We start from the raw sequence: 72089 nt of genomic DNA, 5'->3' as shown, positions 1-72089 counted from the left end.
GGAATGAAAAAGAGGAAGGACATCTTCACCCAGAGCCAAGTTTCTTTGTATATATTGAGTGTTACCTTAGGTAGCAATTTGGCCATCTAGTGTCACCTTTTAGATAAGTTTTGATAGTCTTTTAATCACTTCCACCCCAATAATTTCACCCATTCTTTCCCTTAATGGTCATCCTGGAGCCTCCCCCTTCGGGCCATTGTTACCTGGAAGTCCAATCAGGTACCCAGGGCCAGGTCTGCTCATTGGCCAGGTATGGGCTGTTAGCCAAAATGCCCTCGAAACGAGGTTGGGGAATTAGTTAGGTGGGCACCTGGCTCACTAGGAATCTTTTTACCAATATATACCAGGCTCAACCATCCAGAGGGTGATGCTCAATAAAAGGACTCTAATTTAATAAACCCAATTGTAATTTATTTAGAAAAATATAGTTCTTCCACACAAGATAAAAATACAATACAATCACACAGGCCTAAGAAACACAGATAGATTGATAGGGGAACATATAAGGGTAAACAGACAGGGTAATATTACCTATCGCAGTCTTCAAGGAAGGCTCCAATGGCGACATAAGATGACAGGGGAAATGGACCCAAAACTATGGCCAGAATTGGGGATGGATCTAGACAGCGGAACTGGGATACTGTTAGATGCACACATGAGTGGAGTTGGGTCAGAGGTTAAATAGGCTCCCTTAGACCCTTCAGGGGCTGGGAGGGAGGAGGGAGGAGAAAGGGGAAACCCTGCAATGACCAGGAGGGTTGGACTTTGCAGAGCCAATAGAAAGTTCCTTGGGGACACCTGATTGGATACCTGTCTTGGCCAATGAGCTTGCCTGGATCCTGGATACCTGGAAGAATCTTCCTGATTAGAACAGGCCATGGGGTGACAGTTGGGAAAATGAATAGAAGTGATTACTGGGTGGGGGACACTTAAGATTAGATGGACTTATCTGAAAAGGTGACAATAGAGAATCAAATACTCGCCTAGGTATCACCCGGTTTAGACAAAAGACTTGGCTCATGCAGGAGATGGTCTTCCTCTTCCTTATCTTCTCCCTGGCACCCATCTTTGTTCTGGGTTTCGTTAGACAAAGGCTTGAGTAGTCTGGCAGGGTATGCTTGGATAAGCTTATGCAAAAGCTGAAGCAGATGCTGGAGATAGAATCAGGAAAGCAAGATGGATTTTGGTGGTGTTAGCCTTTGGTTAATGGAAACAGGCTGGAAACATGGTGGCCTGGCTTCTTCCACTGCAGCGGCCAAGACTGGGCACACAAGGAGCAGAGTTCTGGCTAACATGCATCCAGAGGTGTAGAATGCAAAGCTGCCACATAAGCCTTAGAAGCTGTGAGCAAAGTCCACTTCTTAGAGCAGATGTGTGAGAGTCAAACCTCCAGGCACCCTGGCAACCATACTGGTGATCACTATGTCCATATGCATGAAAAGTAGGGGGCTTTCCTTACAGGGCATCCAATCAGGTGCCCCCAATAAACTGACTATTGGCTACCGCATAAGTCCAGCCCTTATAGTCATTGCGGAGCCTCCCCTTTTTCTGAGGTCATGTACCAGCTGACCACCTGTCGTCCACCCCGTACCTCCTACCCCCTAAGGGCTCAATGTAGTCCTTATAACCACAGTCCCACCTCCCCACAGGTGTGCACCTAGCAGTGCCCCATTCCTGCTGTTTAGATACATCCCCGATTCTTGGCCAGTTGAAGGTCCCCTTCCCCCTAGTCCTCGTTTGTCGCCATTGGAGCCTTCCTTGAAGACTACGATCGGTAATTATCACCATTTGTCCAACCTTTTTTTTTAAACAAATCCTTTATTTGACAGTTCCATATACAAAAAGAGCTAAACATAAACTATACACAAACATACTCAACCCACCACCCATCCACCCATCCCTCCAAACCAAGAAGCTTAAGGAGCTTCACCATAACACAATTCCGACTTTCTCATAGTAAATCCCATGCTTTTTATCCATACATATAAATAGTCCCAAGTCTTCCTACAATCTTGTAGATTACCTCCTCTTAATCTTACAGTTAATGTGTCCATCTCAGCTGCTTTAAATAGCTTTTGTAAAAATTCATCTCTGTCCGGTAATTTAGAGACTTTCCAGTATTTTGTGTACAAAATTCTCGCGACAGTTATTATGTACAACAACAGTTTTTTTTCTTGTCTGGATAAACTCCCTTTACACACATTCAACAAATATAATTCCGGAGTATGTTGAAGCCTTATTCTTAATATTTTTTGTGCCCAGAAATTAATTTGGGCCCAATATTTTTTTGCATATTCACACTGCCATCAAATGTGGTAGAGGGACCCCTTTGCTTTCCTGCATTTCCAGCATTTGTTTGAGTACTTAGGATATATTTTACTCAATCTTTCAGGTGTTAAGTACCATCGATACATCATCTTATATATATTTTCTTTGAACACTGCTGATTTGGTTAATTTTAAGTTTTGATTCCAAATTTTTCCCCATTCCTCCATCTCAATACTATATCCAAAATCCTTCAACCATTTTATCCAGCCTTCTTTAACAACTTCATTTTGCATTTTAATTTGTAAGAGCCAATTATAGATTTTAGAAATAAGCTTCTGATTGTCACAAATTATCATGCCAAATTCATTTGGTTTTTTAACAAATCCTATTTCCTTGTCTAATTGATACTTAGATTTAACTTGGTTCTTCAGCCACCAATCTAATTTCACATTGTTGTCCAGTTTTAGATTATTCTCTTTGTCTAGTAGGCGTCCGTAATTGTAATTATTTTCCCAACAATATAAATTGGTGTTGGCTAGAAGCTTCTACTGATGATAGCCAAGAGGGTACATTTGAATAAATCATATTTTTCACTTCATTCCATACTTTATATAGCGATTTTGTTACCTCATGTCTGAGAAAGATATTATTCCTTGTTGGAGGCTGATACCACAAATAAGAGTGCCAGCCTCTAACCAAACCTACACCTTCCAGTACCAATAACCTTTTATTTTCCAGTGCAAACCCGTCTGTTAACCATACTAAACAGCACGCCTTATAGTATGTGTTCCAATCAGGCAAAGCTAGCCCTCCTCGTGTTTTGCTGTCTTGTAAAACCTTTAATTTGATTCTTGGTTTTTTGTTTTGCCAAATAAAAATGGTAATCAATTTATTTAGTTGATAAAAGAATGTTTGGGACAAAATTATTGGTATCGTCTGAAATAAGTACAAGATTCTTGGTAGTATATTCATCTTGATTGATGCGACTCTCCCCAATAAAGAAATTTGTAGGTCTCTCCATTTGTATAAATCTAATTGGATTTCTTTTAAGATCTTGTCATAATTATCTCTTTGTAATGTTTTTAAGTCGTTTAAAAAATAAATGACTAAATACTTGATCTTCTTTTCATGGCTAAAGCCAGATTTCATTTCTAATTGGGCAATTTCCTCGTTGGTCATATTTTGGGTCAAGAATTTAGTTTTCTGGAGATTAACTTTAAAGCCTGATATTCCTCCATATTCTTCCAATCTCATCAGATGTTCTATCGAAAAGATGGGGTCTTCTAATATCAGTAACAAGTCATCAGCAAAGGCTCGTACTCTGTACTTTTCCCCCTTGATCTTAGTACCTTTAATTCCATCATCCTTATTTTTGTTATTAAAAATTCCAATGTTAAAATGAAGAGCAAGGGAGATAATGGACATCCTTGTCTAGTACCCCGTCCGATTCTTATCGCTTCAGTAAAATGCCCATTGATATTTATTTTTGCACTTTGTTTGGTATAAATGGCTCTCACCAATTTAACAAAAATTTCACCACATCCAATAGCCGCTAATGCTTTTAAAATAAGGTTTCAGTTGACGTTATCAAACGCCTTTTCAGCATTGAGGGCAATGCCTGCAAACTGCTTCTCAGGATGTATCCGATAGTACTCTAGAATATTCATGAAGAATCTTACATTCTGTCTTATCATTCTCCCGGGAATGAACCCCGTTTGGTCTTCATCAATGACCGTAGATATAACCTTTTTAAGCCTGTTAGACAAAATTGTCGCAAATATTTTGTAGTCAGCATTTAGGAGCGAGATTGGCCTGTAGAATCTGTCTCTTTCTTATGGATCAATGATATCAAAGCCTCACTCCAGGATGAGGGGAAAATAGCTGTTGTATTTCATCTATAACGCCTTTATAGCGAATCAATAGGCTCTCTTCAAATGTTTTAAAAAACTCAATCGGCAGTCCATCAGGACCAGGTGACTTGTTACTTTTCTGTCTTTTCAGTGCTTCTGTTATTTCATGCATGGTGATAGCACTCTCTAATCCATCCCGTTGCTCTTTTGTTATTTGCTTAATCCCAACATTTCTAATATACTCCTCCTGAGGTTGTTGTGCGATCTCTTGCTTCTTATAAAGGTTCTGATAATAGTCTTGCACAATTATATTCATTTGGGATTTTTCTGAGATTTCTTCTTTATCTTCATTCTTGAGTGATCTTATAATATTTCTCTCCCTTTCTTTTCTTAATTTATATGCTAGCCACCTACTGGTCTTGTTAGCACTTTCAAAATAATTTTGTTTTGTCCACTTCAACTTCTCTAATTCTTCAACCAATAATAGATTTATTTCATGCTTTAGTGCATAAATCTTACCTGTTATTTCTTTTGTGTTATTATCTTTTTGTTGTTTTTCCAACTCCTTTAATTCCATTATCAAATCATTATAGGCTTTCATTCGTTCTTTTTTCCTTTTTGTAGTGTAGCTAATTGCAATCCCTCTGAAGAATGCTTTGAAGGCGTCCCAAATTACTTGCATCGCGGTATCCTTTTTCAGATTACATTCAAAAAAGATCCTTATGTTACCTCTATGCTTTTCTCTCTATTTTTATTAGGACTGTATGTGTGTTGTATGTATCCATTACCTTGTATGTATGTTTTATATTTTTCTGTAATAAAATCATAATTATTTTACTTAATTAGTGTCCTTGGTAAATTTAGCAATAATTTCTGGAAGTGGAATCCTGTATACATAGATTCTAGATCCTTTATAAGCCAAAGGTGCCCACCTGTCAATTCCCCAACCTCTTTTGAGGGCATTTTGGCTTACAAAACATAATATCCACTACCTTCGCACCAGGCAGTCAAGTCACCATATGGTCAGTACATTGTTTTTGCACCCAGCTATCTACTTGTCTAAGGATCAAATCACCAGCTACCAAGAGCCCTCCCTTCCTGCCCAGGGATGGTTCCTTGGCGCAAAAGGATACCCGTGCAAAAGGATACTCGCTCACCAACTGAAGAAGAGGTCCCTTCTGAGGATGCATTCCCATTATCCTCAGCACAGTGCCCTGTTCCCTATCGACCCTCATGCTCCCTGGCAGCAGTGGGGATGCCATGTTCGGAGTGGGACACATCTAACAAGTCCCTGAGAGTCTTCTCTGAGTGCCTAACTGAGTGTCTCTGCATCTCCAGGTCAGCCACCTCGACCTCAAGGGTGCAAACTTCCTGAGGACCAGGAGTTCCTTGCACCGAGCACACACCCAAGACTTCTGTCCTGTGGGCAGATAGTCGTATATGTGACACTCAGTGCAAAACACTGGAAAGCCCCCACCCCCCTGCTGGCATTCTACCTTCATAATAGCTTTTTAAATATACAATCCTCCCTTTAATACCTTTTGTGTTTATGTGGCTTTCCGTGTGGAAAGTCTACTTACCTTATTGGGAACATTGAGCCTGCTTCGGCAGGGATGGTGGGATATAAATAAAATAAAAAATAAACACAAGGAGAGTAGGGCCCCCACTTCCTGGTTCTTCTGGCTTCTTACAGAGCCCCTAGGCTAAGAGCCACAGGCCAAGAGCCCTTTAGCTCTCGCACCTCTGGCAAGGTGCAGCCTTATAAATGCAAAGAGGGTGGGGCCAGCAGTCAGCCTCAGGCCACACAGACATTCTCAATCAGCAACAATCACCTACAGCCCATTCAAAACAAACAGCAGTTCTCTAGAAACCAGACAAACTCAGACTCTCTCCTCCCACAGAGTAACACTCAGCAACTTCCCCCCAGCTGTTTAGAAAAGGCAGTTAAGAAAGGCAAACATTCACCCTTTCAGCAGCACACCTTGCCCGCTATCTCTCAGAGTTCAATTGTCTGACATTACCATGCTCAACTGTAAATGACATTACTATGTTGGCATGATGCTCTGAGATCCCCCCAACATGCTATGGTAAAACCTCATCCCCTCCCTCTCCCAATGGTTAACCACCATAGGGTACATTCGGTAGCAAATTTAGGTTTTCCTCTGTGTAATGTGTGAAATAACGAATAATTATTTTTATGGGGTATAATGATCCAGATCAGTCAACTTCTGGTGCCAAGCAAGCCCATAGCCAGAAAAATTTTGGTCAGGGGGCCCAGCAAATAAATCTTTAGGTGGGGAGGGTGTGGTTCCTGGCCTCTTTAAAGCCCCCCCAACGATCAGCTGATCAGTGGAAAAATGCTACTCTCCCCAATGTCCACCATGCCCCTGATCAGCTGTAAAACACTACTCCCCCCCCCCCCGTGACGATCAGCTGACTGGGTGTAAAATGTTGCTCTCCACCACTCTCTGCCAATCAGCTGATTGGCAGTAAAAAGCTGCTGCCACCTCCCCCTTCCCTTCTGCAGTGGGGCTGCATTCCACAGTGCTCCCCCCCCACACACGCTGAGTGCAGATAGAATCAACCCTACCCTTAGACTGGGCCTGGCCTCTCAGTGGAAGGGATGAGAATGCTGAGAGGCATGGGCCCAGTCTAAAGGTGGGGCTTATTCTAGCCATGCTCAGTGCAGCAGAGCGTGAAGTCGCAGAAGGAGAGGGGAGGGGGGCAGCAGCTGCTGCAGCAGTGTTTTACCCATCAATCAGCTGATCGGAGGGAGGCGGCAGGCAGCATATGCCTGGGGTCTCCCAAGAGTCTTGGTTGGGTCTCAGCCCAATGGAGGGCCCACAGACATTGAAGGGGGGTTGAATGGTGTGGCCTGCCCTCCCCCCAGCTACGGGCCTGGTGCCAAGTAGGTCTTCACTCATATCTTGCTTTGAATGTGAGGGCAAGGTTCTGGAACATTTGATAAAAAGGTGTGTTCTGAGCAAATTTCCATCATTGTGGCTTCTGTATAGTTCCACATGGGGACTGTGCAGTCACAGGCCAGCCATGGAGAAAGAGCTCCAAATTTAGTAGAATATTCCAGATCCTGAGAATGCTCTCCACCTGCCCTCCATATAGTAACTCCTTTCCCGTCCAAAGGGTCACATGACAGAGGAGGGGCAAATCCCATGAAATGCAAGTTTTCATACCCTAAGAGTATGGGAGGGTGTCATGACTCAGGGGGGTCTCACCAATTGCTGCCACCACTCCGGTTTAAGGGTCTCCCTTGAGAAGGCCCAGAGTACCCTCCCAAGCCCTTCCAGGCCTCCCTTAGTTTAGGCCAAATAATGGGCGTGAGGACCAGACAGAGTTAACAACAGGGGGGGGGGGGAAGGTTTATTTAAAGGTCAGTGTAATATAACAAACAAGGTGCAGTAACCAGTAAAAGGGTGAAGGGAAAATAAACAAATGACCTAACATGTCTATCTATACAGTCCCTAAACTAATGCCAACACTTACCCCCTGGGTAAGGGATTTACCCCCTGGGTAAGGGTCTTTCCCCTGCTTCAAGCTCTCCAGGCTACAACCTGCCTCCAGCTCAGCCTTCCAGGGAAAAACACCCCCTTCCTGGGCTTGGCCCTTTTATCTTCTCCAAGGCCCCACCCCTCTCTGGGCCAGTTTCCCTACAAAACCTGGCCACCCAATCAGAGGGAATCCTGGGAGATGTAGGCTTTTCCCAGTAACTCCTAGGCAGGCTTCCCTGGTGCTTGCCGGCCTTGCTAGGCCCAGGATCATGACAGAGGGCTACACAGAAGACCACTTGATGAGCAATGGTTATAGTAAATGCAACCCTATCTTTCCTTACAATGATTAATCCTATTCAGCCACTACATATTACAGACAAGGGATGTAGTCTGTGATAGTTTCAGTTATATGCCCACTTGTAACAGGCAAGTTCAGAGACAGAGTAGGAAAGGAAGTGTAGCTACAGAGAAGGACTACCACAAACAAGTAGGCAAAAGAAATATGATGTGATAGAAACTGGGGGAAGCAGGAAGAAATGGAGATTGTGTTTTGTACATGTTTGTATATAAGTTTATGGTTTGAATTAATATATTAAATTATTGCAGCTTCTTCTTTTTTGAATTTTTAAACAAGGACAAATGAGTATGTGCACCGGCAGTGCTGTGTTTAAGACAGCAATTTCCACACCCTTCATCTTATTTTACTGTTCTGTATGACCTAATGGCTCTCTTTTTGTACTAAAATATTACAGCTCCATAGTGTGTTACAGAATTCATCTTCAATTGATCTGGCAGCTCTGTTAGTTCATGCCACTTGTAGTTGTCCCATTTCTAATGAATAATTGTCCAACCACATTCCCTGTGCCATGGATGACCAATTTATGCCTTTCTATCAGATATGTCTTGGAAGTAAATTTTTATGTGCTTCTTCAGTGATTCTAGCAAATGTTAGTGAAGGTACAGTACTAAATATTCACAATTCAAAATGTATCTTTGTCCCACAATTTAAAGCCACAACTGTCCCACAACTGTCTTTTGGATGTCCTATGTGCAGTTGGTATGAAATGCTGTCTGCCCACACGTGCTCATAAATAGAGAACTTTTACTGCTGTTTATCCTCTGTTCTAAGAACATAACAGAAGCCATGTTGGATCAGGCCAATGGCCCATCTAGTCCAACACTCTGTGTCACGCAGTGGCCAAAATTTATACACACACACACACACATTGTGGCTAATAGCCACTGATGGACCTCTGCTCCATATTTTTATCTAAACCCCTCTTGAAGGTGGCCATGCTTGTGGCCGCCACCACCTCCTGCGGCAGTGAATTCCACATGTTAATCACCCTTTGGGTGAAGAAGTACCTCCTTTTATCCGTTTTAACCTGTCTGCTCAGCAATTTCATCGAATGCCCACGAGTTCTTGTATTGTGAGAAAGGGAGAAAAGTACCTCTCTCTCTACTTTCTCTATCCCATACATTATCTTGTAAACCTCTATCATGTCACCCCGCAGTCGACGTTTCTCCAAGCTAAAGAGTCCCAAGCGTTTCAACCATAGGGAAAGTGTTCCAGCCCCTTAATCATTCCAGTTGCCCTTTTCTGGACTTTCTCCAATGCTATAATATCCTTTTTGAGGTGCGGCGACCAGAACTGCACACAGTACTCCAAATGAGACCGCACCATCGATATATATTTCTCTCCAAAGAGTTCAAGGCAGCGTACATAGATCTCCCCTCCTTCATTTTATCTTTACACACAACCCTGTTGATGTAGGTTAGGATGAGAAAGTGACTAGCTCAAGGTCAGCCAAGTCAGTTTTATGGCAGAACAGGGATTATAACCTTTATAACTGAGGCTCCCCAGTTTTATCCTGAGACTTTCCAGCCTATCCTGAGATACTAACCACTGTACTTTATTATGAAGAGTTATCACAGTTTTTGTGAGGTAAAAGATATTTCTGGTCCCCAGACTGATGAGTGGAGAGCGGGGTGAAACCCTGTTAGTGAGACCCCAAGAAGCTCACTATGTTAAGAAGCTCACTATGTTTTATTTTCATCATTTGTCCCATCTAGTCAAAAAACTGATAATTGGCTTCAGTTATGTGTGAGGTCTGATGCTTCTCCTCAAGATTCTTGGAGCACAAACCCCCAATCACTTAGAAGTTGCACTGATATTAATGGACAATTAAGCAGATGCTTAAATTCCTCCCGTTAAAAAGTGCTCAGCTTTGGTTGGATTGTCCTTTTGTTTTATTTTTTAAAGTAACTAGATTACTGGAATATGGAATTTACACCCCTTTGTAATATACTTCATTTAGAGGCCCCCTTTCAGTTATTGCAACCTTTAATTTTTTACATTTATGCTATTTGAATCCCTCTTTGGAAAGTGCCCTCCTAAAAATGTACAGAGGTTTTATTTAATACATTAATTCATGTGCCTTCCGATTCTAGAAATAATGAAAATAGCATATGTTGGTTTGTATCCTACAGCAATAGCATGGCCCATGGGATCCTGAAATGCATTATGTTGAGGAAAACAAATGTGAATAAAAACTCAGACAATAAAGCTGGAAGCTAAGCTTCGTCCAGGGTCACAAATTATTTATGAACTTAACATTTTGTATGAGAACGGATGACTTGTTTCCCAGGCAAGTACCTCACGTGCTACTACATCTATTCCAGCTAGATGGCAATGTGGTATATGAAATTTTCTAAGGCCGTAGGCAAGACAGGCTTGCTTTAATATATGCTCTGTACACTATTTGCTGGTTTCCTGTTTTAGAAAGAAACATCTTGTACACAATGAAGTTGTTGAGGTCCTGTGTTTTTGTTGTCCATTATGTGACTCTGATTTCTTTTGTCCCAGACTCTGGTCTGCCCTTGTACAGCTCCAACACGCAGATAGTGTCTTGATTTTGTAAATAAGTGGTGTACAGGAGAATGACCAAAAATAGGTCATGGGTTAGATTGTGATGGGGAAACAACTGTTAGTTCCATGACTGAAATATGAGGGCCCAAAAGGTTCTGTCCAGCCTCCGTTGCTATTTGACATCAACTGCAAACCAGTGGATAAGGTTGGTCAGCATTTTGGACTAAGGCAATGTAGGCAACCTCTTTGGTCCAAATTTTTGTTGGAGGAAACACATTTATTTGAGGAAATATTGGCATCTTCCACATAGGAATGGGATTCTGTGGTTTCAGCTGTAGATAAAGTGCAGCAGCAACAGAGCCTCTGCATGGCAGGTTTCCCCATTTCCTTGCCCCAGTCCCCTGGAAGTAGCCACACACACCCCTTCCTGGGCCACTAGGGCTTTTGTATTTTGTTTAAAAAGCACTAAAAAAGGGGTAAAGGTAGTCCCCTGTGCAAGCACCAGTTGTTTTCTACTCTGGGGTGATGTCTAATCACAACATTTTCACGGCAGACTTTTTATGGGGTGGTTTGCCATTGCCTTCCCCAGCCATCTACACTTTCTCCCCAGCAAGCTAGGTACTCATTTTACCAACCTCGGAAGGATGGAAGGCTGAGTCAACCTTGAGCCGGCTACCTGAACCCAGCTTCCGCCAGGATCAAACTCAAGTCGTGAGCAGAGAGTTTGACTGCAGCACTGCTCTTCTAAAAATACTTAAAAAAGCACTAGAATATTGTTATATCGATATACCATTGTAATGATAGGCATAGCAAGTTCTCTTAATTCCCAGCTGTCATTTTTTTAAAAGCAAGCCCCTAACCTCTTCCGTTACAAAGATTGCCTTTTGCTTTATATTTCCATCAGGGAAATGGCTAGAGACTTGCTTATTTAAAAAAAACAACAACAAAAAACGAAAGCCAAGAATTCAACAAACCTGCTGGACGTATTGTTACAAAAGTATATTGATATAGCAATACTCTGGTGCCAATTAAAATAAAAAATAAAATTGTTCTGGTGATGGGAGGAGCAAACAGTCGCCATGGGGACAGGGTCAGGGGAAATGGCTGCCATCCAGACTTTTCTGTGATCTTTCCCAAAACTTTGGAACAAAGCAAGTTTGAGAAAGATAGGACAAAAGCTGGGGAAACCCTAGAAGGCACAGTAATGCACCACAATGCTATGGAGAAGCAGGAAAAAGACCCACTTTCCAAAAGCTCTGATCTTGGAGCAGGTAACCCCATCATTGCTGTGCAAGCAAATTAAAAGGTGAGGAAGAAGAGGTGTGTAACTGAGACTGCATATGTTGCATCTAGTTTTTTTCCTAGGGGGGTTACAGGAGCAAGGCTACTTTAGACATTTTAGTATGATACATCAGTGGTTTTTACTTTCAATGCACACACTTAGACCGATTTTGCACTCACCGTGCACGGCTCTTTTCAGCGCGGCGTCGTTCCGATTTCCCACTATCTGTCCCAGGGCTTCAGCTTGTGTTGGCGTTTTTGCGCGGCAAAGAGAAACTGCTAAAAACCGTGCAAAATTGCCGTGCAAAATTGCCAATCTTTGCTGAAGCCGCGGGGCAGATAGTGGGAAATTGGAAGGATGCTGCACTGAAAAGAGGAACATCAGAACAGCATAGGATGAGTGGGAAATCGGTCTTAGTAATTTGATTGCAATTGATGTAAAATACTGCTTGAGAATGCCTGATCCTAAAAGATACTTTGTCAACAGGGCAATAAGAGGAGAACTAGGGCCGTTTTCGCACTCACGTTTTACTGGCGCCACGACCCTCCTGACGCCGGCGAATCTGCATGGATTTCACACCAGAAGCGCCGGCGCACCCAGAAGCGCCGGCTACTTCCGTCGCTAAGCCAGCGCAAACGCAAATCGCAAAGATGCAGGAAAACGTTTGCGCTGGCTTAGCGACGGAAGTAGCCGGCGCTTCTGGATGCGCCGGCGCTTCTGGTGCGAAATCCATGCAGATTCGCCGGCGTCAGGAGGGTCGTGGCGCCAGTAAAACGTGAGTGCGAAAACACCCTAGGTGATTAGTGTGAGTTTACACAAAAGGCTTTCATTCTCAGAACTACCACATTCCAAATTTGAATGTTAAACAATTGCTTCCATACAGGAATGGACTCCTCCTCAGCATCTTCTTGGCTTCTAGAGTATCTTCCTGCTTCCCAGTCTTTGACTACAGTTGTGGTTTTGTGTTAGTGTGCAAGGGAGCTGTCATGTCAAGTAAAATGGTCTGGCATGCCACACTTTGGCACATGTGCTGAGAGTTGACCAAGGTGTAATTAGTATGAGGATGATACCCAGCTGTCTCTCTCTCTGTCCCCCCCCCCCTTTTAACAAAGTGAGATGAAGAAGCAGATGTTCTGAACCAGTGTCTGGAGACAATAGTGGTGGTTGAGGGTCAATATACTGAAGTTCAATCCAAATCAGACTGTGGTTCCATCAGTTGATAATAAGGCCAAAGTGAATTCTACTGTTGTTGAATTTGGTGGCACTCAAAGGGGCAGACAGCAACTCAGGAACTGCAGATGGATGTTTTTCTGTAGCATGTAGCACTTTTAATATCAGGATGCGTACTCAAGTCTGCATCCAAGTGCAGATGTTTCTCAGTGTTGGATAACTTTCAGTGTGATGTACAACTCATTCAGCAACTAGTCATGTTTAGTTAACTGAATAGCTTGATTGGAGCATATGCTTAGTGTGCAACATAAAATAATATTTTTGAGTTTATGGCTGGCATATTCCAGAATGGCCTGTCTATCCATACACATTTGTTTGGAGAGCCAATTTAGCTATATACCACTGAAACACAAGCCAGTGACAATGGAATAGATATTGTGAGGCAACCAGCAACATGTATAATATATACCAGTTTGCATTATTTCAGGGGAGGGGGTGATGCAAGGACACCAGTTCAGAAAAACAAGGAGCACAGAGAAACTTCATGGACTTTTTGGCTATCCAAAAGTGGAAGCTAACAAAGCAGAAAAATCTGTGGGAATACAGTACAGCCCACATCCATAGGCTGATCATTATTAACCCCCACTAGTTTCAGTGGGAGAGATAAACAGGGCAATCCTAAACAGAGATAGGTGTAACTCTACTTAAGGTTGCACTTATTAGGGTCTGTCCCAGCTGTGGGCCGCCTGACCCTGGGCAGAAGGGGTGGAGCCAGGGTCACAACCCTAAGGAAGGTTGCAGAGCTAAGGAAAGAGCCATCTGGGCCAACAAGGGCAAAGGAGGAATGCCAGCCAGTACTGGCTCCCAGCGCAGCAAAGACCTCCTCTGTAATAAAGGCATCCTTGCAAGAAAGGGTGTGTTGAGGAGCAGGGAAGCAGGAACTGGGTGTGGCCAGAATAAGAGGGGTAAAAGGCCCCAGCTGAAAAAGGTAGAGGAGGGATCTGGCTAGATTGAAGCTGGGCAGGAGTGGTGGTCAGCCAGGCTTGGGGCCTTTGCAGGCTAGAGAGCACCAAGCCTCTTGGGGACTTGTAAAGTGACATTTTGTCCAAAAGGAAAACCCAAAGGAATCTTTCCCACCTGACCCAAGCAGTCTAGCTGTCTCTTGATTTACCCCTGCAGAAAGGGTGTGGTGGCCAGGACAGAAACTTAATGAACTTGAAGGAAGATGCAGGCCAGGGGAAGAGCCCTGTCCTCTGCATGGGAACAGGTGGGGGTGGTGAGAGGCGAACTAGCTGGATTCCAGGGTGATAGTTAACTTCAGGGACTGGCACTGTAAAGGAGCCAAGCAATGAAAGGGCAACCTACACATTTCTGGATTGCCAATTTGTCTTTAGCAGTGCAAAAAGAAGATGGCACCAAGCCAGGGGGATGGGGTCCCTGGCCCTTGTGGCTTCACAGGTTCTCTCTTTAGAATCATTTTAAAAGTGTTTTATCTGGGCTGAATTTACCCACTTGTGTATTTTCCCATCTTTCTGCCAGAAGCTGAGCCTCTAGTCTAGCCAGACAAAAGCCCATTCAGATGACTGAATGGTTAAAAACATTTCTACATCTCCTCAGCATTTCATCCTCTTATTTGTATTTCTATCCTGTTATTTGTACTTGCTCGACTCTGGCTTTTCAAGATATCTATAGAAGAAATATTGTAGTGGTCCTGATTCATCCCTTGAAAGAGAGGGGGGGGCGGGGAGTAGTCAAAAAAGCAATTTGGGGATGTTTATTATCATTTGACCTTGCTGTCATGGAAGTCCTCAATTTTGCCTGTCCTTTGTCAGATTCTCCTTTTAGAATGATCATCAGAATGATTGTCCAAGAGTAATTTCTATGTAGCGAATGATTGCATAAGTAATGAACTGGATGTATCTAAGGACATTTTGTCTCTGACGAGTGAATGTAGCAATTCCACTCCCCCCCCCCAAACTGCATCACCCTTCCTTATGTTCTATTCTTGTCTTTCACCTCAGAGACGATAGCACATGCACAATGAGATCACTCTAACTATTCTCTCTGGAATAATCTTTTCATGAAAAGACAGCACGGGGCAGTCTTCAGGGTTATGTTGAGTAACGGTGCTCCATGTGCACATATGACCTGGCAAATAATTTGCTACTGATATTTATGTCTTTTAAATTGGGGGGGGGGGGTTACATTTCTTGCTGCTTAGGTGAACTCTTGACAGCAGCTTCCACACTCAGAGATGGATGGTCTTCAGACTATTATACCCAGCTTTAGGGAACGCATGGTGGTGATGAAGGAATGGCTTGGATGACCTAATGTTACGATTTCATCTCAGTGTTGTAATTCTCATATACAATATGTTCCTGACAGTTCTGAAATAGATAAAAACAATGACGCTCTTTAGCTTAGCTACTAATACACAAAATTATTTCTGCCACCACTGAACTGAAAAATATCTTGTGTTAATTAAAGTCAGCTCTAAGTCCCGACTCTTACAGGTATAACACGTTGACCCAGGAGGAGCCTGTGTAAGACACCTCGAGAGGGTAGTTGTGGCTGTCTGTCATGTACACTGCAGCCCATTTATGAATGAATAAGGGGCAAACCTAGTGAAGTATGAGAGGTGTGGGTTTCTCAGGAAAGAACTCTATGGCATTATTTAAATGCAGTTTTGGCAGTGGCATGTGATTGTTGTAATCGAAGTATGAGATCATAGTTTTGTAATGGGCTAGGCTTATCAATCTCCAAGTGGGGCCTGGAGATGACAAGAGATCAGTTTCCCTAGAGAAAATGGCTGCTTTGGGGGGAGGGGGTGGACTCTATGGCATTGTACCCTGCTGAAGTCCATCCCCTCCCTGAACCCTCCCCTCCCCAAATGTACCCTCAAGCCTTAAGTTGGCAGCTCTAAAGCTCAAAGACCGAGTATTTTTAAACTTATTGCACCATGTGTTAAAGGCCTTGATGGGCTTGCTCTGGAGTCTTCTCTAATGTGGATGTAGAAGTTCTAGAAAATTTCTTAGCTGTGCTGTTTGCATTCATAGGCAAGGTTGCTCAGCTCCTGAAAGTGCTTTAAGGAAGACTTATGGATGATACCTGTCCTTTTGGTCTCTACAGCCAGTTTGGTGTAGTGGTTAAGTGTGCGGATTCTTATCTGGGAGAACCGGGTTTGATTCCCCACTCCTCCACTTGCACCTGCTGGAATGGCCTTGGGTCAGCCATAGCCCTGGCAGAGGTTGTCCTTGAAAGGGCAGCTGCTGTGAGAGCCCTCTCCAGCCCCACCCACCTCACAGGGTGTCTGTTGTGGGGGAGGAAGGTAAAGGAGATTGTGAGCCGCTCTGAGACTCTTCAGAGTGGAGGGCGGGATATAAATCCAATATCATCATCTTCTTCTTCTTCTTCTTCTTCTTCTTCTTCTTCTTCTTCTTCTTCTTCTTCTTCTTCTTCTTCTTCTTCTTCTTCTTCTTCTTCTTCTTCTTCTTCTTCTTCTTCTTCTTCTTCTATCTGTGCCACAAACCTGCATAATTTATGGTAGAATCCTAAATAGAGTTACATCCTTCTATGTCCTTTGAATTTCATGGCCTTTGAATAGTGTAATTCTTTTAGGATGGCACCTTAATTTTTTTCCTCTGCCAAAACTAATCAAATATATAACTATTGAAAGCAAACAGAAGCAGGTCAATTATAGGGGTTTATGAAATTATGTGTGGGGTGGAGAGGGTTGACAAGGAGAACTTTTTCTCCATCTCCCAAAATACTAGAACTTGAGGGCACCCAGTGAAGCTGATGTGCAGTAAATTCAGGATGGTCAAAAAGAAATACTTCTTAACACAGCAAAATGTGGAATTCTCTGCCAGAGATTGTAGTGATGGCCATAGGCATATACAGCTTTAAAAGCAGATTAGACAGATTCATGAAGGATAGGTTTATTAATGACTACTAGTCATGGTGACTTAAGGGGACCTTCAGAGGCACTAAGCCTCTGGAACTAGGGTTCCCAACCTCCCACTGAGTGCAGGATTTTCCCCAGTTTAGTGACCTCCAACCCACTGCCATGGAGCTGGCCCTGTGGGAGATCTCCACCCCCAAAGAGCTCCATCATGTGCAATGTGCCTGGTGCAGTGACATCACCCAGAAATGATGTCAGCATGCTGGGCATGTCACAAAGGGGACACTCTAGCAATTTGGGTAAAAATATTGCGCCATAGAGTTTTTGCTCAGATTGCTAGAGCATCCCCTGTGTGATGTGTCTGATGCAATGGCATCATGTCCGGGTGACGTTATCATGCCATGTGTTAGAGTGCATGTGCAAACAGTTCCCCACCTGGAGCCAGGCAGGACCTGGCAAACCTATCTGGAACTCAGTGCCAGGAAGCAACATCAGGGGAAGGCCTTGGCCTCTCTGCCCTGTTGGTGGACCTCCAGAGCAGCTAATTAGCCACTATGTGATACCAGAAATTGGACTAGATGGCTTACTGGTCTGATCTAGCAGGGTTCTTATGTTCTTAATGGAGCTTATTACCAGGAAAGTGTTCTTAGGTTGTACTGTATCAGTGGTGTAGGGAGGGGGGGCGGGGGGGGCGGATCGCCCCAGGTCTGGGGGGTCTGGGGGCCCCCGCATTGCCAAGGGGGGTCCCTCCCCTCCCCGGCAGGGCTCCGGAGCGTCGCGCAGACCTTCCGGCCACAGTCCCAGCTCGGGGTGGGGAAGCGGCATCCGACCCTCACCTGCTCGAGGCTTCTCCTGCTGCTCCACGTGCCGCGGGCAGCAGCAGGAAGCAGAAGGCGGCGGCGGGCAGCAGGAGGAGGAGGAGGCGGAGGCGGTGGCGTTGCGCGCCCAGAGGCCGCATCCCCGCGCTCGGCAGCAGCGCCCCGGAGCTCTCCGGCCCCCTCAACTCCCAGGCGCCGACGACTCAGCCGCTCCTGGCCCCGGCGGCGCGCCAGAAAGAGGAACTTCGGGCGGAAAGTTTGCAAAGTGTGCGCGAGGCAGGCTGCGGGGGTGGAGGGATGTGGGGAGGGCCGCGCGCCGCTCGGCGTCTTAAGGCAGGGAAGCCCCTCCCCTCCGCCACACACATAGGGGGGCCCACATAAATCTTGGGCCCCAGGCCCCCGAAGCCCTAGCTATGCCCCTGTACTGTATATTGCTATTCAAAATCCTGAAATCATGGGAATATAGAGAGGGGACATTGTCTAGCTGTAATTAACATTCATTTGAGTATTTTGGGATTTGCATGCCATTTTGTTTAAGTAATAATGCTCACATGGCCAGATATTGCATGTGTGTGTGTGTCTGTTTTGAACATGTAATTGGTTTTCATTGTCAATACAATTTAAGATTCCATTAGCCAAACATTTAAAAACCTGTATTGTTTTCTTAATGTGTTACATAATTGGATTATCTGATTTCTTTTTCATGTTCTGTTTCTCATATGTATGACCAAAAAGAAGAGAAATGAGGTGTTAGTTCTTTAAAGTCTTGGCTTTCATGAATTTCTCCCCTTCAGACTTACATTTCTACATCTATGTCTGCTATTCCAAGTCATCAGGGGTTTGGAATGAAATTATGGCTAGATCTTTTTTTCCTCGATACAAGCACACAGTCCTTCCTTCCTTCCTTGTCTTTCAGCTCTCAAACATCTGACAGTTTATTCCAGGGGTGGCCAAACTTGTTTAACATAAGAGCCACATAGAATAAATGCCAGATGTTTGAGAGCTGTGAGCAGGACTTTTGGAGCAGGAATGCACAAGAGTGCAGTCCTGGCTGGCTGGGCATCAGGGGGCATGGCCTAATATGCAAATGAGTTAATGTTGGGCTTTTTCTACAAAAAAAGCCCTGGCCACATGACGTGTATGTCAGATGTTTGAGAGCTGCAAGGAAGGAAGGAAGGCAAATAGATGGGGGAGGGAGGAGGGAGGGAGAGATGGAAAGAAAGCAACTTTAACTTTAAATGCATTCTCCAAGCTACTGTCTGGCTTGGCTTTGAGAAGTGATTTAAAGACACAAATGGATTCTCCCAGCCAGTTGATGGGGTGGTGGGGGCTATGAGAGCCATACAATATCTGTGAAAGAGCCAGATGTAGTTTATTCTATGTGGCTCTTATGTTAAGCAAGTTTGGCCACCCCTGGTGTAGTGACTAGAGTATTGGATTAGGGTCTGGGAAACTTGTTTTGAATCCCTACTCTGCTATGGAAGCTTTTGGGCTGACCATTGGCCAATCAGAAACCTGCCTTCCACTATTACTAGCACAACAGAAAACCTCTCTCAGTGCAAAAATTACAAAGCAATTAGACCAGTATATGTCAACACTCTGTATTTAGTATCAAATTCAAAATTCAATATAAATAATATGTCCATACAAATCATGAGAAATCATACAAAAAATCACCATCCACCACAAACCACTGATTGACATATACTGGTCTAATTGCTTTGTAATTTTTGCATGGAGAGAGATTTTCTGTTGTACTGGTCAAATGCATGGTAGGGGAAGATGTATGTGTGTGGAGGGAAGATGTATGTGCTGATGTCACTTCCAGCCTAAACCTGGAAGCAATGTCACTGTCATTCTAGGATTTTGCCAATCTCTGTGGTTGCCATAGAGCACTGTGGTTACCTAGAATGCTGGTAATGTCACTTCTGGACTTTAGTCTGCTATTCCAAGTTTCCAGGGGCTTGGAATGAAATTCCCAGATGGAGTCAAGGCCCTATTTTCCCCCCATGCCCCACAACTTCATGCTGACATGTAGATGGCATCCCTAGTGCAAAATCCTCAGCCTTCCTTCTCTCCCCACCTTTTTGCTGTCAAACCACAGTTGATTTATGACAACCTTGCAGGGTTTTCAAGGCAAGAGACATTCAGAGGGGGTTTGCCACTGCCTGCCTTTGTATTGTGACACTGGAACTCTCTTGGTGGTGTCCCATCGATATATATTCTTGCTTAGCTTCTGAGATCTAATGAGATTGGACCAGCCTTGACTATTCTAGGTCAGGTCCCAATATGTAGATCTTCTCTTCATTTATAACATCAGCAGCGCATGAAGCCAGTTCTGTTGTCTCCTGCTACAACTTTCAGGATTCCAGGGCTTTATCCTACTTTGGAGCACCAGCCCTTGAAAGGAGGAGGAGGAGAGTTGGTTTTTCTACCCCGCCCTTCACTACCAGAAGGAGTCTCAAGGTGGCTCTCTCCACAATAGGCATTTTGTGAGGTATATGGGACTGAGAGAGCTGTGACTGACCCAAGGTAACCCAGCTGGCTGCATGGGGGAATCAATCCCAGTTCTGGGATGCCAGTCCCCAGGTGGGGGTGGGGAACCCCCTGATTTCATGGACCCATGCCTGCAGCTGGCCATCCAGAGGAAGCCCCACCTGCCCCCAAGAGCGGCCACCCCTCTCCCTTCCTTCCTGCAAGATTTCCCTCTCCCCTCCCCACTCCCTCCCTGCACAGGGCCTGCTGATCTGCTGGAGGGAGATCTGCTGATCTGCTGGAGAAAGGCAGCCACCGGCTGCATGCCTGAACTCCAAGGTGCAAATTTGCTGCTGGAGTTCAGGCGCACACAGCCCCTGCTTCTTGTGAACAGTATTTAAAGGGGCCCTTTAAATGCTGTTTGCAAGAAGCTAAGGTAGGGGGCTGCCTGGACTAGAGTGGCAAATTTGCCGCTTGGAGTTTAGGCATGTGGAACACTGGTTCCCAATGCGATGATGTAACTTCTGTGTCCCTTTCCCCTCCAGGAATGCCCCCCAAAGCAGGACCTGGCAACCCTACCAGGTCTTCAGATTAGAGTCTGCCACTCTTAACCACAGCACCCTGCTGGAAAAAGACTTCTGTAAGATTCAGTTCAGCAAATCCTCAAACTCCCAGCAAGGCCCAGCAGAGTGGAGGGCATTACAGATAGAGGTAGGTAGGCTGAAAGGCACAAAAATGCCAGACAGATTGAATGGCATCATGGCATACTGATGTTATTAAGTTTTAGATAATCTCAAATAATTTTTTGAGGGGAGGGAGAAGTGTACTCTTATTCCCAATTTTTTCTTGCTCCCTCTCCATCTTTTTGTTTTTTTTCGCATTTCCCCAACCTTCCAATCTCTTTTATTTTTCCTCTCCTTTATTTTCCTTCCTGCCTGTCTTTCTCTTCACTGTTCATTCTTATTTTGCTTTCCCTCCTTCTTGTTCTCTTAATTTTCAAAAACATTGAGTGTGAGGAGCGCTATGAAACAGTGTGTCAGCTGCCTGTAAAAGTTGGGAATTAACCGTGGCTCATGGGCTGCTCTAGTCATTTTAATTTTTATCTATATTTTATTTAATTTGCTTCATTTGTACTCTGCCTTTCTCCACAAAGGGAAACCAAACCATCTTACATTGTTCTCCTCTTATGCTCATAACAATCCTGAGAGTAGGTGGGTATGTATACAACGATCATGGGATTGTTGTGAGGATTTAATGCAGGAGAGGAGAATATTATAAGCAAGTCTGAATTCCCTTTGAGGAGAAAGGCAGGGTATACATAACCAAAGAAAGCCAAAAACAGGGGATACAGATAAAAGAAAGTTTGGTTGGTGAATGGGAAGGTGAGAGGGAAGGAAGGAAAGGGGAGAGGATGTGGGGGCTGCCAGGAGGAGAGAAAGACAAAAGATGGACTGGGAAACATGAAATGCCCCCTTACAAGTCTTTCTGCATTCCTGTCTTGTACTCTTCTATTCATGTTTTCAGTATGTTGCTCAAAAATACATATAGTATATGAAACTGGCACCAGAGTGCTTCTGTTTCACACCATCTGAGTCAGGCCTATATACAATCTGTTATGCTCGTCTTGATTTTCAGTCCCCTACTCTTTGCTAATAACTCACAGAATACGCCCACCCACCCATCCCAGTAATATTTGCTGGCAAGTTGTCTTAAGTATGGAGGCTGCTGGAATGATACTCATATGCTTATTTTTTCTATGAAGGGTGTCATGATTCCATGGACAAATCACGTAGTGGCCTTGGGAGCTGCTATTGGTGCCATTGGGAAATTTATGTTGCTCTATGTATATTGTGCAATGGAAGAAATAGCTCCTAGGGGTCATTTCAGTTTGTGAAAATGGAGAAGGAGGGGGAGACTGAAATCCATTTTTCCTGGATCTCAGCAGTCGCAATCCAAATCCACTCCCTGTGTACCTGGGAGCCATAGAAATCCCAAAGCACAGGTAATACAAAGTTCTCATAGAAGCCATAAGATTTTGTATTGTGTAAAAGATACCTCTTGCAGCTGGGAGCTCCCTAATAAGTAGTGAAGCTGTCCAGTGTCTATACCCATCTGGCTGCAGATTTTGAGGGACTGTGAAAAGACAGTCAGAGATGTTCTTACCATGGGTTGGATCCAGTGATGTATGGGCAGAAAGGGAAGTGTACATAACCCTGTTCCACTTACTCAGGCACGAGTGCTGCAGCAGCAATAGCCCCTCGGTATGATTTTTTAAAACAAAATAACAGTGTGCATGTGGAGCAATGGCTTGTTCAACAGATGGTTCACATGATTTTTAAAGTGAATTTGCTCTTGAAATTGTATCAGAAAAAATACCCTGTACTATGTCTTGTAGGGCCTGGAAAGAAAGTGGGGATACCAGCACAAGCAGATGGCGAGGGGTAATCTTAGTGCTTTGGCTTGTTGTGCTTTGCACTGTTGTGCATGTGGGAATACATTCTGGGATCCAACCCAGGCTTTTTTTGAGCAGGAACGCAGTTCTGGCTGGCTTGGTATCAGGGGGCGTAGCCTAATATGCAAATGAGCTTCTGCTGGGCTTTTTCTACAGAAAAGGCCCATACTAAACAATAGTGATGTCAGGGGGTGTGGCCTAATATGAAAATGAGTTCCTGCTGGGCTTTTTCTACACAAAAGGCCCTGATCCAACCCATTTTTTTCACACAGCCATTGGTGGGATGCTGTTTGGATGTTCTGCTTCAAGCATCAAAATGCTGAGAACCTCCTGGAAATGAAGATGATGCTGGTGGCTAGGTAGAAAAGTCTGTGCATCTTGCAGTTTTCAGCATGCGCCTGACTCTAGTGGTTAAATGAAGCCTAATGGGAGTGCTTGTTATAGTTCAAAATAGTGGAATTCTTTGAGGACCATCTGTTGGGGGGGATAGATCTGATTTGCATGCCTGATTGGCTTGGCAAGGGAAGCTGTTAAAGTTTCTTAATCGAAATGCCTCCACTGCTCTTTCAGCCCTTTCCCAATGTTTTTTTTTTTTTTTACACTGAAGCGCTGTACTTCACCAGCCTTTAAAGCTAGGAGGAAATGCTATATAATTATCATAAATCGAGCCACAGATTGCACACCATCATCTCCGAAAAGCAACAAATCATCATTACAGAGCATAGTTACTGCGGCAGTGCCAAGGGAACAACCAAAATCACACTCAGTTTTGCTAGGTACAGTAAAAAAGAGGGAAAGCTTCCATTCTCTGAACTGCTTAATTTCCAAACAAAAGCAAGAGAGATGTTTCATGCAGAAACGTGCACCTAAATGACTGTGATGGGCCCCCAAATTTCTGGAAGTGACAGAAAAAACTCTTTTCTTTTTATATTTGAGAATATCCTCTTTATTTCTTGAGAAAAATCACATCTCAAGAATGCCTCTGCTTCCTTATCAACTGTATGTCTAATCAAAATGAAGCACAGACCTAGTGGACCAATGACTACTCTAATACCATCAGGCTCAGCAGTCCAAATGGCTTCACAGTATACAGGCACTGTTAGGACAATGCTTTGCCATGGGGGGACTGAGACACGGACAGTTCTTACCTAAGGCCACTTGGCTGAGTTTATTTTGGAATTAGGGTCATGATCTTTTGTCCCCTAAAATGAGAACAAATGTTATTATCTATTTATATTAAATGAAAATGAAAAACTTATTTTTTTTCTTGATGAAAAAGGAAAGGCATGCTGTCCACTTAATATCTGAAAACTCTAACATGAAAAAATTATTGTAGGCAAGATTGAATTTTGAAAGCTGTCTGATTCAATTCAAGTGTTCACATTGTGACTTTGTCCCACCCTTATCAGTGAATATTGGTTTTCATACCAATTTCTCTTTCCGTAGGTTAAATTTTTTGCATTCAAATTAATGCATTCCAATGTGTTCAAATTAACACAATATCAAGCATTATTTTGTATTGATTTGGGATATTCATTTTATACCTCACTGTTCTCTTCAATGGGGGCCTAAAGTGGGTGGACTGTTTGCCCCTCCTCCATATAATCCTCCCCACACCCCTGTGAGGTAGGTTAGACTGACTGTGTGTGACTGGCCCAAAGTTACCCAGTGAGCTTCCACAGCAGAGTGGGGATTGAAACCTGGGTCTCTCAGGTTATATATGTAAGATTCCAAATAAAACAGCCAAAAAATATCTAAATATAAATAAATCCATATTTATTCCAAATAAAACAGAAATGAAAATACTCATTGCCTTATCCCTAAAAACAACCTGTCTTCAGCTGAGCTAGACCAAAAGATGCCATTATGCTTGAATAACAGAATTTCCATTGATTGAGAAGATGATTTTTGATAAATGCTCCTCTCGCTGCAGACCTCCCACTCTGTCTGCCATGCTGTTCACCACTCCACATTGTCTTTTACATTTATGCAAGTAAGGAATTTTCACCAGGAGCTACCTTGTCACAAGGTTGCTGGAGGTATCTGGTAGACATAGTCATCTTCTGTAACTGCTTCATTCTTTCTTGCACCATCACTTTTTATCTTTCATAGGGTTAAGCAAAGTCAATTCCTACTTTAATAATAATAATAATATAATAATAATTTTTTATTTCTATCCCGCCCTCCCCGCCGGGGCAGGCTCAGGGCGGCTCACAGCATAAAATACATATTACATCAGTTCATATTATAAAAACATAGTTAAACAATTATAGGTTGTTAAAATTAACATAACAATAGTAATAATAATAATATGGCGTTATAGCATCAAGTTTTTAGTAGACTTCCAAGAATAAAACATTTCAAGAATAAAACATTTTCAGCAGCATATCTAGCTTTCCCACTAGTTCTGTCACTAGTTGAAGGCCATCTTGAAAAGGTGGGTCTTACAGGCCCTACGAAATCGATCTAAACATCTTAGGGCCCTCACCTCCTCAGGGAGTTGATTCCACAATAATGGAGCGGTGACAGAGAAGGCCCGATCCCGGGTGGCCTTCAGTCTGGCCTCCCTTGGCCCAGGGATATTCAACTGGTTTTTCCCAGATGACCTCAGTGCCCTCTGGGGCTCATATGGGGAGAGACGGTCCCTCAGGTAGGCAGGTCCTCGGCCATATAGGGCTTTAAAGGTAATAACCAGCACTTTGTATCGGACTCGGTATGCCACCGGCAGCCAGTGCAGCCCGCGCAGCCCCGGCTGTATGTGCTCCCACCTTGGGAGCCCCAGCAACAGCCTAGCCGCCGCGTTCTGCACTAGCTGCAGCCGCCGAGTTCGACACAAGGGCAGCCCCATGTAGAGGGCGTTGCAGTAGTCCAGTCTCGAGGTGACCGTGGCATGGATCACCATTGCTAGGTCACGGCGCTCCAGGAAGGGGGCTAACTGCCTCGCCCGTCGAAGATGAAAGAACGCGGACTTGGCAGCAGCCACTATCTGTGCCTCCATTGATAATGAAGGCTCCAGAAGAACCCCCAAGCTCTTGACCTTTACAAGCTGAGATGAACAAGCAAGAGGACAGACAACTCGCTCGACTTGCATCTTGTATCAAAGGCAACCAATGACTGTCTTGACTTTTACAAGTGATCCATCTCATGGCACTAACAGAAGTATATGAATCTTTTTCATTGCTTTCACCAGTGGGACTGCTGGTGAGCATCTTGGTAAATCTGGTCAGATTCTGCCTGGAGGTTGAGTCATGGGCTCAGTGCAGTCATTGCACAAAACCATGGTTGAATTAAACCAATTATGATTAGTGTGATCATCCGAATGTACACCACTTCACTATCTGTCCTAGTTAGGGTTTGTTAAACCAGGCTCAATCAATCCTGGATAGTTAGAGGCTGTTGAACCTGAAACCATAGTCTGGAGTTGGATTTTTAAAACCACAGTTAGCATTAACTATAGTTGTGTGCGACTTATAGATGCAGAGATCCTGGTTTCTTCTCCAGCAATACCCTCACATAATCCCTGGGCTGTGGGAATTCCTAGTCAGAGTAGCTCAGAACTGCAGACTCTGGTTGCCTTCACCACCTCTTGCTTCCAGATTCCATGACAGATGATATCAACATTTGCCAAGGAAAAAGCAAGATTTAAATGATATTTGACAGACTGAAACCTAATTTCATAAGTTGATGGTAGTTAAAGTAAACCATAGTGCAAAATTATGTCTGAAGTGGGGCCAGTGGTTTTTTTTTTACTTACAACAGCTTTCCCCAAGTTTTTTGTGACTTAAAACAGCCCCCTTCCCTTGATCCATCAAGTTACACCTGGTCTCCATTTGAGTCCTTTGTCAAGATCAAAACATACCTTTATGAACTATCTGTGCTTCATGTTACCTGATCCATTGTCAGTAGAATTCAGATTGTGCCGTGTGTTTTCCTGACAGAGGAGCGATTGTGGTTTCCTACTGCTGTGACTCTTTGTAAATGATTTAGAGAGCTTTGCCTGGGAGGTAGAGAGGAGAACCTGGTTGTATGCTTTGATTCTGACTCCAGTATTTACCGATAGCCCAGGCTAGCACAGTCTTGTCAGATCTTGGAAGCTTAAGCAGGGTTAGATTCGATTAATATTTGGATGGGTGACCTCCAAGGAATGCCAGGTTTGTGACATGGAGGCAGGCAATGGCAAACCACCTCTGAACATCTCTTGCCTTGTGACTTGATGGCACTTTTCACCAACACAATCTTTCACTTCCTCTGTTTTAATCCTGCCCAAATAGATGCATTTATCATGTTAAAAAATACATGATGGTCTGTAAAGAGTGCTGACTTGTTTTGCAATTTAGTATAGTTAAAAATAATGTAATAAAGTTAACTTTCTCAGACCCATGATGGCATATCATACATATGGATGGTAGAAAATCTTTGCTCAGTAACAAGAGGTACTGTATATTTTCAGTTCACACGTGTCACTTTTCTAGCTTTATTTAGCTTCTGTCTTTTGCTTGCTGATAAATCTGAAGAGCATTTAATAAACTGTACTGTACTCTTCAAAGACCTCAAGCACCTTTAGCAAATAGTGTAGCTTTATTGCTGAGATAGGTGTCTTTTCCAATGTGACTTTGTATGGGTGAGCGCTCACAAAAGAGACTTGCAAAGCAATGGAGGCCCATTCTTCCATTGTGCCATCTTGAACAATTGTTTTGTCTTGATCAAGTCTGGCACATAGCTTGGTGTGTTACACAAACTGTCACAACAACCTGACTATAATACTGATCCCTGTCTTGACTTCCTGGAATTGGTGATATGTTTCTTCATTGCATTAGCACATTGTCAGCTAGTTCCCTTGATGTTTCTGTAATGAGAAGGAGTGAGAGGTGTGGTAGGGAAGCTTTGGAGTAAAGTTCTTGATTGTTTTTAAGGTGTCTTGCTCTGTATGTCATTCATGCTCTCTTTTTACCTGCACAGTATCTGTTTGCATGTCTGTCCTTATCTTGCCTCACATCTGACCCGAATGGCCCAAGCTAGCCTGATCTCGTCAGATCTTGGAAGCTAAGCAGGATTGGCCTTCGTTAGTACTTAGATAGGAGACTACCAAGGAAGCCCAGGGTTGCTATACAGAGGCAGGCAATGGCAAACCACCTCTGTTCATCTCTTGCCTTGAAAACTTTATGAGTTTACCATAAATTGGTTGTGTCTTGATGACAAAACAAACCAACAAACCCAAATCTTGCCTAATGAATTGAAACAGACCTCATTTGGCTTGTCTAGCCAAATGAGACAAGTTGTATAAATTTAAATATGTGTTCTTTACACCAAAGTGCTTAAGATGTGAAATTTGCTGCCAGAAGATGTAGTGATGGTCACAGGATTAAACAGCTTTAAAAAGGAATTAGATAGATTCAAGGAGAATAGGTCTCCATATTGTATAGTGGGTTCTACCCATTGAGGAGTCGCAGGATCAGTGATAACAAGCTTTTTATTAGGAGTAGCATAGTATAAGGCTACATTACAAGACTAAGTGCTGGGTCCACAGGGCCAACTTATATACATCTCTGAATTCCCGTGCAACCACGTAATTGGGTCATTCAAACCTGTGGGGCTTGTGATTGGTCCAGGGCTGCAGAGATTAGGATCCTGCAGCCCATTGTTCCCAAGTCCCCAAGTTCAGTCCGTATGATTCCAGTGAGCCAGGCAGGAACACCCAAGTCTTCCCTTGAGTCCACATACATAACACTCCACATTCTGAATCCCAGAACCAGGAGGCAACATCAGGGGAAGACCTTGGCCTTTATGCCCTGTTGTTGGCCCTCCAGAGGAACTGGTTGGCCACTGTGGGTGTTTTCGCACTCACGTTTTACTGGCGCCACGACCCTCCTGACGCCGGCGAATCTGCATGGATTTCGCAACAGAAGCGCCGGCGCTCCCAGAAGCGCCGGCGCTTTCCGTCGCTAAGCCAGCGCAAACGTTTTCCTGCATCTTTGCGATTTCCGTTTGCGCTGGCTTAGCGACGGAAGTAGCCGGCGCTTCTGGGAGCGCCGGAGCTTCTGGTGCGAAAGCCATGCAGATTCGCCGGCGTCAGGATGGTCGTGGCGCCAGTAAAACGTGAGTGCGAAAACGGCCTGTGTGAGACAGGATGCTGGACAAGGGCCGAGGTCAGATGCACATAAACTGACGAGATGGGCATGGATGAAAGCCAGATGCATGTCGGATTTTATGCAGTTGTCCAAACATCAGCATCTGGCAATGGTCGTTGGCTCGTTCGTGTCTCGAACTGTCACGACTGAGACGTGGACTTTTTTGATAGTACATTAAATCCAGAATAAGAATGCTTCTGATTATTCCCGCGCATACTTTCTATGTTTGAATGCTCCATTGTAGCCGACTCGTCGCAAGCGCACATCCGCTTCCCTGCGAGAGCCCACTCCAAATGATATCATTGCGCCAGAAATTGTTGACTCAGCCTTCCAACCTTCCAAGGTCGGTAAAATATGCACCCAGCTTGCTGAGGGGGAAAGTATAGATGACTGGGGAAGGCAATGGCAAACCACCCTGTAAAAGGTCTGCCATAAAAACTTTGTAAAAGCAGCGTCACCCCAGAGTCGAAAACGACTGGTGCTTGCACAGGGGACCTTTCCTAAATGGGGGGGAGGCAGATGACCCACCTTTGCTGTCTCCCTGCCAGGGGAGGAAGATGACCCACCTTTGCTCTCTCCCCACCAGGGGGAGAGACAGCAAAGAGAGTTGTCGTGCTCCCCCCCCCATTTAAACACCACGTCAGGGTGTTTAAATGGGGGGGAGAGGAAGATCCCCCACCTTTGCTGTCTCCCCGCCAGGCGGAGAGACAGCAAAGAGAGTTGCCAGGCTCCCCCCCATTTAAACACCACGTCGGGGTGTTTAAATGGGGGGGAGGAAGATCCCCGACCTTTGATGTCTCCCCGCCAGACGGAGAGACAGCAAAGAGAACTCCTGGGCTTCCCCTTCCCAAGCACAATATCCCACATACTGCGCTTGTGCGAGTGTGGAATGCTATCTCAAAAAATGAGGTATTTATGCCAATAAAGGCTTGCTATTTGCTAAAAAAAAAAAATGAGGTCCAGTTGAGACCTCTGATCAACCAGCGACGGGACCAACGCTGCTTAGAACTGAAGGATGGAGGGATGTCTGATCAGGAAATTTGTTGTAAAAAAGCTGAGGGGTATAATAGCAACGAGTTAGGGATGGATTTAATGGTGAGTGTGACCGTGGCCAAGATAGACCACTGGTCTGTCATAGCGAGACTCTTCTTATGTCATAGCCAGACTCTTATATTTTGAGGGTTTTCTTTGGACTTGGTGTGGTAGCTTTTTCCAAACTGTTGATACTTGGAGCATAGTATTTCCCTGGATCAGTATTGTAGGTACACATTGATCTACATTTGTTCTGGTGGCAGTTATGGGGAAGCTCAGCTAATATGGCCTGCTTGTGTCCCACCCTCTCGTTGCTCAGTAGTTTGCATTCATTGGCCAGATCATGCTTTGGGTGATGGTAATGCTTCTGGGAGGCAATAGAAACTGGGCAGCCTTGTTGTAAATGTTTTGTGAATGAAGTGATATGCATCCTGACTGAGTCCCCCTTTGTTTGTTTATATTTAGTTAGGATATTTCTATGCTTCTTCAGAGTCCTGTTAAAAACCACAACGTAAAAAAAGCAAGCTATTAGACATAAGCGTGCGGGAGGGGGGGACCCTATCCGTAAAAGAGAAGCAGTCAAGCAGACCATGAAAAAGCTGATAAGACAAACCCCTTAACTAAAAGTCTCAGTTTTAAAAAAGATGTGTTTTAGCCAGGCAGCCTCAAGGGGGAGAGTGTTCCAAGGGTGAGTTGTCAGCACAGAAAATGCCCTGGGCTGGCTCTAGATACCACCTGCGTCATCTCTGAAACTGGAGGCACAGAAAGCAGGGCTTGAGATCTTAACTGGTGGGCTGGAGAGTGTGGGAAGAGACGGTCCTTAAGGTACCCTGACCCCATGCCATTTAAGGCCTTAAAAAAAAAGAACCAGTACTTTGAGTTGTGCCTGGTGTTCCCCAGTTTAGCTCTTTCAGTATGTGGGTGGGTAATATGATCCCTGTAACCAACTCCTGATGGTAGCCTGGCTGCCACTTGTTGGACCAATTAAAGTGTCCATACCATTGTCAAAGGCAGCCCCACACAGAGTGCATTACAGTAATCTAACTTGGATGTGACCACAGCATGGATCACTGTTGCTGAATCATGCTTTTTGAGGAATGGTCATGGCTGGTGAACCAGCCAGAGCTGATAAAAGGCCCTATGTAGTATGGAAGAGATAAGCCTCCAACTGTAAGCTAAGGTCTAGTAACACCACTAACCTACAAATATGTTCTTTAAAAAAGGACAACAACCCCTCCGGACAGGCTGACTCCACAGTCCCTGAGCAGCTTCTTCAATGACCAACAGCACCTTAGTCTTGTCTGGATTGAGCTTCAGGTTTAATAGCCTTCATCCATCCCATTACTTTCTCCATTACCTATTACCTGGTATTATGTTATTGCCCTTATATTACTAGGAATGGGTATTCTTTGCTGTATGGCCATAGAGTAGTGATGGTGTCTAACACAAGAAGAACCCAAGTCTACAAGAAGAGAAGATGCTCATTCAGCAGATATGTTAGGTCTGAAGCAGAGTACTTCACAGTCAGCTCTGGATTTTCTATCATCTAAGTAATGTGTTGCCTTTTTCAAAATTTGTGATTTCATTTTTATTCCACAATTGCTGATTTTTCTTTGTGGCCTTTTATTGGGCATTGGGGGCGATGCTGAATCTCACTGGGGTGGGTTGAGCAGCTGACCCATCAGCTTGGGGCCAAAAACACAAGTGTGGCCTGACTGGTCTACAGAGATTACAGGAAATTAGGGGGTTAAAACACTGGAGTAAGGGGTTAAAATATGGAAGTATGAGGCTGGATCCATCAACCAGAGGTTCCCAGCCTCCTGCTGGGGGTGGGGTATTCCCTGGTTTGGGGGTCTCCAACCCACTGGCACAGAGTTTGCCGGTGGGAGACCCCTACCCCCCCCAAAAAAACTCCATTGATGTCTGACATGCCCGGCATGATGATGTCTCCCAGAAGTGACATCAGTGTACTGGGCACATTGTGCACAGGACACTCTAGCATTCAGGTAAAAACTCTATGGCACCATAGAGTTTTTTACCCAGATGCTAAAGCGCCCCACACGCAACATGCCCATTGTGATTATGTCACTTCCAGGTGCCATCATTGCTTTGCGAGAGAAAGAGAGAGGCTTCCCCTGTCAGCAGCCAGGTAAGACCTGGCAACCCTAATCAACCACTGGGCTCTCAGGGAAAGACCCAACCTAGAGTTGCCAGGTCTATGTTGGAAAATACCTGGAGACTTTGGGGGTAGATCCAGGAGGGGAGGGGTCTAAGCATAGAGTCCACCCTTCAAAGCAGCCATTTTCTCCAGGGGAGCTGATCTCTGCCAGCAGAAGATCAGTTGTGAAAGCAGGAGATCTCTAGGTCCCACCTGGAAACTGAAGACCCTAGCCCACCATCCCAGGAAGCTGTTGATCAGGGGCAGTCAAACTTGCTTAATGTAAGAGCCACATAGAATAAACAACAGATGTTTGACAGCTGCAAGGCAGGCAGGCAGGAAGGAAGGAAGATGGGGAGGGGGAGAGGTGGAAAGAAAGCAACTTTAACTTTAAATGCATTCTCTAAGCTGCCAGCTGGCTTGGCTTGGAGAAGTGATTTAAAGAGACAAATGCCTTTTCCAAGCTAGCCAATGGGGTGGTGGGGACTTGGAGAGCCACACAATATCTGTGAAAGAGCCACATGTGGCTCCCGAGCCGCAGTTTGGCCACCTCTGCTGTAGAGGCAGCATGCCAACATTACTGAGAGCAAATGAAGCCTATTCAGATGAAGAGCAATCTTTGTTTTTCTTTTAAAACAATAATTGAAAAATTGCCCCAAAGGAGAAGATTTCAATGCTGACAAAAATATTCATGAACATTTGCATTGGTTGGCCCTATTGTTGCTTTAATTTGAAGTCCAGAATACAAGGCTTAACTCTGTTGAGTTAATAGGAGTCCTACCATTTACCTGACCGCTTTCAGCATTTCACCACAGGAGTCCATAAGCTTTAAGAGCTTATTTTGCATGCTATTATCTGGTATAATTTGTATTATGTAACAAAGATCATGTTAATTAGCAAAACTAATGTTCTATGTCTTTTGAAGGTAATGCCGTTTTAACAGGAAGAGCAAAAATACGGCTTGATAGTGAAAATCATGCTTTTCAGTGGAATGCCTATAAAGGGAGAGTAAAATTTGTGCCCACTATCTACATCTCTGATTGCACATCCTTGGGGTATTCATGAAGAAGAGGCAGATACAGCTTATCTTAACCACAAAAGTAGTTAAATAAGGAAACATCTTGCTAAGAGGAACTATGGTTTTGTTTTTCATCAGAAATTGAACTAAATGTATGTTGTGTGCAATGGAAGCCTAAATATATATGTCTGTATTTAATTCATTTATGTCCTGCCTTTCTCCCCAGTGGGGACTTAAACAGCTTACATTTTTCTCCTCTCCTCCATTTCATTCTTACAGCAACCCTGTGAGGTAGGTTAGGCTGAGAGATTGTGACTGGCCCAATTTCACCCAGTGAGTTTCTATGGTATAAGTGTGGATGCCAGTCAGATCTTCTCTTACTCTTAACCATCACGCTACATCTTCAGGCATTCGTGTTCTTTGGTTCCAAACAGGATTTGCGTTTGCATCAAATTAAAACTTATTTAATGGACAATAAATAGTAGCAGTGAATCTGGGATCATGTGTTGGATTCCTTTCTTGGATTATGGCTTACAGTAAATTCAGGTGTTTGTCATTACTTTTTGGTTTCCTGCAATTCAGTAACATCACGAGTAGTGCAGATTTGTTCTCTAGTATTGATTTTTTTAAAGATCCAAATTTCTTCTAATTTAATTCAGAAGGTCTTTGTGATCTATGAAAAAGAATCGTGTTAATAAGTAATATCTTTGGAGACTTCCGGGGGCTGGAAAATGGAGAGCTGAACTGCCTCTCATAAGGGAGGCAGCTGGAACCTCTGTGTGGGGGGTAGAGAAGGTAATCTAATGCCTACTACCTACTTTTCTCATTCAGAGAATAGTCCAAGACATGCTTGGGAAACTTGGAGGAGATTTACTCTGGCGAAAAGGGAGCTCCGGAGGGGGCTCCTTTGGAGCTTTGAAGAGTCTCCGGCGACGATGCGTTACATTGTCTGCAGAGGGTCTCCAGAGTCATTAAATTGACTTAAACTCACCAGGATCCAGCACCTCTATACTACAAATAACATCTGGATTACTATCAGGACAGTGTCTACTTGGATAGCCACTGCAGAAGGTATTGATTTTTATCTTTCACTCCGGGACTAAAATAAAGATTTACAAAAATAATTAAAAGGTGGCAAAAAGATGATAGCATGCTTATATAAAGAAGAGGAGGAGGGGTGAATTTGGAACTATTTAATATTAAAGAACAGAGTTTAAAAGTTAAAAAAGAGAATGTTTTGAATACTTGCGGTTTCTGAAAAACACCCCCATCGTCACAGCATTGCTGGTCTGTAGAATTCCACAGGAAATGATGTTTTGTACCATTGCGTGATTTGACTACCAGTGAGAACGGGACTTGGAGGCAAGAAAAGCAGGAAGTAACCATTGGAAGAAGCAACCATTGGAAGATGTTAGTTGTTCAAAATGGTCTATCAAGGACTCTTGCTCACAGTCTTGTAACAACATAAATTTTGTAAGCAGTTGTTTCTCGAATGAATGGATTAGGATAAATTTAGAAAGTACATAGAAAAAGAATGGAAAATAAAAGGACACTGGGTGATTTTTGAGAATACCACTTAGGTTTTCAGAAGAAGAAAGAAGATGAATTATAACAACTGGGTGGGACTTTATAAAGAAAAAGAAATGGTGTTTTCTAATTTCTTTGCAAAATGATATATATATTCTTTTTATTTCTTATTATTAAGATTCTTTTAAAGTTAAAAGATATTAGAAGTTTAGGTAACTGACACTGGCGGAAGTCAAGATTTGGGGGGAGGGGAGGAGGGGAAAGTGTAATGTATGGGGAAGGTAGTATTTTATTAGAACTGGATATAATTACCATATATTACCAAATAAAATTGTGTTTAAAAAATAAGTAATACCTTTGTATTTATACTTTTCTAATTGTAAACATTGTTCTGTGCCACTGACTGTGCCATTCACATATGACTGGTTTTGATGACTGATACAATACTGAGACGCTGCACAATCAGCTTTCTTTATTAATATAATACAAATTATGGTTTGGATGGTCTATTCGAGAACATCTGCAGTGAAAGGGATCTCAGATAGCAAAACTGTGAAAGACCTCAACCTAACATCCTTGCTGCAAGTTAGAGTAGACACCGCTAGGCTAGATGGACCAACGGCCCAGTTCAGTAGAAAACACCTTGAAATGCTCTGAAAGTCACATATCCTTCTTGCATGTATAATTGTTTACTCGTGTCTGCTGTAGTATAAGCGGAAACATTTTGAACATTCAACAGGTTATCATTTAGATTTTCCCAAATGCTGTGGGAAACTGAAGATAAGCTTACTGGAAGAAAAGTTGGTGGTCTGCAGCTGGGAATATTTGGAACTAATTTAATAATGACATCTCAGGCAATTAGGTCACTGGTATTCAGAAATGCTTGTAATTAACAGTGCCATCTAAAGCAGAGTTGTACCCTTCTCTGCCTATTGACTTCACAGGGCTTAGAAAAGTGTAACTCTGCTTAAGACTGCACCATAAGCATCCTGTTACCTTACTATTCTGACACTTATGACTGGGGCCATCATAGACCATTGATATGTTTAAAAATATGGCTCCCATGTTTGCTTTCTTTGGAAAGTAAAATCCTATGAGAATCGTTACTGTAATAATAAAATCACAACTGTTCTGTCCTTGTTTGAACCCAACCTTTTGGTTTCTGCGACCTGGAATTTATGTCTGGTGATAACACTTCAGAGAATAAGGCATTTTAGAACGTTCAAAAAGACAGACTGCAGTCAATTAATTTCCTGGTATTGCTCCTTTAGATGACTTTTTTCTGACATTGGCAAAGTAATAACTTAGGATGAACCTAACATGTTGAGAGCTTGACTTTTCCTTATAGCCGAAGTATAAAACTGTGCTAGAGGACATGAAGAAGGCCTAAAACCCACCAAACTGCTCCAAGAATTCTAAATAGAAATATGGATTGGATCCAGCCAATGTTTCTGCTAGCACAAACAATGGATTGGACCCCTATAACTACCAAAAAGGTCACACTGGAGGTCATGAGATCTAAATAGACAAATGCCATAAGGAACATGGTCTGTAATTAGGAAGGGAATTGGGTAAACTGGAGTGAAAATGGTGGCTGGATTGAACCCAGTCTGCCTCCACCATGGTACTTGGACCAGTCATCTCTGACCTTGTTGAGTCTGCAGGTATTTTTGGAATTTTGAGAACTGGGAGTGGAAACTGTTACAAAATAGTTGCAATTCAAGCATCTTTTTGTGTGGGAGGTAGCTATTTCTGAATGAGCACTCCCTGCAAATCTAGAGTTCATGCCTGTTGGGATTTCTGAAGCCTCTCCTACTCCACTGAGGTAAAAGAAAGTCGGGACTGGCTCTTCAATTTGAGAAAGAGACACTTGGTCAAAGACACTAATGGTTGTTAGGAAATATGTTAGTGGCCCCATGATATCTTTGGGCACTATGTTAGGGATCAATGTACTGGACCATGATATCTTTACCTATCAAGAGGATACCTTAGAGTCCAAAAAGACCTATTTGCTCAGGTTATTGTTCTCTCCTGTCTTATATTAACTGAATTCAATCTTGGAAGTGTATTTTCTGTGTAATGCAGCTTTCTTTCTTTCTTTCTTTCTTTCTTTCTTTCTTTCTTTCTTTCTTTCTTTCTTTCTTTCTTTCTTTCTTTCTTTCTTTCTTTCTTTCTTTCTTTCTTTCTTTCTTTCTTTCTCTCTCTCTCTCTCTCTCTTCTTTCTCCCTCCCTCCCTCCCTTCCTTCCTTCCTTCCTTCCTTCCTTCCTTCCTTCCTTCCTTCCTTCCTTCCTTCCTTCCTTCCTCCCTCCCTCCCTCCCTCCCTCCCTCCCTCCCTCCCAGACAATAAACTAAAGGGTAAAATAGCCAGAAACTTGCCATTATCCTTGGCTGCTCTGTGACTTTCTGCTGGTGGTGGATCTATAACATGGCATGTGTGTGCTGTGTTCAAGTGACAGTTCAACGGAACTTTTGGACAGAATATACAAACTGGTTTCCTTTTGAGGATGCTAGATGTGATGAGGACTCTGTGGGGTGGGGGGAGGAACTGACTCAGATTAGCACTAAGGCGGGAGTGGGGGGAGATGGCAGAAAGGAAGGGAAGATAAAGTTTATAAAGTGAGCAGATTGAAGAGAGATGAGATTGAGGAGACAGCTTCAGCTACGAATCAGTGTACAGCTAAGACTATTGCATTCCACTCACAGACAAAGTTAAAACTCCTTTTATTCAGAAATGTTCAAAGGTAATCAGCAGCGCCTTCAAGTTCTTCAGCATCTCTCCTTTTGACCCCATCTCTCTGGTACATTTCACATTACAGTTGACAGAAAAATCTTTTGACTCCCCCACCAAGTTCAAGTAACAATTAGAGAGCAAGAGAGAGGGAGAAAAAGAAAAAAGCAGCTCTTGCTATGGTGCCCTCATGCCACAGATCATGTACTCCTGCGTTGTGTCAAATGAAAGCATCGAAATACAAAAGACTGGCATCTTTTTGCTCTTCCAATTTCTTATGCTAGTACTCTGAAAATCTCATGCACTGCTTAAAGGCATTGATCTTGCCACTGAAAGTCAGTGAAAGGTTTGTATCTGTTCCAAAAAGACCATTGTTGATGTGTCTCTCCAACCCTACTTTCTTATTCCCAGTTTTCTCATTTTGGGCTGCCACATCCTGCCTCCCTCTTCATTATTAGCATCACTCTCGTTCTTCCTCTTTTAAAAGTGCATCAGTTTCATGAAGCAAACAGCTGTTCATTTGTTTTGTCAGTAATGGGGAAAAGACTCGAACAGCTGATGACAGGTAATTTGGGCTGATGTCGAAATTCTTATAATAGAAACAGCGTTGAAAGCTATTACTTCATCTTATGCTGACTGTATATGTGTGATGAGACTTTCTAAATAGGAAACAACAACATCAGAGTGGCACTTTTTCAGGAGATAAATAATAAAAATGGGAACCTAGAAAACAAGGGACTTAAACGTTGGTGGCCCGTCTATGGTATGGGAATATCTGCTCTTTCAGTATTTATCTGGATTTTATACCGACTTTGGCCTGAGTGCCAATAAATCACCAACATGTGCCAACTTTCTTCTGAATTTTGTAAAAAATTTAGCAATTGACTGCATTAGAAAGTTTGGAAGTTCAGTAGGTGCGCCATACTCTCTGCCTTTGATCCAGATGGCCAGCTGGTGGCCCAGATGCCTCAAATTGTGCAAGCAGCAGGATTTGGTTCACATACCTGGGTAGCTGGATCTGTAAACCAGCGTAGTTCAACAGCAGTGCGTCTGCTTGGCATGCAGAGGGTTCAATCTCTGGCATCTTCAGTTAAAGGATGTGGCAACAGGTGATGTGAAAGACTTCTGACGGAGACAACCAGAACTGCTTTCAGTCTGAGTAGATGATACTGATTTTGATAGACCAGTTCATTATAAGGCAGATTCATGTATTCATGTCCACATTCCTCTGTTTCTTTAGCAGTAGATCAGAGACATTACTACCCTGGAGCATGATAACTGCATATATACTAAAGTGCATGCTAAAATAGCCTTACCTTCTACTTTGAACTGTTTGACCTGTACTTGCCGAAAACATTGACCATCAGTGATGATGAAGCCATAGAGAACAAGGGATGCTGAGAATTTCTTCATGATTGTGTTCAGCAGCCCAGTATACTGTTCTGACTGTCGTGATCAGATGTGAACTTGCAACTTGGTCTGCTGTGTCAAGGGGTCTCCTTGCCACGAGCACTTCCATGTTGAATCCAGACTATTGTAATAATTTTGTAACAGCTAAAGCAGCTTGTAAACTAATTAAATATGTTGTGTCTGGGAAACTTTACAAGTAGCCTTTCTCACCCTGAGGTATGTGGTACACTTGGTATCAAGGTCAACTACTCTCAGAGACTATTGCATTTGGCTGCAGCTGGCTCCAACTAGAACTGAACTAAGGGGGAGGGAAAGGGCAATATTTCTTTGGTAGAAAAAGGTGCTTTTTGCTCAAATGTATAATGGTCTGGTTCAACCTATGTAATTGCCTGTCTGCACCTGTATCCTCAGTCCTATCAAGACAGTCTTGATCTGTAACCTCTTCATACAATGAATAAACTATCTTTGATTCTGCAATCATAGAGGTCATCATTCATGAAGATTGTGCAGCACTTGACATGCTGCTGATCAGCTTTGTGGTTGCCTTTTGTTGCTAATTTTGTTTCTTTAATAAGAGTGAGAAGTTTCCCAAGTGGGAAGACAATAAGAAACCAGCCTACAACTAATTCAGGGGATAAGCTGAGAGATACCTTCTGTTACCTCCTCATCCCACAACTTTCAAGGCTGGGACACATCAAGAAGTGTCTTGTTCATGCTTAACAGGCAACAGTGGGGGGCATGGTGCAGTCCTATGGGAGGCAGCCACATGGCAGCAGAGCATAAGGAAGGGCACGGAGGGTTTGCAGTGGTAACTAACACAGCAGGAATAGCAGCTAGCACCAGCTTCCCATGGTAAAAAGGTCTCCTTGTCAAGTTCTGTGCAGCATTCATTAATTATAGTTCTTTGATGTAAATCAAATTAGGCTTTTATTTAATGACTAGGAGTAAGGCCCATTGTGAAGAAAAATACAATGGACTAGAAGGAGGCTCTGGGCAAGTGCCCACCACCCTTGCTGTCTTCCCACCCAACTGAAAGCATTAACTTCCCCCCACCTCAAGGGGAGCTGATCTCTGCTATCTAGAGAGCAGTTGTAAATCTGAGTGATCTCCAGTAGTTCCCTAGGAGGAAATGGCATTTTACCTCTCTGAGCCCCACCCCTCCTCAAACTCCAGCCTCTCCAGGCCCCATCCCTTAAATACCAAGGAATTTCCTAACCTGGAGTTGGCAACCTATTTCCGTCTCTTTATCTGCCCCTATGACTTCAGCTTTCCATCTCCTTCCCCCTCTAGGAGAACCGGGTTTGATTCCCCACTCCTCCACTTAAAGCTGCTGGAATGGCCTTGGGTCAGCCATAGCTCTCTCAGGAGTTGCCCTTGAAAGGGCAGCTTCTATGAGAGCTCTCTCAGCCCTACCCAGCTCACAGGGTGTCTGTTGTGGGGGAGGAAGATTAAGGAGATTGTGAGCTGCTCTGAGACTCTGAGATTTGGAGTGGAGGGCGGAATATAAATCTAATGTTATCGTCTTCTTTGGTCCCCTCCCCACTGTGGAGAAAGACAGCCTATGTAAAGGCTGCAGGAAGGGGGAAGGAGATGGAAAGCTGAAGTCATAGGGGCAGATAAAGAGACGGAGATAGGTTGCCAACTGCTCTCGTGTTGCCTTGCCCACTCTTGCATTGCCTTGCCTGCTCTTGCGCTGCCTTCCCACTCTCTCACAACCTTGCCTGCTCTCACACCACCTTGCCCGCTCTTGTGCTGTGCTGCGGCACCAGCTTCCCTGCTCTCATACCACCTTGCCCACCCTTGCACCGTGGCTCCTGCTTCCCCATTTTCATGCCACTTTGCCCACTCTCATGCCACCTTGCTCTCTCTTGCACTGCGGCACCAGCTCCCCTGCTCTCATGACAGCTTGCTTGCTCTTGCACCACCTTCCCCGCTTTCACGCCACTTTGCCTGCTCTTGCACCGTCTTGCCCGCTCTCATGCCATGGCACTGGCTTCCCCACTTTCACACTGCCTTTCCTGCTCTTACACCACCTTGCCTGCTCTTATGCCATGGTGCTGGCTTCCCCACTGTCATGCGTCTTGCCTGCTCTCATGCCAGAGCACCACCTTGCCTGTTCTCATGTTGCCTTGCCCGCTCTCGTGCTGTCTTCCCGCTCTTGTGCCCTTACCTGCTCTTGTGTCATGGCACTGCCTTCCCTGCTCTTGCACTGTCTTGCCCATTCTTGCACCGTCTTACCCACTCTCAGACAGACTGTCCTGGACTTCCTACAACAGGCCCTGAGGAGAGGCAGTACTGATCAGTAAGTTCCCTGTCAGCAGAGAACTGTCTCCCTCAAAGGCCAGTGGCCTTCTGTTGGGATTCTTGCCTGATGGTGGTGGGCAGGGGAGAGCAGAATCAGCCAATGGCACACCAGAGGCAGTGCGAGCCAATCCTGTGCAGGCCACATCCAACAAATGAAAATCCGCAGATTTTCTACCATGGTTGGGCTTTTATTTATAGATGACAACGATGATAAACATGTTCACAGCAAAGACTGGTTTTTGCTAAAACTGAGCTCCACTGGTCAGTCAGTACCTTTATACCTTATGATGACTGTTAGTTACATACACATTTAGGTGCATGAATTCTGGCAGACAAGTATATAATTCAAAAACAGGCACTATCCCTCTTCCCCTACAGTTCAGACAGTTTTCTTTTGAAAGTGAAAGTTAGCAACATACTCCAACCATACAGATAACAGGTGACCTTCACTGCTAGTGAAAGGAATGTGGGCTGTTGGCTAGGGCAGAAAGATTACTTAAGCCAATGTTACCAAGATTGTGAGCCTGCAGACAGAATCAGAGCAAAAGCATGAGAGAATAAAATATCCTGTCAAAATGTAGAGACAATATAACACACATCAGAATGCGAATACATGATAACATGGCAAAAACATGGCGAGGGCCAGATCTTGACACTCCTGGTATAGAGGTCTCCTTGGGGAAAAGGAGGTGGGTGCTTGGAGTTCTTCTGTCCTGTCCTTGTTTGAAGTTCTTCTGCCTTCCGTTTGAATTCTTCTAATTTACATTATTCTCCAGTCCTTCAGAAGAACTCAAATAAGTTCAACAAGAACATAAGAACTCAAACAACTCAAGATTAAAAAAAAGTATCTGTAGAAGTATCTGGTTGGTTGGCACAGGCAAGAATTTGGGAAGGACTGGAGAGTAGCTAGCAAAGCCTGGTGTCACTGCAGTTTAGAGACAGCAGAGCCTTCATGGGACTTGGTAGATCATGTTACTGGCCAGGAATGCATCAGGGAGCCCCTCTAGCAGCATTAGCAATCTAGCTGTCTCAGAGTTTAAACCTGCAGGAAGAGTGAAGTGGACAAAGGCAGTATCTAAAAAATGTGGGGAAGGGAGAATCTTTCCCTGTGTAATTAGTGTAGGCGTCACCTACGTGTGAATGTTTTCGGTGATTCCCATACAAACACAAGTTCTTGTTTATAAGATTACAAGCTCTTTGGAGCCTGCTTTGGCCCTGCTCCAAAAGTGATAACAATTATTAAGATTGTAAGCTCTCTGGACTCCAGGTTAAAGGTCCCATTTCAAAGTGACACCCAAAACAGGACTATATATTTATCCATTCATCTTGGACCTGATAAAGATTTGAAACGGTGCACTTTGGACCGACTCACCATTGTCCATATATGTGTCAATATATTTGGAATTCATATCTGGAATTTGTGTATCCATATATCAGGAATGTATATTTGGAATTAGTTTGTTGTGTATGACTGGCTATCACTAAATTTCTCTTATTGTTGTGTTGTTGTGCCTGAAAGCAGTGTATTTTTGATTTGGAGTCTCCAGGTTGGACCGATCCCAGTATTATAACTGATCTCCAGATGTCAGAGATCAGTTCACCTGGAGAAAATGGCTTCTTTGGAAGGTGGACTCTATGGCATTATACACCAACTGAAGTCCCTCCCCTCTGCAGACCCCACCCTTTTCAGATTTCACCCTCAAAATCTCTAGGTGTTTCCCAATCCAGAGCTGGCAACCCTAGTTCAAGAGGTGCTCAAGAGAGTTATCTTGTTCTGGTCTCTGATGGTGGACTTTAAATCTTTTTCCTATCTGTTTTGGGTGCCTTTTGGGGGCAAATGTAGGGTGGAAGTATTTTAAATACAATATATCAATTGCCCGTGCCCCAGTGACATTAATGAGAGTCATTTTAAGAAAGAGCTGTCATATAATATTTTGACAATGGATCTCTTGATCTCAAGCCAGGTAGAAAAAATATATAATTGGAAGTTTAAAAAATCCTCCTGAAAGAGCTGAGGGGCAGAAATCATGGATCAGAGAAACAGAAACAGGGCTATTCACTGAGAGTTACAGAGCAGTGTCATTTTTAAGTTAGTGGCTGGGCAAATGGGTGCAAAAAAAAAAGCCCTGTGCAGTTTAAAGAAGGATCAAAAGAGTTCAGCTCTTTCTTCAATGCAAGGTGGGGGAAAATCAAGCACAAAGCATCCCATTCAGCATGTGCTCTCATGGTCAGGTCAGTCAGCGGAGCTTACAGAAGGAGCTGAGCAGAATGAAACAAAATGGGGTTGACAGGTGTAAAAAGTATGGATGCACTGGGAAATTAGCAACCAGCTGCTTAAAATGTGCTTCTGTAATTTACTGAGTCCATTAGGCAGACTCTTGTCAGTTACTCAAACCACAAATAAGATTATCAGCTATCTGGGTATTGGTCTGCAGGTTTGTTTTTTGGGGGGAGGCATTGCAGGGCCTCTCCAAGGTTGTCCTGTTTCCTCACAAAATGGGACCGTAAGAGAGCTTCAAAAGGAACAAGCCAGCCGCGTGTTCTTTAATGTGCACCTGCAAATTTGTTTCAACATCAGGAGATGAAAGGTTGCCTCAAAGGTCAGGTCTAATTTGGTCTGTAATCCAAGCTGCTGGATATGATGAGGATGGTTATTTTGATAAAGCAACAGAAAAGGAGAGAGAGAGAGAGGATTGCTTCAACATATGTTAAAAGGAGCAATTCAGTTGGGCTCTCTTTTGTCAATGATTTTCCTTTTTTCCCCTCTGCCTGCAGGTCAGATGTGTGTGAGTTCAATCTCCAGGCACCCTGGCACTCAGGCGGGTGACTACGATGTTCTGAATTTTAGGGGTATTTTCTTACAGCATCCCCAGTGACCCCTGCTCCATGCCCAGAAGATGGCAAAAACTCCAGGATCCCTTGCCAAACTGGCCTGGAGAAAAATTGCTGCCTGACCCTAAAGTGTCAATCTGCATTTTCCTTGGTGTGTAAGAAAGGGCCACAAGAACTAAGCACTGATGCAACCCTTCCTGCCCTCCTCATGATCTGCCTAATTCACAGAATCAACATCGATGTCAGATGGCCATCTAGTCTTGGCTTAAAAACCTCCAAAGAAGGAGAGCCCACCACCTCCTGAGGAACTCTGTTCCACTGAGGAACTGTTCTAACTGTCAGGAATTTCTTCCTAATGTTGAGCTGGAAACTCTTTTGATTTAATTTCAACTTGTTGGTTCTGGTCTGATTTTCTGAGGCAACAGAAAACAGTTCTGCACCATCTTCTACATGACAGCCCTTCAAGTACTTGAAGATGGTGATCGTATCATTTCTCAGTCATCTTCTCTCCAGGCTAAACATCCCCAGCTCCTTCAGCCTTTCCTCATAGGACTTGGTCTCCAGATCCTTCACCATTTGCATTGCCCTCCTCTGGACACCTTCCAGCTCAACTATATTCTTCTTGAATTGTAGTGCCCAAAATTGAACACAATATTCTAGGTGAGTTCTAATCAGAGCAGAGTAAAGTGATACCATCACTTCACTTCTGGATGCTATTCTTCTATTGATACAGTCCAAAACTGAATTTGCCTTTTTAGCCAACACATCACACTGCTGACTCATGTTCAGTGTATGGTCCACTAAGACCCCTAGAATTCTTTTCACACAAACTACTGCCAAGACAAGTCTCCCAATCCTATAACGATGCATCGGATTTTAAATGCAGAACTTTACATTTACCTGCTAAAATTTATTTTCTTTGTTTATCTGCTAGTACAAAATCTTATTCTCTAACCCTGTCCACAATACCCACCTCCAGGCTAAACATCCCCAGCTCCTTCAGCCTTTCCTCATAGGATTTGGTCTCCAGACCCTTCACCATCTGCATTGCCCTCCTCTGGACACCTTCCAGCTCAACTATATTCTTCTTGAATTGTTGCATCTTCTAGATGCATCGTATTTTAAATGCAGAACTTTACATTTACCTGCTAAAATTTATTTTATTTGTTTAGCCCAGTTTTCAAGCCTGTCAAGATCATCATAAGAAACAGAAGCGGCAGCATGCTCCAGTTTGCAAAACTGCGGATGCGAGTCCTGCAGCTCTGGTTCCTTAGACACTTCAGCCCTCAGACTGACCCTCCTAACTGTTTCAGATTCCTCCAGAAGTACTACGTTCCCTGGATTGCTGGATGGTGAAGTTTAATCTCTGTGAGGGAGCACCATTCCATACCCCAGCCCCTTTGGTTACAGTGACTACATACGCTTCTCTGTGGGGGTGGAGAGTGCATCTGGACGACCTCCGCATAGGGCACATCAGCACCAGCACATCAACCTACTGGAACTCCAGGCCGTACAACTTGCCCTGTGTTCATTCCAACCATTGATCAAGGGCTGAATGGTGGCAATTCTGACAGACAATACGACTGCCATGAGTTATATAAACCGTCAAGGGGGGACAGTGTCCAGGAAACTGTGTGCCTTAGTGATGCAGATATGGGAGGAGTGGCCACTCACATGCCTGGGGAGCTTCCTCTCACGAGTGGGAAATGAACTGGTCTTATCTCGCCCCTCTCTTTTGGAGATGGAGTGTTCCCACGATTGATGTTTTCGCCACAGTGACCAGTCGCAAATGCAAACAATTTTGCTCCAGAGGGGGTGTGGGCCTGGATCATTTGGGGACAGTCTCCTACTCTCATGGGTGGGCAAGTTCCTATATCTATTTCCGCCCATACCTCTGCTCACCAGGTGGTTCACAAACTGACCCAGGAGCGTCCAGAGTGCGTCCTGATTGCTCACTGGTGGCCATGGCAGAATTGGTTTCCAATCCTTCTTGCCCTGGGGAGAGATTGCCATCACAAGTTACCATCAGCACCAGACCTTCTCCTGGCTTTGGGAGGCAGGCTTTCCCATCACAACATTCCTCATCTCAAGCTGACAGCTTGGAGGATCAGCTTCCAGCCTTCAATGATAGAGTAAAACATGTTCTGTTGAACAGCAGAAAACAGTCAACTTGTCATTCCTATGCAGGGAAATGGTCTAAATTCACAAGGTTTGTCACAGAAAGGGGCATCGAAGCCTGGTTGGCAAGCCTAGAGCTTTTATTAGAGTTTTTACTGTCCTTAGTGGATGCTGGGCTCAACCACTCTTCTATACGAGTGTATTTAGTGGCGATCTCCGCCCTTCATGATTTGGTGGAAGGCAAATCAGTTTTGGTGCATCCTTATTCGAAGTGCTTCTTGAAGGGTCTGATACGGCTACACCCTCCATCCAGGACAATGCCTCTGACTTGGGATCTTCCCTTGGTGCTGGACAGGTTGACGAGGCGTCCTTTTGAGCCTTTGGCCACTTGCTCACTGCATCTCCTCTCGTGGAAGACTGCCTTTCTAGTTGCTGTTACAACAGCTAGGCGGGTTGGTGAACTAGTAGCCTTGCGCTGTGACCCCCCTCACATTTCCTCTTATGATGGGGGAGTATCTCTGGTTCCAGATGTCTCATCCCTTCCCAAGGTGGTGTCTAGCTTCCACCTTAACCTGGAGACTAACCTACCCACCTTCTATCCTCTCCCTTCTTCAGCTGAAGAGAGATGTCTTCACTCCTTGGACGTTAAAAGGGCCCTGTTGCATTTCCTGCATCGAACAAAGTCATATAGAAAGGACCCTAACTTGTTTGTTTCCTATGCGTCCCCTAGGTTGGGTCTTAAAGTTTCAGCTTGCCGAAACTGGGGCTGTCGCGCATGCTCACCGAGGCTGGGGTGCAAAAAATCCCGAACTTTGGTATTACTGATCGGGAATCGGTGCTGGCGCTTCATCCCATGGGTGTGAATGCACAAATGACCACTCGAAGATCATCAGTTACAGGTAAGCAACCTGTTTTTCCTGCTGTGGCATTCATAGGTCTCTGTTACCTTCCCTTATGTCAAGTGGGGATAACAGGGAGAAAGGTGTTCTAGCAAATGCTGAGGAGAAACTAATGCCCTGGCCACTTTCTAAAAACACTTTGCAGACACCACATTGGAGACCTCTGGCCTAGTTGCTGCAATAGATACTCTTTGCAGTGTTTGGGGATCGTGGATATAGTTTCCAGCCATACTCACTGAAGTATCTTCCTCATCATTCCACATCTAGCTGGTAAATTGCATTGGTCAAACCAAATGAAGGACATCAAGGAAGCTCTCCCCAGTCCTTATTGGTTGGTTAATATATGAACCAGTCCATGGTTATAACAATTAAAGAACAAAGAAAGAATGCAGACTTCAGAGAAATAGTGATTTTCTGTGTTCCTCTCCCTTCTGCTGGTACTAAGCTGAAGCTATCCAGAAGAACACATCTTTCCCATCAAATATTACTTTGTTTCCTATTCAATTCTTCCTTCTCTCCAGGGAATTGCTTGTTGAAACTTTTATACACTCCTTCTACAACCTTTAATTTGTCATGTCATTAATCTACCGTACCATATTTTTTTCCTTTTGGACCCCCTGAAGTTTTACTTCTATTTTTACTTTTTAAAATATACATATATTTGAAGCCCAAATTATATACTCCCTTGTAGCCATGTGTTCTACTGTATGAAACCTTGCTCTTTTGCCAGGGACTTCTTCCAAATGACTCACAGGTTCTCCCAGTAAAATAATAATTATCTCCAAATAATTAAAATAAAAATAATCTGCAGAGGCCTCTTGCTTCTGTTGAAGAGTGCTGGATAACAGGTTAAGTGTAAGTGAACATTTTTAGCCTTCTTCTGTCTTTCTAATTGAGAGCTAAAATTACATTTCTGTGCATTTTGGCTTCTCTGACTTAGAAAATCTTGACATTTGTGCCTGCCTTCTGTGCTGCCCCTGCCCTGCTCTCCTGTGCATAGCCACACAAGGCCGGCATGCCTCAGTGAAGATAATTAGAATACCTATGAACAGAAATATGGAGGAAAGGATGTGTTAGGTACCTGAATTAAACAGACAACATAGACAAATGACGCGCACCCCCCCCCCCCCAATGGTTATGTGATAAGTACATCTGCCATGTCTTGACAGGGTCCTCATGCGTGAGACCAAGCAAAGGGATAGCTGGACATAAAGGGGAAGCTGGGCTTCATCAAAGTAGGAACTAATGCCTTCATTTTGGTACCTCCTGCATGTATTTGAGATAAAGCCTGTGGTTTCAGTTCAGTTCGGTTTGTAAATGCCACCTAGAATGAAAGAAGAAGGTGTCTTGGTAACCTTGTCCTTTATTGCTGCAGCTATTTAAAGGTAAAGGTAGTTCCCCTGTGCAATCACCAGTCATTTCCAACTCTGGGGTGACATAGCATCACGACATTTTCATGGCAGACTTTTTACAGGGTGGTTTGCCATTGCCTTCCCCAGTCATCTACACTATCCCCCCAGCAAGCTGGGTACTCATTTTACTGGCCTTGGAAGGATGGAAGGCTGAGTCAACCCTGAGCCAGCTACCTGAACCCAGCTTCTGCTGGGAGCAGAGAGTTCGGACTGCAGTACTGCAGCTTTACCACTCTGTGCCATGGGGTCACTATTTATATATTTAAAAATATTTATATCCCACATTTCTCCCCCAAACAATGAGACTCAAGGCGGCATACATCCTTAATAACCAGCTAAAAAATATAGTACAAACCACAAGAAGAGTGCAACATGTTTACCTCCTCATTATAGGTGACATCCACTCACAATCTGCCAATGTCAGAAAAGCCCTGCTTTGATGAGCCTCCAATACCTCTGCAAGCTATGGACCTTCCTCATTTCCTCAGGAAGCCCATTCCAAAAACTGAGAAAGACCCAGCAGAGGGCTGCGCAGACTCGGAGGAAGGCAGCCGCTTGTCTTTTCGCTCCTACTAACGCTAAGTTGTTTTAATCTTTTAACTTTTATCTTGCCTTGATAGAAGGAATTGTTTTTAAATAATCTTATCCTATCACCTCACTTTTAATATCTGGTGCCTCTGTTTTGTCTTTCCCAAGCTCTGGCTGTTTAATTAGTCAATAAGCCTCTGCTTTCGTTTTCTGAATCAGAAGCTGCTGCAGCTAACGACCTACAGCTGAAGTTTTATAAAGTTTTATAAAGTTTTACATAGTCTTAGCCTGTCTCTCAAAGACAGGGTTTTGTTTTTTGTTTTTGTTTTTTTTTAGAATCTTTTAATCCGAACTGAAGGTTGAAATTAAGTCAACTCCTGCAAAGCAACAAGGCAGAGTGCAGTCGGCTACAGAGTTGGCTCTGACAAATTTGGCTTTTAAAGATATTTTACGTTATTCTTAGCAGATGTTGCGGCTTTTATCTGTAAGTTTTAAGACATTAGTTGTTTGGTATTTGTTTTATTTTTTAATTTTTTTATTCATTTTTATCAGGACAGGGCTAATTGCCACCCAATAGAACCCTTTTAATGGCATCAGGCAAGCGGCCAAGAGAAGTGGAGGAGGAATCTGCTTCTTTGCCACTTTGCAAACAGTTCAGGATAGAGGACTTTTTTACCCTAAACAATAAGTCCAAATCTGCTCTGCCGTCATTTGCTATTGAAACATCGAATCGTTTCTCCGCTCTAGAAGACAAGGTAGAGCCTGCTGAAAAGGAGGAACCGACTAATGAATTGACTAATGAGTCGACCACGAAGATGGCGTTGACTCTCAACTCCTGTCTGGGGTGGGGGCTTTAAAGGTGCAGCAGAGTCAGCATGATAATGAAGAAAGATCCATGTCTTCTGATGAGCTTGCCCCAATTACCCTGATTGCAAGCACAGTGGATTGTATCTTTAAAAAGTTAAAGGGTTTAGAAGACCAAATTCTTGACCTTTCTTTGGAACTAAAGAGACTATCAGTGTCAATGGATAAAGTCTACTTAGCCCAGCTGGATGATACCTCTATTGGAGCTCTAGCCCCTTTAAAGCGATGTCCGTCTGCAACTCAGGAGGTTGATCCCCGGAGCTCCTTTATGGAGTCTAAGGTCAGCGTGGGCCTTAAAAGGAACGTGCAACAATTGGTTCTACAGCCCAATAAGGTATGCATCACTGTCTGTCCTTATGGCAGGAAGACCCCATGCTGGAGAAGTAAACTTTTAGCTAAATCCCATCTCTGTGAACTTCTTCATCTGAACTATCACAAAATTGACTTGATTACCATTGAATCTCTTAATGATCAGTCTCAAATGCAGAGGATTCTGCTTACCTTTCAATCCCCCAACATTCCCTCACTAATTCTGAGGCGAAAGAATTACTTATGGTCAAAGGGGGCTTTCCCCGTACGGTCTTTTATTAACTCTCAAACTAATGCTCTGCTGCCTAACCTGTCCGCAGGGGTCAGTACGCGAAGTAATCCCCATCTCTTGAAGAACGCATCATCTTCAGCGGCAAAATATAGGGCTGCGATGTGTCTTAAGGTATCTAGATCTGGTCAGTCCCAAGCAAACCCCGAGTTGAATAATGAGTCATCAGTGCAGCCCTCTATGGATGTGACACATAGTCCCCTTAATGTTTCATTAGAAGATGACCTTTTGCAGTCATTTGGGAGTCTTCCAGCAAAAGATCAACAGGCGATACTTGTAAGACTTGAAGGTACTAAGCTGCAGCTGCAAAGGTCTTTAGAGCCGGGGAAATCAGTTTCTTCAATCAACCTGGATCCTGCTGGCAACCCCCTGTCCCCTTCTCCTCCATCAGCTGACTTAATTGATCTGTCTATGGAACTCTCTCTAACTGGCTCAAGGGCACCCCAACATAACGGTTGTATTTTCACTGATGACTCCAAGGTGCTAGAAAGGATATCCATTATTGATTGACTACCAGCTAGGGAAGCCACAAGGAAGATCCACATCATCTCCTGGAACATTGCTGGGTGGAAGAGTAAAGTGAATGACTCAGATTTTTTGGACTTTTTGAAATCCTTTGATTGTGTCTTCCTTCAGGAAACATGGGCAGAAGACAGTTTTAGACTGATGGATTTTAAAGTTTTTAATCTCCCCGCTTATAGATCTCACTCTAAAGGTCGCAGTAAAGCAGGCCTGGCTGCTTTGGTGAAATCCAGCTTACCATTTAAGGTGATCCTCTTGGATCCTTGCCCGCCAATTGCCCAGGCTTTATTGCTGTCCTCCCCAGCACTGACCCTAATCATGATTAATGTTTATTTAGCCCCTTCTAATGGTGAGCTGGAGTTTGATGCTGTCTGGGAGAAATTTTCTGACTATGTGATGTCTTTGTCTAGGAAATTCCATACTGCTCAGCTCATGATTTTTGGTGATTTTAATGCTCGGATAGGCAGTAACAATCAGAAATGGATCTCTCATTTTGGCTTTGAAGCGGTTGAATCCCTTCCACTACAATTATGTTTACCCCGTTGTTCTAAAGATACTTTAACCAACAAGGCGGGTCTTAGATTAATTGAATTCTGCATAGCTCACAATGTTATAATATTTAATGGTCTCTCCAAATTTCCGGCTGCAACTGACTTTACTTTTTTTTCCACAAGGGGTTGCAGTGTGGTAGATTTCTGTGTGGGTTCACCCAACCTTCTGTCATCTATTGATAACTTTTACATCGATCCGCGCACAGAAAGTGACCACCTGCCCCTAACTCTATCCCAAAGATTGGATCTGGAGGTTAATATGGTATCATCTTCCCAATCCGTGAAGGCCCCTGAGAATGTTCTAAAAAAAATCAAGTGGTCCCCGGCCCTAGAAAGGGAGTTTTCTTCCCTCTTTGGCTCTGAAGCGCTACGCAGATTAAGGGATTCAATCATAAATTCCAATTCAGACGATTCAATCCTTTCTGGATTCTCATTATTAATTGATTATTGTAGTGCCAAAGCTAAACCTGTGATCTTGTCTAGGTCTAGTTTCTCCAGCTTGTTCGATACAGATTGTTTAGCTTGGAAACAAGAACTGAGAGCTCATTTTAAAGAGGCTTGTCACTCCAAAGACCAATCAAAAATTAAGGCCTACATTGCTTACAAGACAGCCTACCTGGAGCTTACTACATCCAAAAAGAAAGTTTTCTTTCAGAATAAATGGGACCAACTTTACCACTCGATAAAATCTAATGATAATAAGGCTTTCTGGAGAATCATTTCAGGTAATCTAAAAAACAATTCTGTTATTGACCCAAATATCTCTGAGCAAACATGGGTTGATTACTTCTCTAACATTTTTGCTGCTCCATGTGTATCCCCTCCTATCTTAGCAAACCTCTCAGTTGCTGATATGCCGGTCTGGCCTCCAGTAACTCTAGAGGAAATCAGTGAGTTATTGAAGGATTTAAAAGCGGGTAAAGCACCTGGCCCTGATGGCCTTCCCGCTGAGGTATTCACAAAGTTTGCCGATTGGTGGCTCTTGCCCCTTGCAAAATTGTTCTCTTTTATTGATCTGCATGGCTCCATCCCTGACTCTTGGCTTGACTGTATAATTATTCCAATATACAAAAAGGGGGGGGTTGGAGTTACCAGAAAATTTCCGCCCCATTAGTTTATTATCTATAGTGGGCAAACTGTATGCAAAACATTTAGAACTCCGATTAACTGACTGGATGCGCCTAGGCAACATCATAGGTCCTGAACAGATTGGTTTCTCCAAAGGCAAATCTGCTATGGATCACTGCTGCACTCTGGCCTTCCTTGCTGAAAAATATATGCATACCGGGTCAAAAAAATTATACGCTGCCTTCATCGATTTGAAGGGTGCTTTTGATTCAATAGATAGAGCCCAACTATGGATCAAGCTAGGTCACCTGGGAATGGACCCTCGTCTGCTGTTTCTTTTGAGGAAACTTCATTCTAATACCTTTTGCCAAGTGAAATTTTCTTCTAGCGGTGACTTGACTAGTAAAATCCCAGTGTTAAAGGGGGTTAAACAAGGTTGCGTGCTGCCCCCGCATCTTTTTAATCTATTTTTATCCGACCTGGCACAATTTTTGAACCCTGTCAACGGTCATCCGCCTAAACTTGCAGGCCGAGCGGTCCCCTTATTACTTTATGCCGATGACACTACCATCCTCTCTTGTACAAGAGTGGGCCTGCAAAGGTATTTGAATGCCTTTTATGACTACTGTAATTGTAATTCACTTACTATCAATTACACCAAATCTAAAGTAGTTGTCTTTTCAAACTGCTGGCGCCCACAGAGATGGTTTATTGGCAATTCAACAATCGAGCAAACAAAATTTTTTAAATACTTGGGGATCACTTTTAACCACAAGTTAAGCTGGGTTTCACATCGTAACAACACCGTCAACTTGGCTAAATGTTCAGCTGCTCAAATTAAACAGTTTTTCTTTGCAAGGGGCAACCAATTAGTTCCAGCAGCTATTAAAGTGTTCAAAGCCAAAACGCTTGCCCAAATCCTCTATGGTATCCCTATTTGGATCTCAGCTTTTACCAGGAAAGTGGAGGGCATTCAAGCCTCATTCTTTAGACAAATTCTTGGTTTGCCAAAATGTGTGTCCTACTTTGCTCTCTGCTCTGAAGTGGGTCAGTCTTTGGTGGAGACAAAAGCCTGGATTGCAGTGTTTAAATTCTGGCTCAAAATTCATTTTAGAACAGATCCCAACAGCCTTCTTGATTGTATGAAAAGAGACCCATATATTTCATCCTGGACAGCAGTGCTTCTGTCTAAACTCAATCAATTGGGGTTAGAGGTAGATGATTTTTCTACCGCTGATGAGTCATATATCTCCAGATGTATTAAACTGAGACTATGGGAATCGGAGGAAACGAAATTACGGCCAACTGACCCTTATATTTGCTCTCCAGCTTCCTTAGGTCTTTATGCTTTTTGTGGCAAAATGCCCAATTATCTATCAGACCTAACCACTCCAAGTCATCGCAGGGCATTTATGTTGGCTAGACTAAACGCGTTTCCCTCCAAAGTTTTACAAGGGAGATATCAGCGAGTCCCTTTAGCCGACAGACTTTGCTCCTGTGGAGCAAATACCCCTGACTCAATCCAGCATATATTGCTTGATTGTTCTTTATACCATAACCTCCGTAAAGATTTATTTGGCAAGCTTTCTTTTTCTCCAGATTTGTCTATTCTGCCACCCTGTTATTATTTATTGAGTGATAGTGAGGGGGTGGTTAGTGAGGCTGTGGCAAAATTTCTGGCTGACATCCTTAAATTTAATTCTGACCATGTTTGAATGCATCTGTAAGCTCGGTTTTATTTTGATTTTATCTCCAATGTTTAAATTTTTATATTCTGTGCATTTTTATCTGAATCTTTTATGCCATTAAAGGTTTGGTATATAGTTGACCCTGTGGGCCCAGACCTTCAGTCTTAGAGTTCAGCTGCTACCATTCTGTTCTGTACGGACCCAGCAGAACTGATTATCACTAGTCCGTCCATCAGTGGCTATTAGCCACAAGGTAAAGGAACACTGTGTCTGGGACAGTGCTGTATTTTTGCTGCAAGGGGAACAATAGTGGGAGGGCTTCTGGAATTCTGGCCCTGCTGGTGGACTCCCTGATGGCCCCTTTCTTTTGGTCACTGTGTGACACAGGGTGTTGGACTGGATGGGCCATTGGCCTGCTTCAACATGGCTTTTATTATGTTCTTAACAACAATGCACAGGTTTCTTTTAATGACATGCACTGCAACCCTTAAAACCTGACAATGGAATAGTTCAAATAAAATAGGGGTTTTTTTTTCCCCTTGAGCAACTTTAAATGTTGGAAATTAATTATGAAATTGTTGGCTTTGAGAGAGAAAAGCTGTTTTGCTGACAGGCTGGATTTAGACATGACATTTAAGACCACCTTTCATCTCCTGATGTACTAAACATTGTCACAAGTGACACATTAGCGGGAGGGCATCCAATTACTTAATAGGCAAATGACTAAGTAATAGCCAGATGGTTCCTTTGAATTTTTAATTGTCCCTGGAGGATCAGAATAGGGATTTATTTATTACAGGAAGAAAGTTATCTGCATTAAATTTTACTGTCATTTGGAAATGATTTAAAGTGTTATGTGCATTCTGTTTGACCAGCAGCCTGATCTTAGGCAGTGTCTGCAGCTCCATCCCTTGCTACAATGCCAGCAAACTGGTATATATTTAAAGCTAGGTTTTCTCCCCAGTGGGGCCCAAAGCAGCCTACAAAAATACAAAATAATGTAAGTAAATTTAAAGCACTATTTAAAAGCAAACAAGAACAAAGAGTACACAAAACATCATCAGTAGGTGTCCGCTGGATTAGTCCATCAAGGTTAAAGTCATGAGCTGTGAGCCAAGAGCCACATCCCTCAGGCTCTTACCCTTCAGCTTGCATCCAAGGGCTCACACCCTTGATCACTACTGTAGATAGAGAAACACTCTGGTAGCAGTCATCTTCCTCAAATTCCATCTCCTGCTGAAAGCACTATGGGTCACACCCATGTTTTAAATACTTGCAGGAATATTCTGGTTCTCAGCTGATGTCCTTTGGACATTTTAGTTTTAGACATTGGTTCTGTGGACACAGATGGTCATCAGTGCAAGAGGAGTGCCATCAATCCACTTGAATAAGTTACAGTGCTGTCCTTAGCAAAGTTAACTCTAAGAACTCAGTGAGCTATCAAGGATGCACTCTTAATCCTACTGGCTGTATTTCTCTTTTCCACCAGCGAGGCATGACAAGAGACATTTCTCTGTAGACTGGCCACAAATTGTTTCATATAATTACTGTGGGATTTTTCCCACAGTAATTATATGAAAAGTACAAGCATGTGCACCTTTGGGAAGCATTCTGAGAATCAACATGTTTGCACTTGCTTTTGGGACTGTGAGTAAAGCAGGAAAAGAATGAAGAAATGTCACAGAGTTTGATGAAGACTTATTTGTTCTACTAATTTGTTTGCTGCTCCAACACATCCTAAGTCTTGGGGGAAGAATAAGCTTCCCAATCCCCAGGTCCCAGAAGCGTATCCCCCAGTTTTACAGGCTTCCCCCCACCCCTAGCCAGCTGGCCGGTGGGGGAAGCCCTGCCCCCACAGCCACCATGCAGCTCTAGATCTTGGGCAGGTTTAGAACCTGCAAACATTTTAAAATGTGCGTGTGCAGATAAAGTGGAAATGATTTACCATGTTTTGTTTGGGTGTGGCCTATTCCTAGTAGGGTGGCCAGATCGTCCCGGTCAGCCGGGAATGTCCCTCTTTTGGGCCCCAATTCCCGCCTCCCGGCCTGGCTATACCGGGACCATTATAAGTCCCGGTTTAGCCAGCCAGCGAGAGGAGCCGGCGGAAGTGGGCGGAGGCTGCGCTGCTGCTGCTGCCTCTTCTCCGTAGCTGCTCCTCCTGAGCCCATCTCGGAGGAGCAGCTGCGGAGAAGCGTGGAAAGTCCCGAATCTGGGTCCTTCTAGGACCCTGAGCAGCAACGCTGGAGGAGCAGGAGCAGGCCGGACTTGCGCCCCGCCCCTCCACTCTCTGCAGGGGCAAAGGCGGCATGCGTGGGCCTGCTTCGCTTCTCCGCCCGGCGCCCGGCCCCTCTGCTGCGCGGGCGGCAAGGGGCATGCTGGGGCGGCCTCGGAGGAGAAGGAGGCGGCGGCGCTGAGCCGTGGCTTCCTGTTGGGGCTTCCAGGCGGGCAGGGGGTCTCTCCACGGGGAAGGAGACCCCGGCCCGCCTGCTGGATGGCTGCCTAGGCCGCGCGGCGGCCCAGCGGTCTCGGGCCTGCCTTTCCCTTCCCTTCCCTTCCCTTCCCTCCCGCCTGCTGGGTGGCTGCCTGGGCCGGGCGGCAGCCCAGCAGTCTCCGGCCTGCCTTTCCTTTCCTTTCCCTTCCCTTCCCGCTTCGCCCGCCTGCTGGCTATATCTATATCCCTGCCTGCAAGAAGGTAAGCTTTTTGTTTTCTGGGGAGTTCTGTTTGTTTTTGTTTTCTCCCCCCCCCCCCGGCAGGCAGGGAGGGGGCTGAAAGCGGTGTGGCCTAGGCTTCCCAACCCCCAGAAATCGGGAAGGGGGGGGTGGGGGGGGGAGAACATACCTGCAGGCTCCATATTGTTAAGATCCTGAGCCGTTTGTAAAATGTGTGGCTCCTTTAAGGCTGGGCAGGAAGAGCTTCGGAGAACAGCCCCTCCCTTTTTTTCCCCTTTCGTTTTCACAGCAAGTAGAGTTCCCCAATCTGGTAAGTATTTGTGTGTGTGAGAGGGAGGGGGGAGGGGATTGGAGGCCCTCCCCCCGCTTTAGAAAGCGTGGGGGGGGGAGGGAAATGTCTACTGGGCACTCTATTATTCCCTATGGAGAACGATTCCCATAGGGAATAATAGGGAATTGATCCGTGGGTTTTGGGGGCTCTGGGGGGGCTATTTTTTGAGGTAGAGGCACCAAATTTTTAGTATAATATCTAGTGCCTCTCCCCAAAATACCCCCCAAGTTTCAAGAAGATTGGACCAGGGGGTCCAATTCTATGAGCCCCAAAAGATGGTGCCCCTATCCTTCATTATTTCCTATGGAAGGAAAGCATTGAAAAGGTGTGCCGTCCCTTTAAATGTGAACTCCGTTGGAGTTCAATTATGCTTGTCACATCCTTGTTCCTGGATAAGCCCCCAATGTCTCCTGGCTCCACCCCCAAAGTCTCCTGGCTCCGCCCCCAAAGTACCCAGATTTTTCTTTAATTGGACTTGGCAACCCTAGTGTGGCCTAATGTGCAAATGAGTTCCTGCTGGGCTTTCTCTAAAAAAAAAAAAAAAGCCCTGAACGAAACAATGGTGTTGTCAGGGTGTGTGGCATAATATGCAAATGAGTTCCTGCTTCCCCCCCTACAAAAAAGCCCTGTTGAAGGCAACAGCTTTCCTCCACTGTATCTGCTTTCATTTATCTGTTCTGAACTGAGTGCAAATAGACTTCATTTGTCCCATTAGTTGTCTCCTCATGAGCTTGGATGTAGATGAAACAAGTTATTTCTATTAAGCCAGGCTCAGATGTGATAGTAGGCTGAAAACAGCAAATAAATAGTGTGTTGGGACTGGTAATTCTCAATGTGCATGCACTGTGGGGGCTTGAAGCTTGCATTTTGATCATGCATCTCCTGGAATTGAAATAAATGCTGCTTATCAAATGCATTGTGGTATTTTAAGCAGAACAGACAGCATGCAGCTTGTCTGTTTTGAGTTCTGCTAGATACGGAATGTTTTGATATTTATAACTTTGCCATCTGATGTAAGGTAGATTCTGGAGACTGGGAGGCTTCTTGGGTTTCCCAGATGGACATTCCTTTTAAATTTTAGCAAGTGAGGGAAACTGCAAATGGATGGACTTTGAAGAGGAGAGGAAGACAGACAAATGACCTGTGCTTTATGTCATGCAGCACTCTCCAAAAAATGGAGCAGGTCCTTAGAGAGGTCAGATGCCCTATAATGGAACTGACCCCAGTGTGTGTATTTTGCATTTTGTAGAGCTAGCTCATATTTTTGCCACACAATCCTCAACTGAATCAATACTTGCATGGTAAAATATCTTAACTTGTCGCAAAAAAGTGCCTTTTAATGAAATCTTATATTTCCAGGTCTCTCTTTTGTATAAAAGGGTTGAGATTTCATTTATAAGCAGTGGTTTTGAGTGAATGTGACTGTTAGAATGTTGTCATTTGTGCAGTACCAGTCTTAACAGCTTTTGGGCTGATGTTGACCAGTTTCTTAAAGTCCTCATATTTCTGACCTGTGTAGATAGGCTAGCCTGGTCTTATTAGATTTCATGAAGCTAAGCAGGGTTATCCCAGTTTTTACTTGGATGGGGATCAGGAGACTATTTAGAAAGGGTTGCTATGCAGAGGCAAGCAATGGTGTTTGTGTTTTGAAATTAAAATTTCCATAATTCTTTAATGGCTGGAGGGGATGATGGTCGACTGAAGTGGCTTCTTTTATTTACTGTCATCAGTTCTGATATTCTTACAATTTGTACAGTTTTTTTTGTACAAGTACAATTTTTAATATACTCAAATTAATTGAATTTGGAAAGAGGCCATAGCTCAGTGGTCCATCTAGTCCAGCATCCTGCCTCACACAGTGGCCCACCAGTTCCTCTGGAGGTCCAATGACAGAGCACAGAGGCTGAGGCCTTCCCCTGATAGTTGCCTCCTGGCTCTGGGATGCAGAGGTTTACTGCCTCTGAACATGGAGGTGCTCTTCAGCCATGATGGCTAGTAGCCACTGATAGACCTAGCCTTTATAATTTAACTGCTCCCCTTTTAAAGCTATCTATGCTTGTGGGCATTGCTACATCCTCTGGTCATGAATTCTACATTTAAATCACCTGTTGAGTTAAAAAAAACTGCTTCCTTTGTCTGTCTTGAATCTACTGCCCATCAGCCTCATTGGGTGTTATTATTGTGATATTTGGTTAATACAGCAGAGTTCGTCCAGTCACAGAAGTGTGATATTGAGTGAAGAAAATAAATCTCCCAAGAAGAATATTACAAAATAAAGATTACATTTATTAAAGTAGATTCAGTTCACATTCAGGTTGCAGTTGAAAGGAAAGAAAGAAGCCTAAACTAAAGAGCATTTCTAAAACAATCTAAAGGGCACTAATCTCAAGAGCACCTATCACAAGCTAAATCTGGCACTATGTGCTTGGAAGCATGACGGAATTATTTTTACATGAGAGACCTGTAAAGACATGTGACTCTAGGCAGAACCATGCAGAGAATGGAGAGTGTGGTAGAACGTGCCTGCTCTGGTTTGCAGGCCCCATTTCCAGCCTACCTTCTTGATTTTTTCTCCCACTTGGAGGGAGCTCCCTCCCTCCACTGGCCTGATCCAACATGGCTTCTCTTATGTTCTTATGTGACACAGAGTGTTGGACTGGAGGGGCCACTGGCCTGATCCAACGTGGCTTCTCTTATGTTCTTATGCAGGGAACCTGACCCTAGTGTCTTAGCATACTGTTTTTCCTACAGATCTGTGATAGAGAGTTGTATGTAAGTAGTGTGCACCCAGAGAGAGGTTCATACCAGTTTTGCATGTAAAAATGCAGTAGTGATACATCAAAGGAGCTCCTTTTTACATTTGCACCACCATCCCGTTCTAAGAGATGGCTCTCTTTTTATTCCAAATGACAGTCAGGATTTCTGTAATTCTGCTTCACTACACTGTACTAATAGTGTAGGCATAACTCTCTTGGAGAACTTCCCCTGGAATCTCACTGGAATCTGTCTGGCTTCTCAGCGTGGAACCCGTTCTCTCTAGTCTTCTCACGTTGAAAAAAGTAAAAAAAGAGTTTTATTTAACTTTATTTCCCCCTTTCCCTCTCTATAAATAATCTTGGTGTTTCCGGCGGTGATATTTGGGGGATTTTTGGGGACGTCACAGGAAGTGCTGTGAAGTCACTTCCTGTTTCCGGCAGTGGCATTTGGGGGAAATGATGTCACAGGAAGTGATGTCACTTCCTGTTTCCGGCGGTGGCATGACATCACCGGAAGTGATGTCACTTCCTGTTTCCGGCGGTGGCATGACATCACCGGAAGTGACATCACCGGAAGTGACGTCACTTCCTGTTTCCGGCGGCGCGCGCGCTTCGCGCGCGCACACCCCTACCTTCCCCCCCCCCCAAAGGTGTCCCTGGCTGGCCTTCAGACATTATGGCCACCCTAATTCCTAGGCATATGCACCAGGTACATTTATTCTTTGTTGGAGGGATGTCTCGGGTTTTCTGATTTCAAAATCAGAAATAAGCTGTTATCAGATTTTAACCCTCAATTCACGATTAATTGTGCCAAATTTATGGCGGCAGCTAGGAGAATTTGTGAGCATTATGTAAAGAAGGGGTCTTGAACTGACTGTTTTTTGAATATTTCCAAGCTTGTATTTTACCTTTTCTTAAATGCCTGAGTACTTTGCATACCACCACAAATGCCATTGAAACTGATACAAATACAGAGACCATGCATAACGTTGCCAAATTTTGTTCCCATGCAATCAAATTGCATTCTATGGTTCTTACATGCCAATGCTGAGGTAACAGATTGCAATTTTAACCAATGTATTCTAGTTAATATTTTTCTGGAGTTGTATAATCTTTAAATTTTTTATCATATGTACTATATCTATTAAGTTAGAAGATGTTTTACCAGTACTGTATTATTTGTTATATCTCATTATTCAACTAATGTCATATATTTTATTTTCACATTTTTTTTTAAATATCTTATGTTTTACCTATTAGGTCCATCTTGATTTTTACAATTTTTCTGTGGTTGTTGTTGGCCTGCATTGTGTTGTGTATTTGGTCATGGACCGTAATAAAGCAAACTGAAACTGAAAATGTGTGTGTGTCTGTGTGCCTTTAAAGTTGAGCAGGAAATACTTCATGGGAAGGGCCAGCAACACAGTCCCTCAGTTTGTTTTGCTTTCATTTCAGAGCAACTAAGTGTGTGTGTGTGTGAGAGAGAGAGAGAGAGCAGCGTAGCCCCTATTCTTTTCAGATGTCGTTGTGGAGGAACCAGACCCAGTAAGTATGTCTGTGTGTGTGTGAGAGAGAGAGTTGCCAATCCCCAGGTTTGGGGGCCCTCCCCCCACTTTAGGGTCATCAGAAAGTGGCGGCGGGGGGTGGGAGGGAAACGTCTACTGGGTAATTATTCCCTATGGAGAACGATTCCCATAAAGAATAATGGGGAATTGATCCGCTGATATTGAGGGCTTGGGGGGGGGGGGCTGAGTTTTGAGGTAGAGACATCAAACTTTCAGTATAGCATCTAGTGCCTCTCCCCAAAATACCCCCCAAGTTTCAAAATGATTGGACCAGAGGGTCCAATTCTATGAGCCCCAAAAGAAGTGCCCCATCCTTCATTATTCCCTATGGAAGGAAGGCATTTAAAAAGGTGTGCTCTCCCTTTACATGTGATAATTGTATGCTTGTCACATCCTTGCTCCTGGCTCTGCCCCAATGTCTCCTGGCTCCACCCCAAAGTCTCCTGGCTCCACCCCAGTCTCCTGGCTCCACCCCCAAAGTCCCCAGATATTTCTTGAATTGGATTTGGCAACCCTAGGGAAGAAGGCGTTATAAACATAAATAAATAATTAAAAGGTGGTGGTAACCACAAAGAACACCTTTCTATGTCCTTTTCTCTTTTACTTTGGCATGTTAATGGAACAATGAAGATGGCAGCCTCAGACATTAATTGTTTTGCTGTTTAATTATTTTTTTAATTAACTGTTCATCGAAGTGGAACTTTAAAAAAAAAATTATGCCAACCTACTTCCCAAAGCTTTGTTATCTTATCCCCCATCCCTTTGTCTCACAGTGCAGCATAATAAAAGCAATATATAAACTGACTCAGTAAAATATAGGGAAATGCATACATGGTGAAGGGGGAAGGAAGGGGAAAGGAGAGATTTATGAATATCTAAGAGATGGTATAATTTGCAGGATCAAAGTAAGGTTGACTAAGCCTTTTGAAGTCAATAGTCTTAGAAGAGTGTAACTGTTTAGTATTGTACTTCGAATCTCTCAAAGAACTATCAATTCCTTAGACTTGTCAGCATTCACATTTTTACTTCAAGGACATCTTGCCCTGGGATTTCAAATCTGCAGGGCCACTTCCTGCTTTATATGGCCACGACAGCTCTAATCATCAGGCCAGGGATTATTTGTTAGTAGTTCCTCCACTCAGATCAGTGAAAACATTCTACTTAGTCACTTTCTTAGTGGCCACACAGTGGAATGGGCTTCCCAATAATGTGAAGATAGCCCTGACTTTGGAAAAATGTGAGGGGATCTGTAAACCCAAGCTTTCCCTACGTGCTTTTGCAGGCTAGTGATAGGACGTTATGGTCTGCTTCTTTTAATTTGCAGTTCTGCAAATTGAGATTTCTAATGGTTTTAATTTATATTGGCCACTTTGAGTTCCAGTGGTTATGAAAAAGTGGAATATAACTATGTGACATATATAAATAAACAGGAGACCAGTGGTGTACCAAGGGCAGAGTGGAGAATGTGTTCTGCCCTTGAGAAAGACCGTTGCAGGGATCCCCTCAAAGCTTGGATCATACTGCATCCGGCTGAACAATCTTTCCTTGTATTTTTAAAACGCAGTTGTGGCTGCAGCCACCAGGGGTGCAGGGAAGTCTGAGCATAGCAAAAAATACTCTCAGATCAGCTAGACCTCCCTTTCTCCAAGACTGAAGCAAACTTACTTAACAGATCATGCAGTCAAGCCAGCACACTGATAACTGCTACAGTCATTGCCAGCTTGGAGGTTATTTTCTCCAAGAGTCTGGCCTTTCTTTCTCCCTTTCCTTGCACCCAGCTCAGCCAGATCTTGCAGAGCAGTAGTTAGGGTGCTGCAGCAAGATAAAGCAACCTTCCCATTTCTTAATTTCTCTCCCTCTTTTCCACGTATTTCATATTAGTTTTTGTTTCCTTTCACCTAGTTTTTCTGTGCCCTCCCCCGTTATTTTCACGTCTTGATCTCCAGACTTCTCATCCCTGTCCTGCTTGCTGACAGAATGCATTTAAGAGTAATATAGAAGCAAACCTTTATTAATATTATGAACAGGAGGCACTGAGTTTGTTGGGCACCGTACATTGCACTGGGTCTGCTGGGCTTCCCCCCTCCCCCCCTTGCTTGAACTGTGATTCAGCTGGGATTGCCACAATGGGACTGGGGTTCCTGTCATTGTACTGTTCTGCTGGGCTTGTGATGGAATAGCATGCTGGAATTTTTTTTTTACTGGTATGATTTTATACATACACACACACAAGTTATATAAAATAATTTTTTCACTGTCTGTGTTTCTCTTCTGGTTGTTGAAACAAAGTTTGGGTCCAGTGGCACCTTTAAGACCAAACTTTGTTCTGCTAGTTCGGACCAACATGGCTACCCACCTGAATCTATTTTCTGGACATTATTATTATTAATTTTATTTTGTGATTATTACTGAAAATAATTTTGTCATATAGAGGAGCGGCCCTCACCTAGATGGCCCCAGCAGACCTGGATAGTCCTGAAAACCCTACGGGGTCACCATAAGTCAACTGAGACTTGATGGCAACAAATAGAGAAGGGAGGTGTTAAAAAAATTATCCTCCCCAGGCACCACATAAGCTTGGTACACCACTGCATGCACCTGAAAGAATTCAATATGTTATGGTTATTTTGTTGTCTTGTTATGTACCTTCCTTAAAGAATTTTTATTCAATGTTACATTTACTGGATTTACAATAATTTATGTTAACATATTTACCTCAGCTTTTCTTGTTTGGTGGCAAGAAGCAAGCTCGTTTCCGCAAAGGTGATAATCTCCCTGAAGAGATTGGTCTGGTCTTGTGATTTATTTCAACTGGTTGCAAAATTACATATTTTGGAAGACTTTTTGTTGCTAAGGCAGTATTGTGGCCTCTGGTTTTGATTTTGTTGTTTTCACTGATAGTTGATTTTTGTTCTGTTGCTTTTATTGTTGTATTTTGCTGGAACATACTTGACATATGGAGAGTTGATTTTCTCCCAATTTGAATGCTAATACACACCTCCCAGTTTATTTAACAGTCATAAGGGAACAATGGAGAGAAGATGGCCCTGGAAGAAGCTAGGCTACAAGGTGCATGGGAAGTCTTGGTTTTCAGGATAAGGTCTGTGGGCATTCAAGGTCATTGTGGACTGACTGGCAGAGGGCTCTCACATTGCCTGTTACCCAGTCCTTTTAAATAGAAATTCTGAGATTGAATCTGGAACTTTCTGTATGCAAAGCAGGTGGCTCTGAGCTAGGTGGGCAAGTTCTCTGAATCAGTATAAAGCAGCTTCCTACCTTCATTGGAGCACTAGTCTAATGCGCTTTCAGTTAGGTACTTTCGCTCTTATCTCAGAAGGGTAGTTTTGGAGATTAGTTAATCTTTGCAAATAGCCTTGAAATTTTCCGAGATTGTTCAAGCTAATATGTTTGAAGAGATCAATCTGAAACTCATAGAGGAACTCTTTGTGGTACTTTGAAATATAGTCAAGCAATTGGTTTCAGTCAGTGAAAAGTCAAATTAAAAAGACTATGCTCACCAGGTAAACTGAGAACTGATAAGGCTTTGAGGGTTGTATATAGGGAGCTTAAAGGATAAACAGCTTTTTAAAAATCCAGAGCTATTTCCTCCTTTCTATTAAGATTTTATTTTCTCAAACACCAGCCTAAAACCAGTAGTCAGGGATGTAAACAACTGCTTTGGGGGGAGAAAAGCTATTTATCAGTAGCAAAGTTTGTTCAAGGATTACTTGCTGTGAATAAAGTCTCTTCCCCCCTCCCTTAAACAATCCTGAGTATATTATTTTGGGAATGTGACCCTTTTTCATGAATAAATGACACCGTGACATTTACAGATAAAACAAGATTTAACTGCTCTGAAAGACACTGACAAATGTCAGGGTGTCAATGATCGAGCAAATAGAATGGTTTCTTGCCAGAGCTCTGAACGGATCCCTAATGTAGCTGCTGCCTGCTAATGCCACCAGAACATGGGGGCAGCGGGGGGGGGGGGTGTTTTCAAAGAAGATAAAATGCAGTCGAGCTCCACAGTTATGGTGAGTACTTCATGCAATAGATTTTCAAAATTATGATTCAAAAAAGCCACAAAGTTTATTAGAGACTTATATGCAGTACATCATATGTTTGATAAATAATCTTGTGTTCAGTATATTGGTTTTCTAAATCGTTATAAAGGTGGGGTTTTTTTTGCAATGTATACAATAGAATATTTTAGACTAGTTTTTCTCAAACTTTTAATATCTAGGACCCAGAGGGCTGGATCTAGACTACATTGGCACTTTCCAACAATTCCACCTTCCCCATTCAGACAGTCCCTCCTGTTGTTCCTCAGGGCCCCCTGTTTCCCAGGAACAGCATTTGAAGATCAGTAGGAACAGGGCTCCCCATCATGGAGAGCACCATGGCACCTGCCAGCAACTTTTCTGGTGCATACCAAGTGTTTTTTGGGAAGCCAGTGAGGTGAGTTAGGGCATTGGCCCTGCATATTTTTTAAAAATGTTGCTTTGGCTGCAGCTGCCACCCCAGCACAAGGATCTACCCAGTTGTTACTAAAGTTAAGCTGTAGAAATTATTTTGTGACTGGCTCCATCTCCAGCAGCAGTGATTATGCGGCTATACATCAGAATTTCAGATGTGCTTGCAGCATCAAAAAGGTTGGGGACTCTTGAGCTGGAAGAAGGAGGAAGGAAAGTTCTGTTCTGCTATTGAAAAATTTCCTCTGGATTCTGCCCAAGGGAGGCCCCACCTCCAGAATATAAACTGGAGATATGCTTCCCTTGATGTTGCAAAGGATCCTTATTATATATTTTCTCAGTTAGTTCCCAGAACAATGGACAGATGTCGTAATTGAAATTGTAGGATATTGTATTACTGTTGACTCCCAGCAACTCCCCTAGGGTTGAGGTTGTGCTTTATGGCAATTGATAAACTTGTGGTAGCCTGTTAGCTATACAACGAGATGCATCTCGGAAGTCCATTTATCAGAAACAAAGTTTGTTCAAGGATTACTTGCTATGAATAAAAAAAACCTCTTTTAAAAATAAAATCCCAACACACTGAGTATATCATCCCATAGCATGATGTCATAGTTCATCCACTGGCAGAAAGAGAGCAAATGAAGACTGGTGTGATAGGAGACCTGTCTTCTTCTCGCATGGAGTGGAGGGCACTACAGCATGAGGCATGCTGAGTCCCTTTTCATGGAGCACTAGTGTGTTGCATACAAAGCCCTTGGTTCCATTGGCTGGAACACTCTTATTTATCTATTACCTTTTTATTCCACCTTTCCTGCAGTGGGCTCAGGGTGACACAACTATTCCCTCTCCTTTGATCCTCACAACCAGTTATGGTAGTCTGGGAGACTGTCCAGCCCATAACTTGCTGGTAAGCTTTGTAGGTAAGTGGGGATTAGGGCTGCAAACTCCAGTTTGGGAAATTCCTAGAGACAGCCAGAGTTCTTCAGCCAAGAAGAAAACACATTATTAGGTCAGCTCAGTCAGACAAGGAAAGAAAAATGGAGGAAAAATTTCACCTCTGAGGGAGGGAGGGAAGTGAACATGATGCCTTTTGCTTCCTAAACACCACTATACCAGGATCCACCCTCAAATCTCTAGATATTTCCAAACCCAGAGTTGGCGACCCTAGGTGACACCAATGGCTTGCCCTATGCAAGCCCAGCATTGTTCCTCCCTTCTTTGAGCCTTGTTCCTTTCTTAACCCCTTCTTTGCTTTGCCCCAACCCAACTGGGCTTGCATAGGGCTAGGCAAAGAACCTTGATGTCCACTGCACCCTCCCCCCCCCACAGACGACTCCCTATTGTTGCTATGCTCAGCAGCTGTATGGTGAGAGGAGACTGTTCTGTGGGTGGTGCACCCCCAGTCGTCCTGGGGCCATTGGGCTGCTTCTGTCTTCCCGAGTGGTGCCCCATCCTGTCCTCTGACACCTCTGTGCCAAATGAGCACAACACAAGCAGGTGGGACTGATAATATCTGTGGATCTTTAGAGGGACTTCGGGATTTGGAGAATGCTGAGCTGACCTGCCTCTCTAAGGGGGGCAGACTGGAGCATCTGTTCAGAGTAGTAAAGGGCAAATTTTTGCCTTCTGCCTACTTTTCTCAGTGAGAGATTAGTCCAAGATATGTACAGGAAACCTTGAGGTGATTTACCTTGGCTAAAAGGGAGTCCCGGGGGGGGGGCTCCTTTGAAGGATCCCCGGAGAAGAGTTGCATATTCATCATCTGCAGAAGCTTACAGAGTCATTTATTTGACATAAGCTTGACAAGATCCTAATCTTCTTTGAGACTGCTAAACATCTGATGCTATACAAGACCAGTGTTGATCTGGATAACCTTAGAAAAAGGTACTGATTGTTATCTACCATTCCGGGACTATTTTAAAGCAAACAAAATAATATTAGAAGGTGGGAAAGAGAAAGTTTGAAAGCTTGGAAGAAGAAGAGGAGAAGGGGTGAATTTTGGACTTTGTTAAATTAAGGACAGTGTTAAAAATTGGAAAGGAATTTATTGTTTTGTCTACCTGCGGTTGTGGAGTGAAAGCACCATCGTCAGAGATCTGCAGTTTCTACAGTCAACACAGGAAATACGTCAAGTATCGTGAGACTTTGTTACCAGTGAGAACGTGACTTGGGGCAAGCAAAGCAGGAAGTAACTATTGAAGAGGTGGACCTACTCTAGGATTGTATTACCAAAGAAAAACATTGGCGGCCATTACTGGGAGACTAATTTTTTTAAAAAATTAATATCTGAGCCTGGGAAGGTCAGAGGATGGCAAAATTAGGCTCATTTGAAAGGGCAAGTTCTAATCTATCAAACCTGATAGTTGAAATTTAATTTGGTGATATCAATTTTTTTGCTGGTCTTTTTAATGTCAGAGTCAAAGGTAACCTGTGAAAGGCTGCCTCATTGGAGAAGATGCAAGATCAGTTGGAAGCAATGGAAGCTAGGATGATGAAAGGGGTGGAAAAGATGATAAATGCTTGCAAAAAAAACTTTAAAAAAAGATATTGAGGACTTTAAAAAAGAAACGGAAAAGCTTAGAAATGAAACAGTGGTGGTGTCAAAAAAAGTGCAGGAGGTAGAAGGGAAAGTTAAACTCCAGGATTCCACCTTATTAAAAATGCAAGAAAAAAAATAACAATCCATGTCTGTAAATTGTTGGAGACACAAAAACATCTGAGAGGAGTACCTGAAGAAGAAGGGACAAACTTAAAAGAACATGTAATAAAAATAATTGCTGATTTCTTGGAGGAAGATCCTGAAGGGACTAGAAATATGTATGATTATATGTATAGAGTGAATTCATCATATGCCAAGAAAAATAACTTACCAAGAGATGTGGTTATAAGATATATGACAAAAGAAATGGTGGGGAAAATTTGCACCATGATGGATTATAAATTATTATCTTGGAATGTAAATGGACTAAATTCACCACAAAAAAGAAAGGCAATATTTCATTGGATTAAAAAACAAAACTGTAATATAATTTGCTTACAAGAAGTTCATATTAAACAAAAGGATTATACATTTTTATGGAATAAACAATTGGGACTGGAATTTTTTATCACTGGCTGAACAGAAGAAAAGGGGTGTGATTTTTTATATTAAACAAGAATTGGATCCGAAAATAATATTTAAAGATAAAGATGGAAGATTTGTGGCAGTAAAAGTAATAATAAATGCGAAAAAAACCTTATTATTGGGACTGTATGCACCAAATGGTGCAAAAGATGTTTTTTTAAAAGGCATTATAAAACAACTTGATGAAGTGACATATGACCAGGTCATGATTATGGGAGACTTTAATGGAACAATTCAGAATACATTGGACAGATCTGGGAAAAAAAAATAACAATAAAGAAGGAAAACTGCCAAAATCCTTCTTTGAACTGGTTAAACAAGAAAACTTGGAAGACATATGGAGAAAATTTAAACGTGAAGTATGAGATTATACATTTTTTTCAGCAAGACATAATACTTTTTCCAGAATTGACATGTTACGGGGTACAAAGGACTAAGAAAACTAAGAAAATAAAGATCTTACCAAAGATAGGTGCAGAGCATGACCCAATATTATGGATTACAAAATTGTCTTAAAAAGTAAGAAGTTGGAGATTAAATGATGATTTACTACAAAATAAAGAATTAGTGACATCTCTAGAAAATGAAACTAAAGCTTTCTTCCAAATAAATGATAAAGATGATATAGAATTTCAGATGGTGTGGGATGCTTATAAAGCCGTAATGAGAGGAATATTAATTACATTAAACAATAAGGACAAAAGGGCAGAAGAAAAACAGATGTTGGACATTCAAAATGAAATAAAGGAAAAAGAAGGGGAACTGAGGAAAAGGCCAGGGAAAAAGAAAATTATAAGGGAGATTACAATAGTACAAACACAAATGAGGCATTTCTTAAATAAGGAGTTGGAATGGAATTTGAAAAAATTACAACAGAAGTCCTTTGTGGGAGCGAATAAACCTGGAAAGTATTTGGCCTGGCAACTGAAGAAAAAGAGAGGAAGTAAAATTATTAATAAAATTGTGGTTGATGGAAGAGAGATGGTAGATCAAGAAGGAATAAAGAGAGAATTTTTCAAGTGCTATGCTAAATTATTTAAATGTGTTAAAGTAAAGAAGGAAAGGATGGAAGCGTATTTGCAAGAGATTAAAATAGCACCCTTAACTGAATATATGAAAAAAATTTTGAATGATTGAATTGAAAAAATAGAAATTGAAGCAGCGATTAATGCAATGAAAATTGGAAAAGCACTTGGGCCAGATGGATATATGGCAAAAATTTTTAAAATTTTTAAAGAAGAATTAGTACCGAAACTTCAAAAATTGATGAATATGATAAGAATAAAAGGGAAAATACCAAATACATGGAAGGAAGATGTAATTTCTTTGATTCCTAAGGAAGATAGAGATGTCATGAATGTAAAGAACTATAGACCAATTTCATTACTAAATAATGACTATAAGATATATACAAGAATTTTGGCAGAACGACTTAAATAATATTCGATAAATTTCATAAAGGAAGACCAAGCGGGATTTCTCCCTAAAAGGCAAATAAAAGACAATATTAGAACTGTTGTAAATATTGTAGAATATTATGAAAGACATCCAGAGAAGGAAGTTGCATTATTCTTTGCGGATGCAGAGAAAGCTTTTGACAATTTGAACTGGGACTTTATGTTTGCAGTAATGGAGAAAATAGAGTTGGGGCAAAACTTTATAAGAATGATAAAGGCAATATATACTGAACAACGTGCAAGGTTATGTATAAATGCAGATCTTACAGATGAAATTATAATCAGCAAAGGTACAAGACAAGGTTGTCTGCTTTCACCTTTGTTGTTTATAATGACTCTTGAAATTTTATTGATGCTGATACAAGATGATAAAGAAACAGAAGGGTTGAGAGTTAAAGGATTTATTTACAAATATAGAGCATTTGCAGATGATATAATGTTTATAAATGAAAATCCTACACAAGTAACACCTTTGTTGTTAGCTAAAATACAAGAATATGGAGAACTGGCGGGATTTTATGTTAATAAAGGAAAATCAACATTTTAATGTAAAAATATGCAAGTAAATAAACAAAAGGAATTGCAGAGACTAACAGGATGTGAAGTTACCTCTAAAGTAAAATATTTGCATGTGGAAATAACAATGAAGAATATTGACCTGTTCAAAAATAACTATGAAAAGCTATGGCATAAAATGGATGAAGATATGATAAAATGGAATAATCTTAACTTGTCATTGCTTGGAAGAATAACTGCAATTAAGATGAATATTTTGCCGAGAATAATGTATTTGTTTCAAACTATTCCGATTGTGAAAGACAGTAAACAATTTAACAAATGGCAAAGGAAGATTTTGGAATTTGTATGGGCTGGGAAGAAACCAAGGATTAAAATGAAAGTTTTAATAGATGCTAAAGAAAGAGGAGGATTCCAATTACCAGATTTAAGATTATATCATGAAGCAGTTTGTTTAATGTGGATAAAAGATTGGGTGACACTGTTGAATAAAAAACTTTTAGCGTTGGAATGTCATGGAAATAAATTCGGCTGGCATGCTTATATGTATTATGGGAAGAAAAGATGGATAGTTTTTTCTCTCACCATTATATAAGAAATAATTTGTTGAATACCTGGATGAAATATAAGAAATATGGTGATGAAAGAAAACCATTATGGATAGTGCCAGCAGAAGTGATAAAAATAACAGCTGAGACAGGTGAGGAAAAATGGCTGTCATACAATCAACTATTAAAAATACAAAGTGGCAAAATAGAATTGAAAACTGCTGTGGAGTTGAATAACAAATACGATTGGTTTCAAATGCAACAAATAAAGAGTTTGGTGGAAAAAAATATTAAAACTGAAGGAATAAGACGAGAGCAAACAGAAATGGAAAAAGTTTTGCTTGGAGATAATGAAAAATTAATTTCAAAAACTTATAAGTTACTTTTAAAATGGTCTACAGAAGATGAAGTAGTGAAATCTCAAATGATTAAATGGGCAATAAATGTAAATAAAGAAATACAGATGGATACATGGGAATATTTATGGTAACTTTCAACATGTCAGAGTATGAAACTTTCAACATGTCAGAGTATTAAAGAGAACTGTTTTAAAATGATATATAGATGGTATATCACTCCTAAAAATTGGCAAAGATGAATAACAAGATGCCAGACAGATGTTGGAAATGCAAAAAATATGAAGGTTCTTTCTACTATGTGTGGTGGACTT

Source organism: Heteronotia binoei, chromosome 1 (assembly GCF_032191835.1).
Source record: "Heteronotia binoei isolate CCM8104 ecotype False Entrance Well chromosome 1, APGP_CSIRO_Hbin_v1, whole genome shotgun sequence".
NCBI lineage: Eukaryota > Metazoa > Chordata > Lepidosauria > Squamata > Gekkonidae > Heteronotia > Heteronotia binoei.
The sequence above is the reverse complement of the archived record's forward strand: the minus strand, read 5'-3'. Positions refer to the sequence as shown.